The 60948-nt window shown below is 40.2% G+C and overlaps 1 long non-coding RNA gene and 2 pseudogenes across 1 annotated transcript; 2 read left to right on the forward strand and 1 right to left on the reverse strand.

Moving 5' to 3' along the window:
* Positions 1–7767: 7767 nt before the first annotated feature.
* On the reverse strand, positions 7768–8541 carry LOC130101432 (uncharacterized). Its single transcript, XR_008808990.1, has 3 exons — positions 8454–8541; positions 7925–8016; positions 7768–7808 (listed from the first exon to the last, which is right to left on the reverse strand). It is a non-coding gene; the product is annotated as an uncharacterized LOC130101432 (long non-coding RNA).
* A 16471-nt stretch (positions 8542–25012) lies between these two features.
* On the forward strand, positions 25013–26015 carry LOC130096117 (frizzled-1-like; annotated as a pseudogene).
* A 474-nt stretch (positions 26016–26489) lies between these two features.
* On the forward strand, positions 26490–55056 carry LOC130096125 (sucrase-isomaltase, intestinal-like; annotated as a pseudogene).
* The last annotated feature ends 5892 nt before the right edge of the window (positions 55057–60948 follow it).

A 60948-nucleotide genomic window follows, 5' to 3' on the forward strand; every position in this document is an offset into this window, starting at 1 on the left:
ACCTCTAGGCATTGCCATGCAGTGCTGAATTTTGGAGTTGAGAAACTGAATTGCAAATCTCCAAAATAGGCTTTCACTAAATTTGTTATGGACATTGGTACTCTGAAAAAATCAAATGCTGCCCAAAGAAGCTCATGTGGCACTGAACCATATGCATTAGCCAAATCCAGGAATGTCACATGGAGCTCCTTCCTCTCCTTTTTAGCTGACTGAATTCGTTGCCAGATAACATTGATGTGTTCTAAGCATCCTGGGAACCCTGGAATGCCCGCTTTTTGAACTGAGGTGTTAATGAAGCCATTCTTTAACAGGTAGGTGGACAATCTCTGGGCAATAATGCTGAAGAAAATCTTACCCTCAACGTTTAATAGTGAAATAGGACGAAACTGACTGATGCTTGTAGCATCTTTTTCTTTAGGTATAAAGACTCCACCTGCTCTGCGCCATGCTCTAGGTACAACCTGTTTTTCCCATGCCACTTTTATCAATTTCCACAGAATTCGCAGAACTCCTGAAGCACTCTTGTACACTCTGTACGGAACTCCATTAGGCCCTGGAGATGATGAAGCCCTTGCCTTTCTCACAGCCTGCTCTACCTCTTTCCACTTAGGTGCAAAGACCTCCATTTGGTATTCTGGTGGGTTGATAGGTGGTATGTCTGATGGAATTGACATAGGCTCATGCCTTTTTGCATCTGTATGCGTGTCCTCCAAATATCTCTCTAGCTCAATCCTAGATGTTTTTAAAGTGCCATTCTTCTCACTGGTGAATAACTTCTTTACGAATTTGAATGGGTCTTTATAGAAATTAGCCCTCGCACGTTCCTTCTTTTTGTAGCGTTTCCGTAGGCGCTCAGCTCTGCGTAATGTTGCCAGCTTATCTTTTATGGCCCTTTGTAAGAGATTGAGTCCCTCCTTCTGACTTTGTTCTGCTCTTTTCCATTGCTTCCTCAGCTGTCTCCTTTCTCTAACTAACCCTTCAATTTTCTGCTGCCGTCTAGACATTCCAGGAGTAGTTTGTACTTTTTCCTTCCTTTTTTCCACACCAAACCTCTCACTTCCATATGCGTAAATGATGTCCCCAAATTTATCCAACTTCTTTTCAACTGTACCAGTTAATCTTTCCAATGCAAAGCATAGATCTGTGTTTACCGTGTCCCATGCAGTTTTCTCACAAGCTCTTGGTCATCTAACTCCAGGCCTATGCCCGTTGAGGTTCTTTTCTCTCTTATGCTAGTTAGCCTGACCGGGTTCACAAGTATGCATATGTTCATCACTAACTGTGCAAGCCCTCCTTTCGTCAATGACAGGGGTGCTGATATCCTGCGAGCTGTGGTTTGCTTCCTGTCGCTGGATTTCATTCGACTGACTTGACTGACTTCGTAAGAAGTACTAATCAATGCGAGGCCCTTGTCCCTTCTCCCTCAAGCATTTCATTTTCCCTTGATGAACCTTCAAACCCCTGACCGTTGTCGCCTTGCTCCAGCCACAGACACAAACTTGGAGTTCAATGACTTAACTTACTGCAGATCTTGAACTAGTCTTACTCTCCATACTCATATCCGTTTCCATTCCTAAGTCGTTAACCATGTTGTCCATGTTGTAATGTTAATTCACGGAGTTATAACGTTAAATTTGAAAATGTCAGGACAAGGTGCGGGACCGGAGTAAAGATAGTTTGCGGTTTCATTTTCATTTTTCGTTTCGCTGTGGCCCCGCAGTGCGGTGTCGTGGACATGCAAATAATATCTCATGTCGTTATTCATGATTTGTGAATTTGTGTAACGGTGTTTCTCCGGGTCAAAATCTTTTTATTTTATTTATTTTTATTTTTTATTATTGGGTATAGCTCCAAAAGTCAGTCACTTAGGAGTCTGAACCCAGTGTCACCTTCACATGCTCGATTTGTGAATTTTTTCACAGCAAAGCTCTTGTCTGTTAAACGTTCGCTAAGTCCGGTAGACAGGAATGTGGAAAATAGGCGTTTTTCATGTTTAAACTATGGATATTAACAATTTATAACAAACACACACACTGCAGGATTACAAAAACACTTGTTTTAGATTGAACATGATTTGTGAAAACTTTCACAGATCAGTGTGGGTCAGTTAACCCTTCCCTGAGTGGTTAACTAGGTTATTCTGATTTGTGAAAACTTTCACAGATCAGTTTGGGTCAGTTAACCCTTCCCTGAGTGGTTAACTAGGTCATTATGATTTGTGAAAACTTTCACAGATCAGTGTGGGTCAGTTAACCCTTCCCTGAGTGGTTAACTAGGTCATTCAGATTTGTGAAAACTTTCACAGATCAGTTTGGGTCAGTTAACCCTTCCCTGAGTGGTTAACTAGGTCATTCAGATTTGTAAAAACTTTCAGAGGTCAGTGTGGGTCAGTTAACCCTTCCCTGAGTAGTTAACTTGGTCATTCTGATTTGTGAAACCTTTCAGAGGTCAGTTTGGGTCAGATAACCTTTCCCTGAGTGGTTAACTAGGTCATTCTGATTTGTGAAAACTTTCACAGATCAGTGTGGGTCAGTTAACCCTTCCCTGAGTGGTTAACTTGGTCATTCTGATTTGTGAAAACTTTCAGAGGTCAGTATGGGTCAGTTAACCCTTCCCTGAGTAGTTAACTTGGTCATTCTGATTTGTGAAACCTTTCAGAGGTCAGTTTGGGTCAGATAACCTTTCCCTGAATGGTTAACTAGGTCATTCAGATTCGTTAAAACTTTCACAGATCAGTTTGGGTCAGTTTACCCTTCCCTGAGTGGTTAACTTGGTCATTCTGATTTGTGAAACCTTTCAGAGGTCAGTTTGGGTCAGTTAACCCTTCCCTAAATGGTTAACTAGGTCATTCTGATTTGTAAAAACTTTTACAGATCAGTTTGGGTCAGTTAACCCTTCCCTGAGTCGGTAACTAGGTCATTCAGATTTGTGAAAACTTTCACAGATCAGTGTGTGTCAGTTAACCCTTCCCTGAGTGGTTAACTAGGTCATTCTGATTTGTGAAAACTTTCACAGATCAGTGTGGGTCAGTTAACCCTTCCCTTAGTGGTTAACTTGGTCATTCTGATTTGTGAAACCTTTCAGAGGTCAGTTTGGGTCAGTTAACCCTTCCCTGAGTCGGTAACTAAGTCATTCTGATTTGTGAAAACTTTCACAGATCAGTGTGGTTCAGTTAAACCTTCCCTGAGTGGTTAACTAGGTCATTCTGATTTGTGAAAACTTTCACAGATCAGTGTGGGTCAGTTAACCCTTCCCTGAGTGGTTAACTAGGTCATTCTGATTTGTGAAACCTTTCAGAGGTCAGTTTGGGTCAGTTAACCCTTCCCTGAGTCGGTAACTAGGTCATTCTGATTTGTGAAAACTTTCACAGATCAGTGTGGTTCAGTTAACCCTTCCCTGAGTGGTTAACTAGGTCATTCTGATTTGTGAAAACTTTCACAGATCAGTGTGGGTCAGTTAACCCTTCCCTGAGTGGTTAACTAGGTCATTCTGATTTGTGAAAACTTTCACAGATCAGTTTGGGTCAGTTAACCCTTCCCTTAGTGGTTAACTAGGTCATTATGATTTGTGAAAACTTTCACAGATCAGTGTGGGTCAGTTAACCCTTCCCTGAGTGGTTAACTAGGTCATTCTGATTTGTGAAACCTTTCAGAGGTCAGTGTGAGTCAGTTAACCCTTCCCTGAGTGGTTAACTTGGTCATTCTGATTTGTGAAACCTTTCAGAGGTCAGTGTGGGCCAGTTAACCCTTCCCTGAGTAGTTAACTTGGCCATTCTGATTTGTGAAACCTTTCAGAGGTCAGTTTGGCTCAGATAACCTTTCCCTGAGTGGTTAACTACGTCATTCTGATTTGTGAAAACTTTCAAAGATCTTTGTGGGTCAGTTAACCCTTCCCTGAGTGGTTAACTAAGTCATTCTGATTCATGAAACCTTTTTAGAGGTCAGTGTGGGTCAGTTAACCCTTCCCTGAGTGGTTAACTTGGTCATTCTGATTTGTGAAACCTTTCAGAGGTCAGTGTGGGTCAGTTAACCCTTCCCTGAGTAGTTAACTTGGTCATTCTGATTTGTGAAACCTCTCAGAGGTCAGTTTGGGTCAGATAACCTTTCCCTGAGTGGTTAACTAGGTCATTCAGATTTGTGAAAACTTTTACAGATCAGTTTGGGTCAGTTAACCCTTCCCTGAGTGGTTAACTAGGTCATTCAGATTTGTGAAACCTTTCAGAGGTCAGTGTGGGTCAGTTAACCCTTCCCTGAGTGGTTAACTAGGTCATTCTGATTTGTGAAACCTTTCAGAGGTCAGTTTGGGTCAGATAACCTTTCCCTGAGTGGTTAACTAGGTCATTCTGATTTGTGAAAACTTTCACAGATCTTTGTGGGTCAGTTAACCCTTCCCTGAGTGGTTAACTAAGTCATTCTGATTCATGAAACCTTTTTAGAGGTCAGTGTGGGTCAGTTAACCCTTCCCTGAGTAGTTAACTTGGTCATTCTGATTTGTGAAACCTTTCAGAGGTCAGTTTGGGTCAGATAACCTTTCCCTGAGTGGTTAACTAGGTCATTCTGATTTGTGAAAACTTTCACAGATCTTTGTGGGTCAGTTAACCCTTCCCTGAGTGGTTAACTAAGTCATTCTGATTCATGAAACCTTTTTAGAGGTCAGTGTGGGTCAGTTAACCCTTCCCTGAGTAGTTAACTTGGTCATTCTGATTTGTGAAACCTTTCAGAGGTCAGTTTGGGTCAGATAACCTTTCCCTGAGTGGTTAACTGTGTCATTCTGATTTGTGAATACTTTCACAGATCTTTGTGGGTCAGTTAACCCTTCCCTGAGTGGTTAACTAGGTTATTCTGATTTGTGAAACCTTTCAGAGGTCAGTGTGGGTCAGTTAACCCTTCCTTGAGTGGTTAACTTGGTCATTCTGATTTGTGAAACCTTTCAGAGGTCAGTGTGGGTCAGTTAACCCTTCCCTGAGTAGTTAACTTGGTCATTCTGATTTGTGAAACCTTTCAGAGGTCAGTGTGGGTCAGTTAACCCTTCCCTGAGTGGTTAACTAGGTCATTCAGATTTGTGAAAACTTTCACAGATCAGTGTGGGTCAGTTAACACTTCCCTGAGTGGTTAACTTGGTCATTCAGATTTGTGAAACCTTTCAGAGGTCAGTGTGGGTCAGTTAACCCTTCCCTGAGTGGTTAACTAGGTAATTCTGATTTGTGAAAACTTTTACAGATCTTTGTGGGTCAGTTAACCCTTCCCTGAGTGGTTAACTTGGTCATTCTGATTTGTGAAACCTTTCAGAGGTCAGTGTGGGTCAGTTAACCCTTCCCTGAGTAGTTAACTTGGTCATTCTGATTTGTGAAACCTTTCAGAGGTCAGTTTGGGTCAGATAACCTTTCCCTGAGTGGTTAACTAGGTCATTCAGATTTGTGAAAACTTTAACAGATCAGTGTGGGTCAGTTAACCCTTCCCTGAGTGGTTAACTTGGTCATTCTGATTTGTGAAACCTTTCAGAGGTCAGTGTGGGTCAGTTAACCCTTCCCTGAGTAGTTAACTTGGTCATTCTGATTTGTGAAACCTTTCAGAGGTCAGTTTGGGTCAGATAACCTTTCCCTGAGTGGTTAACTAGGTCATTCTGATTTGTGAAAACTTTCACAGATCTTTGTGGGTCAGTTAACCCTTCCCTGAGTGGTTAACTTGGTCATTCAGATTTGTGAAACCTTTCAGAGGTCAGTGTGGGTCAGTTAACCCTTCCCTGAGTGGTTAACTTGGTCATTCAGATTTGTGAAACCTTTCACAGATCAGTTTGGGTCAGTTAACCCTTCCCTGAGTGGTTAACTAGGTCATTCAGATTTGTGAAAACTTTCAGAGGTCAGTTTGGGTCAGTTAACCCTTCCCTGAGTGGTTAACAGGTCATTCTGATTTGTGAAAACTTTTACAGATCAGTTTGGGTCAGTTAACCCTGGTTAATGTCAATGTTAACGCTGCGATCAAGTTTGTCCAGTTTAACGCAGCATCATCCTTGTATTGTAACTATCGTTACATTATATGAACTGCAAAAGCTTGTTTTGCATCTATGCGCGATTAGACTAAAGAGAACGCGCTGTATGTGAATGTCCTGATGCACACACTCATTCATTCATTCCATTCCAATGATGCACACACGGCGCGCAGAAAGACGCGCAACAGTATCGTGTGGCCAGACAGCGCGCAGGAGTGGAATTCTCTTTCGCACTTGAACAACAATAACACAAACCATTAAGCCAAAATCTCCGACTACGGAAGCCTGTTAACCCTTCCCTGAGTGATTAACTAGGTCATTCTGATTTGTGAAACCTATCAGAGGTCAGTGTGGGTCAGTTAACCCTTCCCTGAGTCGGTAACTAGGTCATTCTGATTTGTGCAAACTTTCACAGATCAGTTTGGGTCAGTTAACCCTTCCCTGAGTGGTTAACTAGGTCATTCTGATTTGTGAAAACTTTCACAGATCAGTGTGGGTCAGTTAATCCTTCCCTGAGTGGTTAACTAGGTCATTCTGATTTGTGAAAACTTTCAGAAGTCAGTTTGGGTCAGTTAACCCTTCCCTGAGTGGTTAACTAGGTCATTCTGATTTGTGAAAACTTTCACAGATCAGTGTGGGTCAGTTAATCCTTCCCTGAGTGGTTAACTAGGTCATTCAGATTTGTGAAACGTTTCAGAGGTCAGTGTGGGTCAGTTAACCCTTCCCTGAGTGGTTAACTTGGTCATTCAGATTTGTGAAAACTTTCAGAGGTCAGTGTGGGTCAGTTAACCCTTCCCTGAGTGGTTAACTAGGTCATTCTGATTTGTGAAAACTTTCACAGATCAGTGTGGGTCAGTTAACCCTTCCCTGAGTGGTTAACTAGGTCATTCTGATTTGTGAAAACTTTCAGAAGTCAGTTTGGGTCAGTTAACCCTTCCCTGAGTGGTTAACTAGGTCATTCAGATTTGTGAAACGTTTCAGAGGTCAGTGTGGGTCAGTTAACCCTTCCCTGAGTGGTTAACTAGGTCATTCTGATTTGTGAAAACTTTCAGAAGTCAGTTTGGGTCAGTTAACCTTTCCCTGAGTGGTTAACTAGGTCATTCAGATTTGTGAAACGTTTCAGAGGTCAGTGTGGGTCAGTTAACCCTTCCCTGAGTGGTTAACTAGGTCATTCAGATTTGTGAAAACTTTTACAGATCAGTTTGGGTCAGTTAACCCTGGTTAATGTCAATGTTAATGCTTGCGATTAAGTTTGTCCAGTTTAACGCAGCATCATCCTTGTATTGTAACTATCGTTACATTATATGAACTGCAAAAGCTTGTTTTGCATCTATGCGCGATTAGACTAAAGAGAACGCGCTGTATGTGAATGTCCTGATGCACACACTCATTCATTCATTCCATTCCAATGATGCACACACGACGCGCAACAGTATCGTGTGGCCAGACAGCGCCCCGGAATGGAATTCTCTTTCGCACTTGAACAACAATAAAACAAACCATTAAGCCAAAATCTCCGACTACGGAAGCCTGTTAACTCAAAAGCGCAGTGCTTTCTTGCAATTGGGTCGGTTCATGTTCACACCGTAAACGAACCGTACCAGAGTTCGTTTGGAACCGTACCGAGACCACCTCTTCAGCTGGGTCTCGGTTCGGTTGTTTGGTCCGCACCCGAGTTCGATTGCTGTATTCACACCTGCCCAAAAGGTCCACACCAAGGGGGGAAACGAACTAGAGTTCGATTCAATCGAACCAAACAAGGCAGGTGTGAATACACCCTAAGTTTCATTGGCCTCCATCTGATCTTACACCAATCTTTTCTGCCAAGAATGTTGTGGCGCATTTGAAAGAACCTCCTAAAATGCAATTGCAAACAGTCCCAGAAATTGTAATTATAGCTTAATTAAATGCAAGAAACAATGAAATGTAAAAGTACCTAAAACTTTTTCCAGCTTTCTTTGCTAGTGCCTCCTCGTTTGAACCAAAAGGGTCTAGAACTGAGACCTCTTTTGAAGCAGCATTTAGAATCTGGAATAAAAAAAAAAGACTACATATATTAATCACATTACAATATTTTATACAGATAAAAACTGGCATGCAAATAATACCTAATGAAACTCATTACTACATGCAACCCTTTTAATTGTTTTGTAAATATAGCCAAATGTAGTCAGGTTGTTACCTGATATCAAATAATGTTTGCAAATTGAGGAATAGTTTAACATCAAACCCCCTTTTCTTTAATAATTTAATAACATCTTTATTTGTTTTTTTTTCATGTAATTTTTTTTTTTTTTTTTTTTTTTTTGGTTACATGCTATTGTTGATGATTTGTCGATTGTGAAGTACTCATCTGGTATATCATTTGCTGTAGTCATCTATGTATATAATGGTCTCGTTGACTGATGAACAGCAAAATGGCTGGAGTAATGCATAAATATATGACCACCATATTCAAAACTCACCACCAAGGCCCAGTGGTTCTCATTTACATTCAGTGGTGCAACGGCTGCATCATAGTCCTCAAATTTCACCTAAAAAAAAAAAAAAAAAAATTACATGCAATTTAAGCAATGGAACAATTAATGAAAAAGACATGATAAATAAATCAAAATGCAAGAAGATCAGTTAAATTGAGCTTAAGTGTTGTTTAATTTCAATAGTGTGAAATAAATAGAAAATACATAAAAAAATTAAGACACTTCCATAGCATAACATCTAAACAGGCATGGCATAAATATACAAATATATTTAACAAATTTTAGTGCTACATTTATGGAATTGCATGCATGCAAATATGTTGTTAAATCTCAAATCAAAAATGTTTTATTTTATTGTTAAGTCCTTACCTTTGACATTAACTGTCTCTTTACCACCTCATCTTCCCCATCCATTATCACACTAGCAGTGTAATTATTTATGATCATTACTTTTTTTCCTGCTTCATGTTGAGTTTTCACCATCCAGAGGTAGAATTCAATGGTCTATATTTAATGGGCACAACATAAATTAACATGTTAATCACATACAGTGTAATGAACATTAAACATAATTATTTAATATCTTCTATTGGTTGTCAAGCATTGGCATTTCAAACGTATTTAAAAGCCATTACAATACCAGGTATATTTTTGGGGTAGGGTTTGGGTTATTTACTGATCTAAATAATAATCATCAATGCAGGTAATTTTGAAAAAAAAAAGTAAAGACAATTACATTATGACAACAAAGGACTTTTGAGATGATGTATCTTGAATTGTCCACTACTTTAAGATAATGTTAAAATTATTAACATTAAAGAAGTTCATACAGTTCTATGTTACATATCAAACAAAGTGTTAATATTACAAGTTTAAATGTTTCTCTGACATCATGTACTACTAAAGAAATAGTGAGATAAGGATTTTAAAGAATTAATAATGTGTTGCACCGTAGAAATTTTGCTTAAAAAAGTTTTTTTTGTTTTTTTGTTTAGTCATATTGATAAATCTTTTTAAAAATTATGATAACAGCAGATTGATGATTGATGTCCATTATTTCACCTAAAAAATCTTACCTCTCCACATAGCCATTGTTGGGGACACAGTGTTTTGAAGTCTTTTACTCTCAAAACCAAAGTGTGCTTGTGGTTTTCTCGGCTTAAGGGCAGAGCAGCGATGACAGCCTCTTCGATGTCTGTCTTCCAGAGAGCATGCATCTATAAGAAAGTTTTTATTTGCATGTTATGTTTTTCACAGAACACAAATTTTTCACAATAATAATAATAATAATTCATTACATTTATATAGCGCTTTAAAGGAAACATTAAACATTATACAACATTAAAGGAAAAAAGATTACCTTTTCTTGAGGATCTTTGATTGCAGCCATGTCTGACCATGTCTTTAGCTGCTTGGTGTTGTCAAGTTGGACACCTTCCTCACATACTTCAAAATCATCTTCTTGAATTGCAATGTCAGTTTTGCTATGACTAACAGAGATGCTTTTTTTTCTCCTTTTGTCTATCTTTTTGTTTTTTTGGGACTGGCATGATTGGAGGGACACTATAATACTTGGACTTTTTGTGTGTGGCAAGTCTTTTGGTCCACTGCTCCTCAGTTAGCTCCATTGCTTCCTTTTTTCTTTGGAACATTTGGATCCAACTGAGAAACCATGTCCAATCATGTGTTCCCTGTAGCGTCCTTTTAAAGAAGAATGAAGTGTGCAGATAAAATCTGCTGGCCTCATTTTTCGACGTCTTTGTAGGATGGAGTTTTTTACAATTCCAAACCAACATTCTACGTGGCTGTTAGTATCCCTGGTTCTCTTACAATCTTTTGCTATTGCTTGTGGTTGTTTTTTGAACTCTGAGGCATACTGTTCCATGTTTCCAAGGAAAATGCCACTCCATAGTGGGAAGAGGCCCAAGTAGTGCCCTGTCAGGAGAGTGACAACCTCTTCACACTTGTAGATGTTGTCTTCCGCACTGCTAATTGTGTCTTCTTTCTCCATTAGCTCCATAGCCTCTTCCATTACTTTACCAAACTCAGAGGTAAACTGGGAGCGTCCAATTATTGTGTTTTGACATTGGAATGTCATCTTCTGCAGGGATGCATGCCTTGAGGGAAATGTCATCCTCAACATCCAAATCGATTTGCTTTATGTAGGTTTTGAGTTTGTCAACTCCCGCTTCTACAGTTGGTGTGTTTTTTTCAGCCAAAAAGACAAAGCACATCTGCAGAAAGATTGCTTTAGCTTGCTCAAGACTGGTGCTGTTTTGCAAAAGTGCAAAGCAGAAAACAGCAAAGTTGTGCAACCCTTTGTCTTTTGTCACTTTGCTGACTGCATTTGAGATGGTTTGCATCATGTGTGCAGCACAGATATGCACCACTGTGAATCTCATTAGGTCCTTCTTCTGGAGTCTGTAATGACAGATTTTGTGTGCCCTGTCCAAGTAAGTGTCAACATTTTCTTTGTTGAATGACAACAGAACACTTTGGATCAATGCCCAGCTAAAATCTGTCTCGATGTGATGTTCTTTGACTGAAGTCAACTTGCAGACATTGTGCACAAATTTCAGAAGCCAACTTGAAATATTTGGCACATTGTGTTCATTTGTCAACAGCTCAGAAACTGGAAGCGGAGGTTTGTTTACACCATCTCCTGGGAGAACAAGAGCGTAGTACAGTACTCTCTCATCCTGATTTGGTATCTTGCTCACTATTCCTCCAGTTGCATCAAGATAGAGGGATGTGTTATGGTTTTTTCCGGAGGTGGGACACAAGGATTCCCATTCCCTGTTCTGTGTACATTTGCACTGTAAAAGGGTCAACTTGCAAATGCTGCATATACCCAGGGCAGTTGAAAAATCCTGTCACACTCTTTGAGTATTTTTTGAGTTATCATCAGTTCCATAACAACATTGTCATGAAACCTCTGACTCCTTTTGAACTCGGAGGATATAGTTTTGAGAACATTCCTTGTGAGGCATTTCGAAATGTTCCCAGCCATGAGCTCTTCATTTGGAGTGGAACTCAGTTCCCTTTCAAGGGAACTTCGAGCTGCGTTTGAGACGCGGTGGGAACGCTCTGCGTGATTGCGTCATGAAGCACGTGTAAAATCAGTCCAATGGAAGCCCGATACGTCATGGGTGACGTCATAGACCAGGAAACTATAAAGCACCCTTGAAAACAGACCGCGACAGCTTCTGTTGTCTTCAGCAAGCGCTCTCTGTGATTCTGTCCTTGTCTATTTATTGTTGTTTGTCAAGCCCAATATATATATCACTATCTATCATTATGGCGAGCAAAGCAATATTATAGACGTTGTGTTGTTCCCTGCCCTCGTTACATCACGGGTGGGGACACACATCAGCTTTTTGTTGCTGTTTGGGAGTGGAGCATGCAACAATCATTTCTCGAGGGATCTGACTGTGCATTGCGAGAAGCTGTCCGTGAGGACGCTCCGCTCCCGGCGGGCGTTCTTCGAGGAGGACGGTTAGGTTCGCGTTCCCCGAGCGGGTCTCTCTGTTGCCGAGGCTCGGAGACGGCTCGTATTTCGGGGTTCGAAAACGGATCTGACAGCGTGGGTTGGGACGGGCTCCGCCCTTTCTCAGCTTTCACATGCCAGATCTAGTGTGCTGCGATTTCCAGTTCCGAGGAATTGGTATCGTTAGTGTTTTGTTTAAAAAGAAAGAGAACAAAACAAATACAAATCTTTATAAAAAGGCAGATGTTTGAGTTTTCAATGAATAAATTTTCCAGCTCATAACTCTGTTGAATAAAGAGGAGCTTTTTTAAAGAAAAAAGGAGGTTTTATCTAGTGCTGTTGCCAGTTAAATATTTACTGGCCAGCTGAACATTATGAGATTGAAAATAAAGAAGAGTTTGTTAGATGAACTGTATCTTAAAACAGGAAAACTCTGTATCTCAGCCTCCTCGTCGGGGACTGTGGTTTTTCCCTATCTCCACACTGAGGTGTCGAGATCGTGGAATAAACCGGTTTGTATTTTATGTGTTTGATCCCCAGATGTCTGACTATAGTAATGTTTGGGTATTAAGTATCATAGTATGACATTGCCTCGGGTTAAAGAGACGCTTGCGAGCTTTCTCTCTCCCGAGTCGGCGTTATCGTTATTAACCCCGACGTTACCCACCAGCCATCTTAATAATGAATACATTTTTATTAGGCAGCGCTGGTGGGTAGAGTATATAAGGACATGGATGAATGTGAGGGGCGACTCTCTGAGGAGGGTCGCAGCGCTGCCAGTTCGGTTGTTTCCTGCTGGTGGCCGCAGAGTGATATATATGTATATATATATATATATAAGTTTTTTCTGATATAAAGATAAAGGAAAATAAAGATATAATTATGTCTGTTCTTCTGGACGCTCCGCTTTCAAGAAAACTAAGAAATAAACCATTCAGCGGCGTTCCAGAGGTTTCTTCCTCACCAATCTAATGTTCCTGAGACGGCCTATTATGCTCCTCTCAGCACAAAGTGCAAAACAGAGCGTCGCCATTCGGGCTCCTCCGCAATTGAGGGGTACCTGGGTGGCGGTCACAGTCTAGCCAGTTAGAGACATGCAAGATCTGAGGACTGTTTTATCTCTAAAATAGCTTTGACAAAGAAGAAGCCCTGACGCCGAGGCGATCAGGCTTCTAAGGGTGGTCCCCTCTGGGGAAGGGACGGTTTTGAGAAATCGTTTCTCCTCAACGCCCTTTGGGGTGCCACTCTCTGAGGAGGGTCGCAGTACTGCCAGTTCGGTTTCCCTGCCGGTTCGCCGTTTCAGGGCACCAAGGTGTCAGTGTCCCCAAACGAGCCTTCAAATAAGAAAAAAGAAGAGCAGTCAGTTCGGTTTCCCTGCCGGTTCGCCGTTTCAGGGCGCCGAAGTGCCTGCTTTTTTCAACGATCTTCCGAAAAAAAGGAGGGTCGTAGGAACTAAGCTAGTTAGAGGTAGGCAAGATCTGAGGACTGTCATCATCTCTAATAAAGCTTAGACAAGAAGTCTTGTCGCAAGAAAACGAGGCTATCAGGCTTCTGAGGGCTCCTCCGGGGCAGGGACGGTTTTGAGAAATCGTTTCTCCTCGGCGACCTCTGGGGTGCGACTCTCTGAGGAGGGTCGCAGCGCTGCCAGTTCGGTTGTTCCCTGCCGGTTTGCCGTTCAGGGCACCGAGGTGTCAGCGTCCCCATACGATCCTCCGAGGAGGATCGTAGAGCGGTCAGTTCGGTTGTTCCCTGCCGGTTCGCCGCTTCAGGGCACCGTAGTGACTGTTCAACCAAGGGACGGTTTTGAGAAATCGTTTTTCTTCTGGGGTGCAACTCTTTGAGGAGGGTTGCAGCGCTGCCAGTTCGGTTGTTCCCTGCCGGTTCGCCGTTCAGGGCACCGAGGTGTCAGCATCCCCATACGATCCTCCGAGGAGGGTCGTAGAATGGTCAGTTCGGTTGTTCCCTGCCGGTTCGCCGCTTCAGGGCGCCGTAGTGACTGTTCAAACAAATCCAGAGGCCAGTCTTGAGAGACTGGTTCCCCTAGTAAATTTCTGGCATTGTGGAAACTACTGCCACATATTTCTCAGTGGGTCCTGCACACTATAGAAAAGGGTTTCAGAATTCAGTTCGGTTCTCGTTCGCCCAGATTTCTAGGGGTCCTCCTCTCATTGGTGGACCCAGAGCAGGCTTTGGTTATGGAGCAGGAAGTACTGTCACTTCTGCAAAAGGAGCTGTAGAAGGGGTTCCTCCTCCCAGCAGACAGCCATTACTTCATTGTTTCCGAAAGAGGATGAGGGAGGTTCCCGAGGTTAGCTTTCGGGGGCGAAGCATACCATTATCGGGTTCTTCCATTCGGCCTAGGTTTATTACCCCACACCTTTACAGTATGCGTGGATGCAGCTCTGGCTCTTCTGAGACTCCAGGGCATTCGCGTATTATACTACATCAATGATTGGTTGTTCCTAGCTCAATCTGAGTTTATGGCAGTTCGGCATCGAGAGGTCGTTCTGTCTCATTAAGGATGTTGGGGTTGCCTCTCAACGCCAAGAAGAGTGTGCTCTGAGGACCACTTTTCTAGGTGTAGCAATTCTTACAGCCGTAATGGGGTATATCTAGGCCAGTCAATCACTGTGAAACAGTTTCAGACGGGTGGGTCTCATGGCAGTTGCGTCCAACGTATTACTTTTGGCGTTCTGTTCATGAGACCCCTGCAGTGGTTTAGGACCAAGGGGTTTTCTCCGAGGGGAAATACGTTTTCGCATGATCAAGGTCACGCGGCTATGCCTTCGTGCTTCGGTCATGTGGAAGAACCTTGGTTCCTCGCCCAGGCCCAGTGTTGGGGGCTTCTTGTCGACGCATATTGCTATCGACGGATGCTTCCCTCACAAGTGGGGGCGATCATGAGTGGTTGCTCGGCGAATGGCGGACAACACACTGATGGTCTCGTATATCAGAGCAGAGATCCTGTTGAGGCAGGGGCTGAGGCCCAGGGGATTGGAGACTTCACCCCGAGGTGGTGGAGCTTCTTAGGGAGAACTTTGGTCTAACTAAAGTCAAGTCGACCTTTCACATCGTTTGTACAACGCATTGCTCTATATGGTTCCCCCTCACACAGCCAGCTCTTCTCGGACTGGATGCGATGGTGCAGGTGTGGCCGAGGCTGCACCTGTACGCATTTCCCCCCGATATCTATGCTCCCGGAGGTTCTGGAGTGGGTTCGCCGGGAAGGGGCTCATCTGCTACTAGTAGCCCCATACTGGCCGACTCGAGTTTGGTTCTCGGACTTTGTCTCTTCTGGACGGCTCTCCCATGGAGATTCCGTTCAGGAGGGACCTGCTGTCCCAGGCAGGGGGCACGATATTTCACCCTCGACCGGAGTTGTGGAAACTGTGGGCCTGGCCTCTGAGGGGGCCAGGCTCATAGAATCCAGTCTCTCGACTGAGGTCGTTGAGACATTCTCCATTCCAGAGCTCCTTCCACGAGAAGACTGTATGCACTGAAATGGAAATTATTCTCCACCTGGTGTGGTGAGCGTCAGTTAGATCCTGTTAACTGCCCTGTTGGTTCAGTTCTCGATTTTCTGCAAGACCGTTTCTCTGCTGGATTATCTTCCTCCACCTTAAAAGTTTATGTGGCGGCTATTTCGGCCTATCATACCCCTCTGGGGGGTACTTCTAAAGAAGTACTTCTAACTTCTAAAATGTTTTCTTACCTGATATCGCCAACAGACCACGTACGACCCCTTCCTCTGTTCATATTCCAGCTTTTGTTCTTCATTGTATAGCAACTAAAATTCGCTCAGAATTTAAGAATTCAACAGGTAGATATAAAATAATCCAGGTCTGACCGAGTAATCAACGCAAACAGCAGCTGCTCACACCAACCGAGAGTAACGGACGTATTTTCAAACTTAAAATAGGCGCGCAGAGCCGCGCACATTCTCATTGGACAGTTTCCTGGAAGACAGACAGATTAACCAATCATGCTCAAAGTAAAACGGAGAAACAACCAATGACAATAGCAATAGTTTGCGCGAGTTGCAGTCTGTATTATTATTTAATTAATTGGTCAAATGACATGACAGTGTATGAATATGTAATAATGCAATGTACACTGTTAGGCAAGCAGACAAAATTGTAAATTCACACAAAATCACATAAAGCAAAAGGTTTCTGCTGCACTGCTCTGTTGAGGGTGAAACTATTATTGTTAATGATAATACTTATATTTTAACATATACATTGAAGAACTGTTATGAAAATCAGAAAAATCATTAAATGCTAATGAATTATCATAATAATATGTTAAAAGGCAGATATTTATGTATGTTGTTGAAAACATTACGTTGTTTCAACGTACAGATCTTGCAAAAAATTAAACGTTGATTTAGAAAGTGTTTTTGTTAACCTTTTTCAACCATTTAGCATTAAACGTTGTTTCAGCATTATTTCAATCATATTTCAACGTTGAAGGTCGGTCATGTGCCGGCTGGGTATATTAATCTACCTTTAGTGAAAGCTGAATGCCGATATCGTGGAAATGTTCCATACTTTATCCAGGCTCTCTACTGCTTAGCGCGAAGTTATGACGTATCCCCCTCCCAAAGTCAAACAATATCATTGGTCGAGATTGCCTCTGGCGTATGATTCGTCCAATGATTGTACAACATTCAATTATTTGAATCTGCGCGCACTTTCTTGATATCTAAAGCACAGAGACTAGAAAAACAATTAGGATGTTTGTTTACACGTTGTGTAATGTTTCAACCATTTTAATGTCTTCAATTCCTTTACCCCCAGTTTACCAAAGCTCAAGTTTATGCTACAAGAGCCTTGGTTGAACTCGAGCCCCAGAATAAATTCCTTGTCTTTCACACATTGCTCACCTATTGTAAATTAAAAATATATAGCACCCCATTGTAAAGCTTTATTCATAGTGTGGCAGTTTGTTCCCATCAACCGAGAAAATTGTGGAGTGGCCTAATGATTTCACTGCAGTGAGGGCCTTGAATTTTGTTGACTATAGATTGACTTTGTGTCTTAATGCTTCAACGTTTTTAAAGTGGATTTACAGCCTTTACTTTTAAATTGAATCACATATTTTCTTCTCAAATAAGCATATGAGATACGTGTCAATATAGTATATGGTCAGAAAATCACTGTCAGGGCAGCATTTCAAACAGACAAAAAGGACAATGTCACCCTTAAAAGCCAAGCCAAAAGAGGACATATCAGCACACAAGATTCAAGAGTCCTTTCACACCAACAGGCAGACAGGCCAGTGGCGTAACTATCGGTAAGCAGGGTACGCGGTTGCTTACGGGCCCGGACCAATCAGGGGCCCGCTTGACTGGAAGATATTGATTGACAGCCGGGGCCCCCTATCGCATATTACTACTTTTAGTTTGATCGCATTTTACTTTATCACGATTTTGTTTTAAATAAATAATGACAACAACATATTTTACAGATCATTAAATACATGTGTGAAACGAACAATCATGGATTTTGGTGTAATTTGTTTTGAGCTGGGACTGGGGAATCCCCGGGTCGGCTGTTTAACGTTACACGCGCGCGCCACTTCATGCGTTTTCTCAGATCGGATAGCTACTGATTTATCAAAACGATTCCATTTACAGCTGGTCACATAAATGTGTTTTTGCAAAACAGATATAAATCCGATCTTCAATTTCCGCGCTATATGCAGATTTAATAGAGTTCACGTCACCGAAAGCAACAGATAAGCTGCATTTTATTGATCATCAGCTAAAAAATCTAAATCGAAAAAGCTAAATCGAAGACCGCAATTAGAGAGAGCGGCAACAGTACTGGTAAGATCATTTCGTTTCTTTACTTTTTAATGAAGATGATTGTGTGTTAAGCGAGCGTCTGCGACTTACTTTCACTTTGATTTGCGATAGTTTGTGCGTTGGCTTGATGAAGAGATGCTCATCTGTGGCGATGCATGTTGTTGCAGAAGCGTCGTCATTATCTGACTATGACATATAGCCTATAACACGCTCTCACACGTTTATTTTTTTTTAGCATTTTTAGAGGAGTAAAATTTACATATGTGGTTTCAACAACCAGATGCATTTACACTTGTCCAGTGTCGTCTGGAATGCAGCCCAGACCACCTCCTGAAGTGGTTTGAGCGACCGGATTCAAATCCGTCTCGAATGCGTTTCGAAGGGAATTTACACCTGGTCTTTTCACGATCGGATAGCTATACGATCACAGAAAAAGCATGAAGTGCCCAAGTGTAAACAGTTCCTTGCGTATTGCATGCAAAAGCCTACTCGTGGACATTGCGTCATCACGTGTTGTAGTAGGGGGCCCGCCTTGATAATCCTGCATAAGGGCCCGGTGTTGGCTCGTTACGCCACTGAGACAGGCGGTTAGTGTCCAGCATTTTTGAGCCTGGTTGTCTTTGAGCCTGGTCAACTTTGCTGCAACTGTCCCAAAGCATGATGATCCGAGACTTGAGGCTCCAGCACCAGACAGCAGCAGGCAGCTACAGTGCACGGGGTGGGGTCTGAAAATGTTGCCACTCAATTTTTTCTCTGCCACTTATGAAATTGTTACAGAACACTTCAGAATTGTAAACACTGAGTCAGTGGTACCTGACAGTAGAAACACTGGATATAGGATGCATAAACAATCACTGACTATTCTTGATTTAATTTTATATTAAACTTAAGCTGTGCAATTATTTCATGTACAATAACTGTATATTTAGTTACACTGTGCAACAATATCTCCTACTGTATTTATCCATCTTTCAAGGCAATATTTTTAGATCTGTTTCTGTAGTATAACACACAGTAATTATTATGTTCAATTTTTATTTACAGCATATCTGCATGAAAGGTATAGCCTGCATAGCTGTTTTTTTATTTTTATTTTATGTATATATTTTTTATCTATCACTCTTGTATCTGCACTTGAATCTTAAGCTGATGTGGCCAGCAAAGTTTATCTTTGCTTCTGAAAAATATCTGCATTGGTGGCAGGGGACTTGGAAGTTTTACATTTACCCTGTATTTGATAGGTGTGAGGTGCTAACCTAACCCTAACCCTATACATTAATGGTAAAGTAATGTAGATATATTGGATAGTTGCTTTTATTTACTATAAAACAATGTTTATATAAAGTGAACTCCTTGAATTAAAAGTATGTGATATATTGGATAGTTGCGTTTAATTACTATAAAAGTAAGTTTATTCAAAGTAAACCTATACATTAATGTGAAAAGTACGTGTTTTACATCTAAAAATCTGTACTTTGACGGGGAGTTCTTGTGGATGTAATTGATAATGTTATGAATTTACCAAAGAATACTGTGTAAAAACAGAAGACTTCTTTAATTGTATAATTGTAAGGTATTCCTGCAATAATTTCCAGTTTATATGCAGATTTATTCATTTGTTTAATGTTCTACAGACATTTTTTTAATGAGATTTTCTTTTCATTCTACAGCAGTGGAACTGTAAAAATACAGAAAATGTTTACAGTAAATATCTGTATTTTAAAAAACAGAATTATTCCGTAGAATAACTTAAGGTTTTTTACTGTAATTTGACGGTAAGTGTTTGGCAACTTTGCTGCCAGACTTTTTACCGTTTTTTTACGATTGTCTTTTTACATGTATTTACCTTAAATTTAAGGTTTCACAGTAAAAAAACACATAGTTGTCTTAATTTTAAATAAGCGATTTTTTTTGTCCTTTTACATAGAATTTAATGTAATTTAACATTCAAGCCAATTAAACAAAAGAATAATCCTGTAAAAAAACTATAATTTCTCCTTATATGAATTTACAGATTATTACTTTTATTTTATGGTTAATTTTTTTAATAAAAGTTTTTTTCTGTATTTTAATGACATTTACACGTAATGTTAAAAAAACAGAAAATATCCGTAAAATAATACAGTATATTTCTGTGAAAAAACTTTTTTTTTTTTACAGTGCACGTGACGCTTCCTCACACACAAAGGACTCAGCTCACGCGGCCACACAGGGCCGTACAGGAATGCCTCGACACAGAGAGACCATAACATAACTTGTGCAAGTATAATCTCTTTATAGAGCTTCTAAGAAGCTTTAAGATGATGTTTCGTGTTGTAATCGGAGAGGTGAATGTCTTAGGAGGAATTCTGCCAATGTTCTCTCTCTCTCCCCATCCCTCTCTCTCTCTCTCTTACTCGCTCACGCGTGTAAGTTATCCATTGTCCAAACTTTAGGCATTTCTCGTTCATTGATGTCTTATTGTATTGTTCATTGATGTCTATGTGTTTGTAAATACATATATATCCCATGTAACCGTAGTAAATACATAAGTAGTCATGCCTCTATTAAATTAATTATATATTCATTTGATTGATGTGCTGTCTCTTTGCTCAGTTTCAAGTCCCTTAAGTGCCAAAGATCTTATGCTACAAGCTTACTAAAATTAAATATACCTTAAAGAGTATGTGTTTATAGGGCGGGAAACCCAATTCTTCTGGCCAGAGAATTGCGTTTCCTGAAATCCTATAAAGTAAGATGATATTGTGGATCCCCACAAATATTATCCTGACAATTGAGCTAATTAATTTTGCCTGTTTTGTGGGACGTGGTCCGTGTAATTAATTGCAATCAACTTGTGGTTAATTGCAGGGATACACGTGCAGGTATGCAGGTAAAATGACATATCATCCCTTATCGGGAGATTTATTAACATGTAAGACTGATCTAATCCAAACATGTATGAATAATTATTAATTACCAATTATCAATTATGATATGCAAATTCCCCACGGATTAGATCCGCCCATGAGTCCTTACAGTATAAAGAGGTGTTGACCACGCTCTCCTTCGGGGGGGGACTGCCCTCACTGGCCTGAGCCCTTGGGCGTCAGGACCCCCGCACCCTTCTTAGAAATAATGACGTCCTCAGATCCGTCTTACCCTTTGAAGACTGCGGTTGAGAGCGCCCTCCGTGTCCCCAGCCTTTCTGTGGGGGAGCATGGGAGACAACACTGCTTTTGGGTGGCACAGTGCGAAGAGCTGGCTTTTGAGGTTTGGGGCTGCTCCCGCTTAGCAGCCCCAGAGACATGAGAGCGATGGGGAAGGAGCTTCTGGAAAGCGGCCGCCTGTTTGGCTGCCTCCTGGAACCTCTCGACGACTGAATTTACAGCATTGCCAAAGAGGCCAGAAGGTGACAGGGGCGCATCCATGAGGAAGTTCTTGTCTTTTTCCTTTATATTACTGAGATTGAGCCACAGATGCCTCTCAGTGGCCACCAAGGCTGCCATAGAGCGGCCGTCTCCTTGGTGGCCCTGAGAGATAAATCTGTGGCTCGACGTAGTTCGCATACTATGTCAGGGCCAATTCCCCCGCCCTCATCTATGTCTCCTAACAACTCGGCTTGGTAGGCCTGCAGCAGCGACATAGTGTGAAGGCATGCTGCAGCCTGACCAACAGCTGTGTAAGCTTTACCCACTGGAGAAGATGTAGTTCTGACTGGCTTAGTGGGTAATGACGGGGCCTTTTAGGAAGATGCCGCTTTGGGGGAGAGATAGATCGCAAGCGACTCTTCCACTTTTGGCATCTCCCCATAACCGTGCTCTTTATAGTTAGATATAGAGGAGTAGTTTGATGTTTGTGCACTGTACACTCTATATGAAACCGGTTTCTCCCACGATCTTGACACCTCAGTGTGGAAACTGCTGCTTGCTTGCCATGACTTGACGCAACACGAGTTCCCTTTAAAGGGAACTAAAAATCAATAATGTTCTTTAATAACATTTACATTTATTTTTACTTTTGTTTATGGAAATATGATGTTGCTAAATTATGAATAAACTAAACTTAATTCCCTTTATTTAACCGGGGTTGCACTTACATTTATAAGTGTATTCCTCTGCCGCCACAGAACTATCACCCGCCATTTAAAAATAAAATAAAAATGCTGTCGTCACCGACGCCCAATGAATCTTGGGACAGGCTAGGCTGTGAAGGATCTACTCTATTCTTTGCAGTCTGGAGAATGAATGCATTTGTAGTCCACATTCTAAGGAGTTTTTGAATTCGGACAGCCTTCATTGCGCCGCTGTGACACAAATGGCCTTCGAAAGATGCAGCCTCTGAATTGACCCTTAGCAGGGAGTTTGATTGACAGGCGATCTGACTAATCATAATCCGGCATCCGCCGTTTTTGTCCGACAAAGCAGTCAGGAGAGTTAGTAGATTAACGTTGGAGGATTTGAACTTGAAAAACGGAGTGTACTGACGTCTTTCCACGGTTAAAACAACATTCCTTCTGATGTTCATTCATGTTAATTTGATGCTATAAATTAACTAGAAGGAAGAGATGATTGGTTCACGAGCAGCTTTAACTGAGGCTCTACAGCGATCTGTCATTAAAGAGCCACAAAACAGTATTTATTTTTTACATTTCTTTAAAAAAAAATACCACATTTGAAAGTTGAGACTGTTTCATAACAAAAGTAACCTGGCCTGTCCTGTCTTTCAGTGCGTTGTCAGTGTCCTCTCTGCTTCGCGATGTATTTTTAACATAATGGGGCGTGAGAGCGGCGTGGCTTGTCGGTGGCTTTGCGAACGGTCAATTGGGATGTCTTTCAGTTATTCTGTTTGCTAACAGCAGGGGTTTATCAGTGTCTGAATTTACTCTTCTTTTCATTCACTGCAAAGTGAACTATATTAGTCCTAAATATAAATATCCTTTTCCTCTAACCCAGCTCTAATTGTCCTTCACATTTATGTTAAAAAAATTAGCGTTTCTCTTTATTAAAGACTTAACTAATATATTTATAAAAACAAAAACAAACAAAGATCAGTAAACAGGTAAACAAATTTGAATAATAACCAGATTGTCAGGAGAGGGCCAGGCCAAAATATCAAATAAAACAGGGGCTTCCTAAAGTTTAAAGACAGTTATCTTACCTATCTCCCTGACTAACGAAAAATAAACAGGAGAAAAGTTTAAGAGTGGATAATCCAAACAAATTTGCGCCCGTCTCCCTACACCGTTTAACTCTTCAAACTCACACAGTCTAAAGGGTTGTTGTACTCAGACAACAGATTTCACAGATAAGTTTTACACCTGCAGTGAACACAACAATGTGTCTGGGATAGCTGAAGAGGGATTCCTCCTGAACAGTTTCTTTGCTGCTTTATACAAGCTGCCAACAGAAAAGCCACGCTCCTACTGATTAGCATCAGCTGTGGAAGGTTTGGAGAGCTGCATGGCAGAGAGAGAGAGAGAAACACAGAAGGAGGGGGAAAAAACATCACCAGCACAACATACACACTAAATATTACATCATGGGACGTAATAGTAGGAAATAGTGAATGAGGGTATAGGGTGTGATTTGGGACAGTCTCTGAGTGTCGATTTTGAGCGCTGTTAATTCACGATATATTCCTGCAAGCTATTTTCTCAAAAACGGTGAATATTACCCAGAATGCATTGTTTTATAAACTGTCAGAATGTGGCAGGTTTTTTTACAGCAAGATATTACTAGGCATATTTGCTGATGACAGCAACAATCCTCCATTCATTCAAGGTGACGGACATATTCAAGGTAATTTTGATTCCAGCAACTGCTCATGTTCTCTTTCTCACATGCTGTTTACACAATGCTATCACATTTGTGAAAATGCTTTAACTAAAGGTTCATAGTGTCACAGAAAGTGCATAGTTTCAGCTTTAAAATTAAAATTGGAAATTGGAATTGGAAATCATGTTATCCACATAATACTGACTGAAAAATAAATTTTTAAAATGAACATGAATCTCAGAATTCATATGCGTTTTCTCACTTTTCTTCCGAAGACAGCAGCGTGCATTAAGTCCACAAGTTTGTGTAAAACCTGATGAGCATGTTCTCCAGCATTATTTGAGATGACCCAAAGAGCATCTTATATAAAGGGTGTAAAAAATGTATAAACCATGCACATAAAACATGTACTGATGAAATTACAAAATTACACTACCGAATAGATCAATAATATCTATTCATCTATTCAGTACATAGAACACACATACAACAGCATTAATCCACATCATAATAATGGTACAAGTATTATAACAGAAAGAGTGGGTACAAACTATATAAAAACATTGTTTGTACAGGAAGTGGGAACATGAACAGGTGCTGGATGGTACTGATAAACAAACTCCCCTCCAACATAAAAAGGATAAACCCGGGTCCCACAACGCAACGTCCAGACATTGACATTGACATACTGAACTGGTTTGTGTTACAAAAATACATAATTGAACCATGTAAACGTTGTAATCATTTTTTATGTATAATTCTGTTTTAAATTCAATACAGAGTTCCAGTATTCTTTGAGAAACAATGGCAGTCTGGACTGTCTACCTGTCTCTCTGTCTTCTCGTAGCTTTGACTGCTTCAGGTAAGACCATTATTCCACTTTTCACATCATAACTGTTATTTTAACATGTATTGTAGCACTGCTGGGACACTGTAATGACTAATCAGAAGCCAGGAATGGAATGATCTAATGCACTATGTGCATGCACTAAACTAAACCTGAATTTGCCTCTTAATTATTATGATAATATTAAGATTACCATACAATTTTATTACAATATAACAATAAAACAACAACAATTATATCAGCTAAACTTATTTAGTTATTACACATTTATATTATATTATTATTGACAATAAAATACATCAACAAATATGCCTGTTAATCTGTAGTATATTATTATTATTAGCAGCAGCAGTAGTAGTGCAGCTATTGTACCTTTTATTCTATTAAAGGAGTGTTTGTATGAACATTTGATGCTGACGTTAGTTCATCATTTCAGAATTTGTTGTGTACCATTTTACGTTCCCCATGTTAATGTGATTTATGCAAAGCTTTCCGATATGACTAGCTAGCCTATGATAATAAGTTATTGATATCATTATGCACATTGATAGCCATATTTATTTGCTGCAAATGAAAACAACAATGTGTGTGATAGACATACAGTCTGTTCCATAGAAGAGATACACAACCTAGAGCAAGTCTGAGATGAGCACGCCCGTCAACCCGATACCACCGTACCTCAACTACCGCTTTCTGGGCAAGGAGAACTGTGGCGAGCCGTGCGAACCCAAAAAAACTACACGGGATGATGTACTTCAGCGAGGACATTTGGATACATTTGGACATTCGCGCATTTGGATCGGGATTTGTCTGTTATGTGCTGCGCGTCCACTTTATTCACCGTCCTGACTTATTTAGTTGTTTTAGTTACCCGGAAAGACCCATTATATTTCTGTCAGGGTGTTGAACGATGGTGTCCATCGCTTACATCGCCGGATTCCTGCTGGAAGACAAAGTGTTTTGCAATGAGCAGTTCGATAATGAGTTCAGGACAGTGGTTCAAGGCACCAAAAAGGAAGGTTGCACCATCCTGTTCATGATGTAGTTCTTCAGCATATCCAGCTCTATCTGGTGGGTCATCCTCACTTGGTTCCTCGCGGCCGGGATGAAATGGGGTCATGAGGCCATTGACGCAAATTCGCAATATTTCCATCTCGCAGTGTGGGCAGTGGCAGCCATCAAGACCATTAGCATCCTGGCGGTGGATCAAGTGGATGGAGATGTTCTCAACGGCGTTTGCTTTGTGCGGAAGCGCTCATTCATCCTGGTGACGCTGTTCATTGGCACCTCATTCCTTCTGGCGGGCTCCGTGTCTCTGTTCCGCATCAGGACCATCATGAAGCACGATGACACTAAGATGGAGAAGCTGATGGTGATCAGTGTCCTCTACACGATTCCGGCCACCATCATGATCACGTGTTATTACTTCTACAAACAGGTCTTTTGGGATCGGTGGGAACAGACACGGAACATGGTGCCGTGTACCGCATACAACCTGCAGATGAACCCGGACTTTACGGAGTTCATGATAAAATACCTAATGACCCTGATCATGGGGATCATGTCTGGATTCTGGATATGGTCCAGAAAGACGCTTTACTCATGGAAGAAGTTCTACACGAGACTGGCAAACAGCAAACAAAGATAAACAACCGTGTGACTTACATGAACCAACTGCTTAGAGCAGTTATTTACTGATGAACTAAATTAATAACTTTTTTACAACGAAAAATGAACCATCACTGAACTTAATTAAGCTGGACTATGACGCTATTCTCTTCTAGATCTGCTGTACAGCAGAACAATCTTTGTTCAGTGATGGTTAATTTTTGTTATAAAAAAAGTTATTTAGTTAATTTTTATATATATACATATATATAGACGCTCTGGAGAAAACCGTGATGTCATCGTCCAGCTCAGTTCAGTTCTCATATAATGGTGTCAATGCAGGCAGATCAATAATATTGTTGAATATTAAGTGTCCCCAACTAGGCAAGCCAAAAGCCAAAGGCGACAGTGGCAAGGAACCAAAACTCCATCAAGTGACAGAATGGAGAAATAAATTCAGGAATGTGATTAAAGACATTTTAAATAAATCAGATATTGGACTTTTACATTTGCCATGCAACATGTAGTATTAATATGTAATTTAATTACTGTGTGATCACAAGTGCATTTTATTTGTTTTTAGCAAAGAAACTTCCATCAATGATTCTCTCTCTCTCTCTCTCTCTCTCTCTCTCTCTCTCTCTCTCTCTCTCTCTCTCTCTCTCTCTCTCTCTCTCTCTCTCTCTCTCTCTCTCTCTCTCTCTCTCTCTCTCTCTCTCTCTCTCTCTCTCTCTCTCTCTCTCTCTCTCTCTCTCTCTATCTTTTAAATTATATCACAGTGGTCATTTGTCCCTTTGTCCCCAACTTCTGATCCAGGATCAGATGGAGACATTGTTCCAGAATGTCCCAGCATTCCACATGCCGAGAGAGTGGACTGTTTCCCAGATCCCGACGCTTCCCAGGTAAACTGGAGTGGATATGGCCTACATTCCACACAAACCCCCAGCATGCTTTGCTAAATCTTACTGTGCGTCCTTACAGCAAAAGTGTTTGGAAAGAGCTTGCTGTTGGAGCCCCGTGAGTGAGGCTAACGTCCCCTGGTGCTTCTTTTCCAAACATCACGGCTACACGGTGGTCAGCGAAAGCAAGCTTGACAGCACACGTGAGTTCAGCCTCAACCCAGATGTTGTACAAATGATCTACTTTCCATTGTGCTTTGAAAAGTTTGTATTCGACCATGTAGCAAGTAGACCAAACAATTCGCCAAGACCTTGTGGAAAATGTTTGTTTTGCTGTAGATATTGAGGCCAAGCTGACAAGAATGGATGCTCCATCTCTATTTGGAGCTGATATTAAAGAGTTGACCTTCTACGCTGAAATGCAGACAGAAAATCGTCTTCGATTTAAGGTCTGTTTAAAAACTGACGCAAATAGGAGAGGCATCGTGTCAATGTAAAGACGTCTTTAATGGCTTGCAATGTTGTCTTTGTCAGATCACTGATACAAAGCAAGCCAGGTTTGAGGTTCCTCATGAGCATGTGCAAGCGCCTTCCATCCCTCCCACCGGACCCCTAAAATATAGACTGGAGCTGATCCACAAGCCCTTTGGACTGAAAGTTTGGAGAACATCTCCTGAAAAACTGCTGTGAGTGGGGAGCTCTTCCTTTTCACACACGGATCATACAGTATATTGCCAAAAGTATTGGGACACCCCTCCAAATCATTGAATTTAGATGTTTCAATCACTTCAATATGTATAAAAGCAAGCACCTAGGCATGCAGACACTTCTACAAACATTTGTGAAAGAATGGGTCGCTCTCAGGAGCTCAGTGAATTTAAGAGTGGTACCGTGATAGTTTGCCACCTGTGCAATAAGTCCATTCGTGAAACTTCCTCACTAATAAATATTCCACGGTCAACTGTTAGTTATAACAAAGTGGAAGGAGCAATTGGGAACAACAGCAACAAAGTGGTAGGCCACGTAAAATCACAGAGCGGGGTCAGCGCATGCTGAGGCGTACAGTGTGCAGAAGTCAACTTTCTGCAGAGTCTATAGCTCCTGACCTCCAAACTTCGTGTGGCCTTCAGATTAGCTCAAGAAGAGCGAGTTTGGTGTGGAGGAACTTGACTGGCCTGCACAGAGTCCTGACCTCAACCCGATAGAACAGCTTTTCAGCTTTCGGAGACTGGGAGCCAGGCCTTCTCGTCCAACATCAGTGCCTGACCTCACAAATGCGCTTCTAGAAGAATGGTCAACAATTCCCATAAACACACTACTAAACCTCGTGGAAAGCCTTCCCAGAAGAGTTGAAGCTGTTATAGCTGTTAAGGGTGGGCCAACTCCATATTAAACCCTATGGATAAGGAATGGGATGTCATTAAAGTTCATGTGCATGTAACGGCAGATGTCCCAAAACTTGTGGCAATATAGTGTATGTTGACTCTTTGTGAGTTTAGTGTATTGCAGCAGAGTGTTTCTTTGACTAAACGAGGGACAATCACAGCACCAAAAAGACAGAAAGTAGAGGCATGAATAGAATGAGGGAATCCGGCTTTAATTAAGCAATGCAAATAATTTTCGTAAAGCAGTCAGTCTTCGTCTCGCTGTCTACATGATATTGATTTGGAAATTGCTTTGTTTCCTTTTGCCATTGTCTGCCGTCATGTGTGTTTTTGTGCACTGCTGAAAAATGACAGGCAGGTAAAGAGTAAGTCCGGATTCCTAGTTCTTACACGTGTTCAAATCTAATGTGATCATTTTTAAGTCACAGTAACTATCAGGCCAGCTTCATGCTTGTTGCATCTGTCACATAAGCAATGTGTATTCATTTCGGTGGCTTTTTTAAAAAGATATTAAAGAAAGCAGGGGACCGCTGCTTATTGGAAGCTTATGCAACAGTTTGCATCTATATTTTTGCTAATGAAATTATGTTCAACCAACAAACTAGATTAAGCTAGAGGAACTTAATTTGTAGCATAAACTGTTGATTACTAAAAAAAAACCTAAAAAACTTAAGTTGGTCCTGAAATCAATTAATCTGATCTATTTCAGTTAACATCAAAAGCTAGCATATGTAACTTATTTAGCATGTGAAATCTTTTAAATGTCATAACAGCATTAAATAAAAATTTTCTTGACCAGTTTCATGACATTCACCCACAAACTGAACTGAGTAAACTTCCTCTCTCCAACACCTCTTCCTCTCTTGCTCGGTTAGGTTTGACAACCATTGGGCCGCTGGTTTTTGCTGATCAGTATCTTCAGCTCTCGGCTAAACTCCCTTCTCACAACATCTACGGACTTGGAGAGCACGTCCATCAGACCTTCCGCCACGACACCAACTGGAGGACCTGGCCTATCTTCACAAGAGCTGCTTTTCCCAATGGCGTGAGTCATAGCATTTAGGTCATTTGCACAAACATTTTCACTATTATTCCAAACCAGTATGACTTAGGGAAATGTCTCAGTGAAATTCAAAGTAATTGTTTGTCACGATACAATTTACAAAAGTGGAGAGGAGGACTCAAGTGCAGTGAAGGGATGATTTATTAACTAAATAAAACAAAACACAAAGCAAAAACCCACAAAGGGGAAAACACAATAAATGAAACATAAAACAACACTGAACTAGGAGAACCAATACTGACTAAGAACATGACGACCATCACAGGGAAACCGGGGTGACAAAAGACAAAGATCCGACAAAGACTGCATACAAGGGGAGACTTATAAAGGGAACAAATCAAGAGGGAAACAGGTGGTTGAACTCAAACAATAATCAGGTAACGAGGGGGAGGGATCAGACAATGACATGAGCACATGGCCCAACATAACAAACACCCAAGTGTCACACAGGACAGGACAGACACGTGACATTGTTCCCAACGTGTTTTGGAGAAAAGCATTTATTTCATAATGTGATTTTCCCCCTTTTAATTCTTTACTGTAATGAAAGGTTAGATTTTTGCAATTTTTTTTAAAGAAAATATCAAAAGGATTAACAATAAAAATTTATTTTTTACAGCCATCTTTGATCATATTTACCAAGGGGGCAAATAATTCTGACCAGCACTATATATATATATATATATATATATATATATATATATAGTGTTCCAGAGAAGAAATTAGGACGAATGATGACAGAATTGTATTTTTTGGTGAACTTTTCTTTTAATTCTAACTAATCTGATTCTTTTTTTGGTATAACCAAATGTAATCTGGTTGATTTTGTCATATTAACTAGATATGAATGAACCAATTAATTTAAACATTTCACATGAAGAAGATTTTCAGGTTACCTAATAAACAGTTTTTACAGTGCAGTGCCTGTGCAGTTTCTTCTTGTGCAGGATTATCCTGCAATTTGTGTTTCAAGATCATGAGACATAAATGTCTCATACTGTCTAATTAACTGATTAAAAGGTTGAAATTTGCCATTACAAACCTCTGTCTTCTCCTACCCCAGGGCCCAGACAACCTGTACGGCCACTACCCCTATTTCACATGTCTGGAAGATGCCAGTGGCCAATCCTTTGGTGTTTTTCTCATGAACAGCAATGCTATGGGTAAACAGACTCTCTCTGGTTTTATTGTGTCGTAGGGATTCGTTTTTTTTTTTTTCATTGCTGGTCACAAACAAGATTTTTGCCGTGAACTAAATTCATAATCTTTAATAACATGGTTTGTGATGTCTGTGCACAGCATGTATAGTGCGTTGTGATGTGTTTGTGTGTTTGGAATGGCTGCTTTTGTTAAATGTTAGCAAATGAGAGCAGTTTAAGTTGTTTATGTCTGTTCTTGTCTGTGTGCAGAGGTGACTATCCAGCCGGCTCCGGCCGTAACCTTCCGGACTATTGGAGGGGTTTTGGACTTCTACATCTTGCTTGGAGACACACCAGAGGCAGTGGTGGACGAGTTCACACAGGTGAGCGTAAATAGAAACACCAGTGGCTCTTGTGGGTGAAATTGTAAAGACTTGGAAATGCTTTTTCGTGCTAGACACAACATGGTGGACAGTACACATGCTAGGACATGTGGCAAAAACTAATAGGGTAATTTCCTGATCTTCCTGGTCATTTCTCCGCTTTACAATTGGATTAAAAGCAAAAAGCTCATATTTTAAACTATAAATATTTAAACTAAAATATTTTTAACAAAATACTATAATTTATTGTTAAAAAATACTTGATTCTTATTGGTCAGTCATAGTATTTTTGTATATTGGTCGCAAAAAATCTGAAATGCTTTATTGTGATTCTGGTCATTTGTGGCATTCTGTGCTCAAATGTGTTTGTGGAACCACAAAATTTGATGTTATTAATTACAAATATTATAAATTACAAGTTACAACTATTATGAATTAAAATCATATAAAATATTTTCATTTATTACACAACAATAAGTGACTATTGTCCTGGTCAAAATATTTTTAATTCTTATATAAAATTTAAATATCACATCAATTTTTCAAGTCCATTTCAGGGTTATTTTCATTAACTCAAACTTAAAACTAAAACCGTTAAAAAAGATAAAATAATTTCAGCCATAGTTGACAAGACATAATTTCTCTTTTTCTTTCTAGTATTAAAATAACTAAAAGTAAAATTGAAATAAATATTTATAAGACCTATGTAGACATCAAACAAAACTACTAAAAATGACAAACCCATGCAAGAAAATGACTAAAACTTTAACTAAAATAAAAAATAAAAATAAAAACACGATATAAAACTATTTTGAAATATGAATAAAAACTAATATAATATAAAATGCTACAAAAAAACACTGGTCCATTTATGTTTAAAAAAATAAATAGCAGTAATAAGCAGTCAGACAGTCATTATTGCCAAATAGACCCTGATCCGGGTCATGCCATGAACTTCATCAATGCTGTCATCGTGACGAGAGTTGAAGTGAAAACCTATAGGCCCAGATGAAGCTTCCAGATGAGCCTGAGGAAGTCTGTGATGTTCAGAGTCTTTGTTCAACGTTGCTTTATGTCTCTGCAGCTGATCGGCAGGCCTTTCATCCCTCCGTACTGGTCTCTGGGCTTCCAGCTCTCTCGCTGGGACTACGGCAGCCTGGACGAGGTCAAGAGAGTCGTGGAGAGAAACCGACAGGCCGGCCTTCCGTATGTGAGTGCCAGGAACAGAAGGAGGCTCCTCGCTCTCTTCTGCAAAACTTGATTCCACCCAGTCCTTCAAAGCCACAATCGAGAGCACAGAATATAGCTTACAGATTCTTGAATAATAACTGCACATATACATGCATTAGAAATGTTTAGCACCTTATGGTGGGAGTCTAACTGCCGAAAGATGCACTGAAGCTCAATGTTTGATGAAATTCGAACAAAGAAGGCATTAGCATGTCAGGATTTAGCTTTTCCGCCTGATTAGCATTAGAAAATGACTGGCATCTGCTGATGGCTGATGGAAGTCAAGCCTTCCAGAAAAAACAAAACAGACAACAGTGAATCTACAATGTTAGCATGCAAAACCATAAAGGCTGAATGACTAGACTTCAGTGTTGTAGTGCATGAACATTAACAACCTAAAAAATAAAGCTTCCAAAAGTGGGTTTTCACGGCTATGCCATAAAAGAACCATTTCTGGTTCCCCAAAGAACCTTTCAGTAAATAGAACCATTAATGTCTTAATGTAAAGAACATTTTACTTATCTAAAGAACACTATAAAGAACCTTATGTGCGATGGAAAGATTCCATGGATTCTTCACAGAACCATTGATGCCAATAGAGAACCTTTATGTAACTTCCATAATTATAAAATGAAGTGAAACAGGATGTTCAGTGAGAGAAGGAAACTGATTTGATGTAGATTTTACAGAGACTCACATCATTACTTTGTGTTCCAGGACGTCCAGTACACTGATATTGACTACATGGAGGACAACAAGGTCTTCACCTATGATACAGTTAAATTTGCGGAGCTGCCTCAGTTTGCTGACTACATGCATGAGAAAGGGCAGAAATACATCATCATATTGGTGAGCCATTGATACTGTGGTTGAATTTATGCTGAGGATCAGAGTTTTATAGGTTGGCACATTAGTTCTGGGTTCTGGACTGTAGTTTAGAGTCATACATTTCAACCCCTTGCTGAACTTGATGTTGTCCAGTTGAACACCTCAGAACATGTTCTTCTTGGTAGGATCCTGCCGTGTCCACCGGTCGAAGGATAAACGGAGCTTATGAAGCTCTGGACAGGGGTCATGCAGCTAAAGCTTGGGTCACTGAAGCAGACGGGGAAACACCTCTTCTGGGAGAGGTACGATCCTCCAAACACTCCTGGGGCCGTATTCACAAAGAATTTTAAGGCTAAAAGTAGCTCCTAACTGGCGAATTTAGGAGCAACTCCTAAAAATAATGGGCGTGTCACTCCTAACTTTAGGACTCCTAATTTTTTTCACTAAGAGTAATTCTTGAAGCATTTTATCCCTAAAAGTAGCGCCTAAGTCTGGGACAGCTTAAAAGAAGTCGAGAGGACTCCTAACTCACTAAGACCTATTCACAAAGGATTGTAGGGCATTCCAGCGCCTCTCGCAGTCGTCCGGGGTCCGCGACACAAGCGGGAATGCGGCATTGATCTGCAAACAAATCTCCTGTGTGTTTTGCTTGATATCCCAGTGGCGAATTTTCCATTTATCTTTTTTTTTTTTTAAACACAACTGAGCCAGCAGCAGTAATGGTGTGTTCACACCGAACGCGAATTTAATTATTTGCGCGAGTAGATTACATACAAAGTCAATGCAAAGACGCGAATAGATGTATCATTCGCGCCGGGCGTTGCGATTGACGCGAATTGGGCGATGCGTTTGCCGCGAATGTCTTCTGCGCAAGTTGAAAAATTTGAACTCGAGCGAATGTTCAAGCGTCTAACTAGACGCGATAGACGCGTATTTGACGCTCTATTCGCGTTCGGTGTGAACACACTGATCCTGCGTCCAGTTGGGCTTTCTTTTCCGTTTTGGCGAGTTCATAATCCACCGTCATCCAACTATTACATTAGGCTACTTCAATAGGAGCAACATTTCCTTAGTCTATTTAGGCTAATAGGATGTCAATTAATGTGTTAATGCAAAGTGTTAATGCAAGTGTCGTTTTTCATTATTAGGCAAGTGGCTGTTTTCATTAGGGTAGGCTACCTTGATTTAATTTAATTTAATTCACGCCTTTTTTTCTCTCTCTCTGCCTTTTTAGAATTACACTTCACTGGGGTATGCACAAACATATGCATTTCGATGACATTACTATTATTATTTTGTGTAGGACACAGACATATTTAGATGTCGTAATTCCATGATTTGTTGCATCTGTGTTATGTTCCGCATGATGGCCCTGTCATCTAACAACCAATCACCGTGATCATTGCGAGGAAGCTCGTGTATGAGAATTGACGTCATCCATAGCAACGAAGACTCACTCTTAGTTTAGGAGTCGTCATTTTTCCTTACTAAGAGTAGGTCTGAAAGGCGTTGTGAATAACATTTAAGAGAAAACTCCTAGCTAAAATATTTTAGTGCGATTTAGGAGTACTCCTAGTGGTAAGATAAAAATCTTTGTGAATACGGCCCCTGATCCTACGTCCATTTGGGCTTTCTTTTCCGTTTTGGCGAGTTCATAATCCACCGTCATTCAACTATTACATTACTTCAATAGAAGCAACATTTCCTTGCTTTAAGTAGTCTATTTAGGCTAATAGGATGTCAATTAATGTGTTAAAAGAAAGTGTTAATGCAAGTGTCGTTTTTCATTATTAGGCAGGTGGCGGTTTTCATTGGGGTATTAGGCTACCTTGATTTAATTTAATTGAATTCACGACTTTTTTCTCTCTCTCTGCCTTTTTTAGAATTACACTTCACTGGGGTATGCACAAACATGATATGCATTTCGATGACATTACTATTATTATTTTGTGTAGGACACAGACATATTTAGATGTCGTAATTCCATGATTTGTTGCATCTGTGTTATGCTCCGCATGATGGCCCTGTCATCTAACAACCAATCACCGTGATCATTGCGAGGAAGCTCGTGCATGAGAATTGACGTCATCCATAGCAACGAAGACTCACTCTTAGTTTAGGAGTTGTCATTTTTCCTTACTAAGAGTAGGTCTTGTTGTAAATAGCTTTTAAGAGACAACTCCTAGCTAAAATATTTTAGTGCGATTTAGGAGTACTCCTAGTGGTAAGATAAAATTCTTTGTGAATACGGCCCCAGATCTCTTACAATTCCCATCCACACTTTTACCCAATAAACATTTATTAATTGTCCAATTCTATTTTTGGGATACAATTATATAGTTTTTACTAACTTAGTTTCGGAATTAGTCTTGTATAGTGTAAAAATGTGTAAAAAATAACAAAGAGAATAATAATAATAATAATGAGGTAGAATAAGTTAAGAGACATGAAATAAGTGAATGATCTAATAAAGGACCATTAATTTACCATCTGTAAACTTGAGTTCGATCACATATCAATCACCCCTCAGGGCAATGACGCATAGATCACTTGGCAAAAATATCATGTGTGGCAGATGCGGATTGCTTTTTTATGGTTTTATTTTAGGCCAGTGTTTTCATTGATTTTGCATTATTAATATCACACCTTCATGCAGCTCTGAGCCATGTAAGAAGAGGGGGAAAAGGACACAAGAGGGAATGGAAATGCAAAAATTACATAAAATAAACATTTAGACAGGCTGTCTTTGCAGTGCCATGTGTCTGTGACCGATTGTGATGCTAGCGAGCGAATCTCATAAAACATGGCTCATTCATTTCTTTGTTCATTCATTCGTTCGAATGGGAATTCACCCTCTCTCTCTCATGTCACAGGTCTGGCCAGGGGAAACCGTGTTTCCTGACTACACTAACCAGTCTTGCATTGATTGGTGGGTTGATGAAATTTCCCGCTTCCACAAAGAAGTCAAGCACGACGCTCTCTGGATTGTAAGTAACTGGCAGAGATCCTTACCAGTCACCAGAACCTGATCATTTTACCACCTGGTGGAAAGGTCATGATATTCAAACACAGCAAAGCTCAATAAACATCTCATCTAGAGTGCAATAAAAACCACAAAAGCTTTAAAGTCAACATAAAGTCATAATTGACCCTACTTACAGTAGTAATTAATCAAACTCCTGTTCAATTAAATTCACATTCATTAGTATAGCACTTTCACAGTACACATTTCAAAGCAGCTTTACAGAAAAAGCATGTTTCAAATATTGCAATCAATAAGCTAGTGGCGACTGTGTTGAAGAAATGCATTTTACACCATCCAATCAATTCCCGATTGATAAAATCAAGTTCTGCCTGACAACTTGTCTCACTGAATATTCTGATTCAAAAAGTAAAATAAAATATTACGAATGCCATTTCATGTTGACTTTAAAGCCTCCCTACACTGCAAAAAAGAGAAGTTGAGGCGACTTAAAAAAATAAGGCAACCTATCATAATCACACTAAACATTTCAGGTTAAATCAATTATTTCGCTCCAATTACAGTCAACTTAAATACTTTTGTTCATCTGAGTAACGTAGTCTTCTGAACTTAAAAATTATTGTCAAGGCAATCAAAGAAAGTTTAGCATTTAGCAATGTAAGCAGCTACAATTTTTCATCTCCATGTTTGATTTTCAAAGATAACTCCACGACATGAACATTGTTTGCCTCTTAAAACTAGAGTTTTGCTTTAATCTTGAGACAGTTAGCTGCCTGAATTAGGGAGCGCTGAACTAATTGCTGTTTTTTTCTGAGGACATGAATGAGGTGGCCAGTTTCGTGAAGGGAAGCATCAAAGGCTGCGCTGATAACAAACTCAACTATCCTCCATTCACCCCGCGTGAGTCTGAAATGCATCTACAGCTAGATTTCACATCAGCATCTCCTCACCTTCTGTCAACATCCGTCCTCTTGATTTCCATTCGACTCTAAAGGTATCCTTGATAACCTGATGTTCAGTAAGACCTTGTGTATGGATGCTAAACACAACTGGGGGAACCACTATGATGTCCACAGTCTCTATGGCTACTCTATGGTCCTGGCCACTGAGAAGTAAGTGATGGTTTTTCCACACTCTCTATGCAAATAATCTCTGTTATGATTGACTGACGCTGCGTTCCAGTCTTGTCAGAATGATTAATATGGATTAACATCACAACAATGTTATATTTACTAGTGGATAGTCATATATTAATGTGATCGGTTGTGACATCATAACCATGATGATTTCTGAATTATGTCTATGAATCATTTCATTAATGGTCTGGGTGGTTGTAGGAGGGAGGTTAATGTTGTCAGTCTTAGTGTATGTCTACATAGTATATTCAGTTTTTTATTTCTCTTCTGCTCAATGTTGTATCTTGTTAAACTAATTTTACTTCATTTTGCAAGCACCTGATTTTTAAGTTGGAAATAAAATGGTCGTTGTGTCTTTCCAATACCCTCCTTGATGTGGTGCCAGCCACCTGTACCTCTAGTGAGGGCAGGTCCTCCCTACAGTACACAAGTTGCATAGGGTCCCCGAACCACCCCTTGCACAGGGGCCCCCCTTGATCTCAAAGATGATTTAATGACTAGGGCTGAACGAGTAATATAATTTCTCTTTCGTTTTTGATTTTGATTTTGGCTTCCAACAACTATGAAAAAACGATGCTGAATTCCGTCCCTTTCCTGTAAAGCGGAGCACTGTCTCCCTTCCTACAGTATGCAGCTCAGTACAATCATGTAATGCGACTGTCGTAATATACAGTCTCTGGATGGACGAAAAAAAGAGTTAAAACTGTATTAAGCCGCGAAAGAAACTGTTCCCCAAATGGCTTTCTGTACGCACGATCTGAGACGGAGCAAAACACTGACAAGGATAGGCTATTTTGGGCTTCGGGTGTCCACTTAAACGAACTAATACACACAACATTGGGTCTCATTCATGAAACATTCGTAAATATACGAGTAAATATGCGAGTGATTTGCGCGTAAAGAGACCTTCCCGAAAACTCTTCTCCTGATTCACAAATACTTCGTAAACGTCAGATGTGATAGTGAAATGTGTGTGTGTGTTAATGAATTCCAATCAGTCGTAAATGGGATGCGCGTGCACGCTCATTCTCAATTACCATAAATCCCGCCCATTAAATCCGACTGACAACTATATATGGGCATCATATTATGACATGAATGCGAATGGAAAAAAATTTCTCAGATGCAGAAAGTGAAGTTTTATTATCAGAAGTTCATTCAAAACGCCACATTTAATTTTCAAGCGTACATAGTGGCGTATCAGGTCCTAAAAAAAGTAAGCTTGGCAGCATTACAGATGCAGTTAATGGAGTTTCATCTGTTAATCGAACATTCCCAGAAGTGAGAAGGAAATGGTTCGACATTAGGCTTGAGAGCAAAAAACGAATTAGTTCACTTCGGAAAAATAGTATTCAAACTGGAGAAGGACCACCATCGCATATGCTATTACTGGCTCTCATAATAAGAAAAACCGTATGTAATTACTATATATAATATTTTTTCAAAATGCTGTGCAAATATGTACCCGATTAAGGTGAATTAAAATGCAGCCTTATTAATGAGCAAACCGTTCGGATGTTAAGCGCACTATTTACGCGTGGCTGGGAGCAGGTGTAGATTTCTTGTGTACCAACTCACATTTGGAAAATACGAACATTTTAATGAATCCGAAAATTTACGCCAGAACCACTTTACACACGATTTACAAAAAAATTCGTTCTGCTCGTGTTTCATGAATGAGACCCAATATGTGTATTTTTCAAAATGTCTGTCTTGGCAAGTTTCACTTAAATGCAGTTGATTATGTCTTAAAGGTGGTGTATGTAAGTTTTTTGACTGTACTGAAGCATAAAAATACCATAGCATGTTTCCTAAATATCTGCAAACATATTGAGTTCACACACTCGTTTCTCTGAAAAAGGCTTCTACAGCCAGTTATTTTACTGTGAAATGTGCGTTCCGTGTCGTAATGTCTGTTTCTGTTTTGGTCTGTGTGATTTCGCTCACTGCCAGTTTATCCAATAGTCTTTCGCCACCAGAGGTTGTCAGTTGGCGGAAACAGAGCATATTGCAGCCATGGAAGCAAGCGAACGAATTGGGTCAGAAATCACAGATTCTACCCGACCTAAAAAGCCTTGGTATTTGTCTAAAAATTTTAATGAATGGGAGATATTAACTCATCATAAATCAATAAATCAACTCATCAATTTACAGTGTGTAAGTCTCCTCGTATTCCATTGTCAATTGCGCTCGTTCCTGTTGCGTGTCTCAATCTGGCAACCCGTGTGAGCGTCGAGTCTGAGGAGCAGGAGGTGCGGGAAACAACTCTTAAATATTTTAAATTCAGACTGCAGTGCCCATTTCAACCACTAGCTGTCAATCTCACATACTGCACCTTTAAGTGAACATGGGAAAGGCATGCTTGTCAGCGTATTAGATCTGTGCATTAGGTCTTAAAGTGACAGCAGCCTAATAATCCCTAATAATAATGCTTTCTCTGTCATTAACCCTAATCAAACAACAGAAGAAAACGAGAGAATCATTCACTTCTCTTCACTGAATAACTTTAGTAACTTTAATAAGAATCAACGTAAGCCTATATTTAATTCATACGGTGAAGATTATGCAGTGTTTTATTTTTTACATTTGATTGCTTTATTCAATTTCTGTATAGTATTCTATTATTAGTAATAGGCTAAATTTGTATCTTTTGTATCTTTTTTTCTATTGCATTTGTCCTTTTGTTTGTAAATTTGATTCTTTTTTATTGTATATTTCAGCTCACTGTTGTTGGTTGACAATGAAATTGCTCTGAAAGAACCGATTAAAACCGATTTCACTTTTTATGAACGCACTGGCAGCGGCAGTCTTACAAAGTTTAAAGTTTTGCATCCAGAAGTCTTGGACTGGCACTGCTTCTAATATTGTGTTTCTGCTTCCAGGGCGTCGAGAGCAGTGTTTGGGACGGACCGTTCCATGGTTTTCACCCGCTCCTCCTTCCCCGGGGTGGGCAAGTACGCTGGGCACTGGTTGGGGGACAACGCCGCCACCTGGAATGACATTAAGTGGGCGATACCCGGCATGCTGGAGTTTAACCTCTTTGGAATCCCTTACGTAAGTGGTTTGACTCCAAATGAAACGTCTTTTCCAACATGGGTAATTGATGGTATACATCCTTCTTTCTTCATAACACAACAGCCCCACTGAGAGACATGGGAAGCGTTATGAGAACATTTTGGTATTGAATGGGAATGCATTTGGACTCAGTGTTGAGGTTGAATGTAGAGTGATTTTTACCTCCTCTGGAGAGTCTAAACTGAATCTAAAGACGTTCTTCTGCAGGTCGGTGCAGACATCTGTGGGTTCTTCTTCAACTCATCGGAGGAGCTTTGCAGACGTTGGATGCAAGTCGGCGCATTTTACCCCTTCAGCCGTAACCACAACGCACAAGGTTTCAAAGTATGTGCTGCTCTTTATACACCCATAAACATTCAATCTTGAAGTGTCTTGCACTTTGTAACACATCTTTCACTCGCGGGTCAAAATGACCCGAAGCCCTAAAATTACACTTACTTTTTTTTTGTCCAGAAAGCTTATTTTATTTCATTTTGATAATATTTGTTCTATTTTTAATGCAATTTTTTTGGATATTTTTGAATATTTTTAATTTTTATTTACCTTTAAATTACTAGATTTGATTAATAAATAATACATAAATAGTAATTTAAGCACATTCCTCACATTCTTTCAACTTAAAGAGAAGGATCTACTTTTTTTAAATTTCAACCACAAAACTCCTCGAGTCCATTAAAAAAAATTGTGTGTATTCGTGGTTCAAGTGCGACAAAAGTCGTAAGGTATTGGACCCCTCTGATGAACACTCAATTTTTTGGGTCAAAATGACCCGAGGGAAGGATTCTGGTTTAAACATCTCTGCGACGTGTTTCTGGCCCGACGGCAGCGCACTGAATTACAAACGTGTCCTCTCTCTTTAAATGCAATTATTACCCTAATCATTATTGTGAGATGGCATGAGAGTAGCAATGATGAATATATTATCAGGATCCACGTGTCCATTTCTCCCTTTCTAACAGGACCAGGACCCTGCATCATACGGCGCTGACTCTCTCCTGGTGACCAGCTCCAGACATTACCTGGAGATCCGCTACAGCCTCCTGCCGTACCTCTACACGCTGTTCTACAAGGCCCACGTCAGCGGGGAGACTGTAGTGCGGCCCATGATGCATGAGTGAGTGTGTAAGCATGAGCAAGCAGCAGTGGGACAGCTCCAGTGTTGCTTTTGTGTTCATGAACTTCATGTATTTCTATATGAGATCTCTCATGTAAAAACAAACAAAAAAATAAGATGTGTTTAGACCTTAATATAATATCTCGAATTAAAATAAAACCTATAAGTGAATACAATACCGTTCCAAGTTAAGGTAAGACATAAAAAAATAATCATTAAATTGATCAAAAGTGACAGTAAAGACATTTACATAGTAACAATAGTTTTCTATTTCAAATAAATCCTTTTTTCTTTTTACTTTAAATTCATCAAAGAATTCTTAAAAATGTATCACCACAAAACTGTGAAGCAGCACAACTGTTTTCAACACAATAAAATTCAGCTTTGATCACAGGAATAAATTACAATATATTCACATAGAAAACAGTCATTTTAAATTACTGTATGGTTTTGATCAAATATCAATATCTGCTTTATAAGAATTGTTTCCCGCTCTGCAGGTTTTATTCCGACAGTGAAACCTGGGCAGTGCACAAACAGTTCATGTGGGGAGCACATCTTCTCATCACACCTGTGCTGGATCCTGTGAGTGAACACACACACACACACACTCGCACACACAGCTTGATATGAATTATATCACAGTATTTGAGTGCCACCATCTGAAGTGTTCTCTCATATTTTCTTTTTGTTCATTTGCTGCTTCTCTTTCGTCAGCTTCTTACTCTCCAATATCTCGCTCATGTTCTCTTTTTCTGACTCTTGAAAAGTCATGACAGGAGGACCATATCTCTCTGAAAAATGACCACCTGCGATGGTCTGACGAGTAGTTTAATGATCAATGCTCATTATTAAACCATCAAAATTCTGTTTGTCATTATGTTTAGCTGATTTCCTGTTTGTTTGTTTAAGGGTTTTGAAACTGTGGAGGCCTATATCCCAGATGCCATCTGGTATGACTTTGAGAAGGTAAGACCATCCTCTCACACCACAAACCTATATATATAAACTTATATATACATATATATATATTGACAATGCAATTTTTTGGATTGTTTTATAGGAGATTAGGATTACTGATCGCAAAGCAAAAGTTTCCTTGAACCTGCCCGCTGATAAACTTGGTTTACATCTGAGAGGCGGAGCCATTCTTCCTGTACAAAGACCAGACGTCACCACTACATACAGGTAATGCTGGGAAAGCCAAAAAATATTCCTGTAGATTTCCCCTAGAAATGCATATCACCAGCTCATATTAAAGCATGCACTGTCACTAAACTATATCCGTGAAAATGCAGTCAGTCCGCTCTCAGGGAGTCTTTCAGCCTCAAACACATCTAATGCCCATTTCAAAAAGTGTCTGCTATTTTTTTTTTTTTTGAGATTTTTATGTATTATAGTCTTCTTTAAATTAGTATAGTATTTAAATGAATTCAGAGCAGTTGTAACATGATTCATATCATCACTATAACATGGTTAATATTGCAAAGTGAGTTTAATATGAGACTGTGAACGTACAAATATTTAGATTTTGTGTTTTTGTGTATTTTGGAACGTTTATCTTTTGTTTATTGTTTTCATTCATCTCATTCCTGTTCATCTGCATGAGGCCTGAGTTTCTATTTAACATTAGGAAAATAGTTTTAATTTCTCTGTGTATATTACACCTTCAGCCGTAGAACTGTAAATGTACTGTATCTCTCAGTAAAGTATCTTTTAAAGTAAAGTATCTTTTAAGTAAAGTATCTTTTGGGCTGCTCTAGCATTCAAAACACTGCTGATACACAAATGCATCACAAATACATATTTCAAATCCACCCGGCTTTGCTGTTTGGTGTCTGTGACGTTATTCACAAACAAGAATCCCATCTAATTCAAAAGATTTGTTTTCTGTCTGCTCTTAATTTCTGGTAAAAGTAGTTTGTTCCCTCAGCCGACTTCATCCCATGGGACTGATCGTCGCGCTCGATGACAACAAGGCTGCGTCAGGCGAGCTGTTTTGGGATGACGGAGACTCTCGAGGTATTTTTGGAGGGACTTGCTATTGATTAAAATTTGTCCAGTTCACTGTCTGAAACAAAAATCGACCTTACACAACATATGGCTCAATAACAAGAATTACAATAACAGCTGTAATTGAATGCAGGTATTTTTTTAAATATAAGTACATTGCAAAAACATGCATTTACACAATTAGTGCATTGTATCAAATTATTAATTTAAATGTTAATACATAGTAGTTAAAGTCACCTAATATAAAGTGGAACCAAATGTAACATTTTACAATAAGGTTCCATTAGTTAACATTAGTTATTGTATTGACTAACATTAACTAACAATGAGCAATACATTTGTTCCAGTATTTATTAATCTTTTTTTTATGTTAATAAAATAAAAACATTTCATTGTTGGTTCCTGTTAGCTCAGCTTCATTAATTAATAACCACCGCTACAACTTTTGATTTTAATTATATATTAGTTAATGTTGAAATTAACATCAACTAAGATTAATAAATGTATTAGATAACTGGAGCTCAGGTGTGCAGAGGCCTCGGCAGAACGACTCTCTAAAGCGAGAGGAGACCAACCAAACCCAACCTCAAAGACAGTTTATTAAGGCGGCCATTTGATGTCACTGTCTGATAGGAGCTCACGATATTAAACCTAAGTAACAGCTTACCAAGGTGGCCTAGAGAGGGCCGAACACTAGATGTCACTGTCTAACTGGAGCTCAGATGAACAGAGGCCTCAGCAGAACTACTCTCTATAACTAAAGGAGGTCAACCTTAATCGGCTTCAAAAACCGTTACGTGGCCTTAGAGAGGGCCTTAGATTGGCCTTAGATTACTCAGCATAACAACCCTCTAAAACGAGGGGAGTACTGTCAACACTCAACCTTTTCTAAGCTTGTCAAGGAGGCTCACAGAAAGCCAGTCAGCTTGACTAACTCTAAACAGAGCTTCTAGGGAGCAGCCAGCATGAAGACCCTCATAACAAGGGGAGTATGCTCAGCCAGAACTGCTCCAGCCTCACAGAGAGCCATTCAAATTAATACTGATGCTAATACTAAGCTTACTTTACTTACATACAGTGTTAAAATACCTCAAGTGGAAGGCACAATGTTTTTGGACAAACTCCACTCTGGCAATAAGCACACTCAACGCCCACGGACCACTAGGGAGGGACACATCTCCTGGCTGAGACTCCCAGCTCTGAGATCAAAGCAACAAGCATCAAGGAAAAATAATGTATTTTCCTCCGAATACAAATGCCTCCCCTTGCCAACTATAGCAACCATTAACCCAATGTCATTGGCTTTGTGGCACGAATAGCAAGATCTGCCTCAGGAGATAGTACAACCTGTGTGTGGACAGCAGAGGGAGCAGATTTATCAATAACATCCACCTCGTCTCATTCTGCATTTAATTCCTCAGAATTAGACATTCCATCTTAATCAATTCCATATTGGAAAAGACATGAAAAATAAGAGCCAGCGTGAAAGGAAAAGGACTTCCCATCTGACTCCTCCCATGGTTTTTAACCTTACTTCTGCATCTAATTCCTCAAAATCACAGCAATCGCATCACACAACGTGTGCTTAAGCGCGCTAAGTTTAAACGGCAGATTCTGTCACTCTGAAAGAAACATACGAGAACATCCATGAATGCATGGCTATGAGTTCCTTCAACTCCCTCGAGAGCCGAAAACACTTGTGCAAACGCTAACTACTATTCCTCAGCAGAGAACAGAAAAGACAAGCTTCTTACCCGGTTTAAATAGTTTTGCGAATGCATCCTACCCAGCACATCCAGCTTCTTCGAAGAATTGAAGGCATTCCAACCAAATGCATGTTCCACATCCACTGAGAATAGGGATGAGGCAAACGCAGCTTTCATTGAGAAATCCTCACAATGCGCGCATTCAGCTCCCTCGAGAACTGAACGTGCGTACTCCTCACACGTGCACAAACACACCAGACGCACACTTCCTGAAAACGCTTGGCAGAGCAATTCATCATGATATTCATGTTGCACATACTCAAACAAACGGATCCTGAAGACAAAGAAGCTGAAGACGTGTACTCTAAGTGCCCTTTTAGACTCATGTCGCTCTAGAGTGACGTCACGACCTGTCGCATGCCAATGTCATTTTCACATTTGAATCACATGCTTCAGACACTGGTCATGCTGATGCGTTCCCCAAAGTGTCTTCGGACACAGTGCAAGTTCCCATTTGAAAGGTAACTTTACCTTTAAAATTAGCAGAATTTGCAACACCAAAATGTTCAATGAATTAACAGTGCAAAGACAAACAAATGTTTGCGTTTGCAAGACATAAAACACACACAGATGTAGTGAAAAAACAACACTGGCCTGAAACTATTTCAAATTGGTCACAGGGTTATCCTTATTATTGAGCCCTATTATAGACTAAATTATTAGATTTACCATAATGTTTCTAAAAAAAAACCCAGATAACACTTATGTGACTCATATATAAAGTTGATTTGTCTCTCATAAATTCTTTCTCTTTTTTTCTTAGATACTGTTTCATCCGGCTCCTACATTCGTTACCAGTTTTCTGTGGTTAATGTATGTCATCCTAATGTCCCATTTCTGTTTGTTTGTTTTTAGATGGAATTACATTTTATGTCCAAAAAGCAACGTTTATATATATATATATATTTTTTTTTTTTTTTTTTTTTATGGGATCTATTACAAAAATCTGTAGTGATATCTGATATTTTTCTGCTGGATCAGGATGTCTTGACAATGCATGTTGCTCACAATGGCTACACGGATCCAAACAGCTTAAAGTTTGAGAACATAACAGTGATGGGAGTGAGCGCGGCTTCCGCCTCTGTGCTCGTGTCGGACGGCATCACTACAAACGCTCTGTCGGAGTCCCAGGTTAACTACGATACAACCAAGAAGGTAATCATAGTTTTAAAATAAAAGAGTTTTCTATTCACCACCAAAGTCAATATGAAACAGTGTTTGTGACCAGTTTTACTGATTTTGAATGAAATAGGATATTCAACACCCTACAGAAATGGGTATAATGCACATTGAGACCAGGAATATAAAGTAAATAGGGTCCATTTTTATTTAAATCACTTTGGAGGATGTTATTGCCTCTTCAAATATTATTGCATGATATAAAATGTAGCTAGAATAACAGAATGAGCAGATATTGTATGAATCATATCATGTTTGCTTTGGACTCGTCAAAGTCCTCTAGTCTAAGTCAAAAGCAACAGGCATATAAATTGACAGAAACTTCAATCTAATACTTCCTTTAAACGCCATGATTTTCTGTTGTAATGACAACACAAGGTCGCACTGACTTTGGTCTTAATCTATGCATGACACAATGTCAGCTCCTGTAATTTATGGCAGGTCCACCAACTAACGCAAAAAGACTCTGTGAAACACAACAGTATTTGTCATTTCTGTTATTTCCATACTTTAACTAGAGGATAAGATTCTGACATGAATACACCTGCTGTCTTTTACGTGGTATACTGTATAACATTGGGTGTTTGTGGTCTGCTAGGTGATGTATCTGAGAAATCTGGAGCTGGAACTGGGGAAGGACTACACAGTAAACTGGGAGGCCAAATACCCAAACTCTAGGCACTTCGACTGTCACCCTGAAGCAGGTGCCGATCAGGACAAATGTAAAGCCTGCAGCTGCACCTGGAAGGTCTGAGAGAGAAAATATTCAATGTAACAGGGCGGACATCCTCCGTCTACAATCCATGGGGGAGTAGACCCGCTCAAGTTGTTCAATTAAATGAAAGTATAGGCCCTGGTGAGGTACACGGTCTCTTTATTTCTTTAAAAGGAATCAACAACATATATAAACATTAGTTAAAAAAATACCAAACAAAATAACCCTACACAGAATACAAACAAGATGAAGGGGCCGCAATAAGGGGGGGCCAGATTGATTTGGTTAGACAAAGTCTTGGACTGGAAGTAACAGTCTCTGCTATGAGACTGTTACTTCCAGTCCGTTACTTCCAGTCCAAGACTTTGTCTAACCAAACCCGGTGTAACCCGGGAAAAAATGTAACACACAACCAAATGTAATACGCCAAATGTAATACACAACCATCAAATCAGTCAAAAGATAGTGCTATCACTGCATCACACCACCTCCTAATAAGGGAGATATGGTTGCATCCAGTACAAAGCCCCCTAAACAGCCAAACAAAATAATAGTAAAAATAATAATTACACTATACAATACAACTCCCCTGAGTTACTGGCAGAAAGGCAGAAGATATAATCAAATCACAGGGTATGTGACAATTCTCCAAAGGCAATGGCTCCAACAAACCTGAAGAAAATGTAGATCCCAACCCAGTGTGACAAATAGCAGGAACAAACTTTAAAGTACCAGCTCGAACTAGAACAGCAGGTCCAGGACGAACCCAAACGCGGCCAACCAACCCCGTCTCCAGGACACAGTCAAGCTGTCTGCATTCCGCCATTGCCTTCTTCCATTCTTTTCCTGAAGCTCGTACCCCTATATGTTGAAACAAAAAATCTCCATGCTGTATAAATAACTCTTGATAACACTGATTGATCACGTTCATTCCTAACAAGCTGGCGATCCGGCCATGCTGCCCCTGACCCCACAATCCCTCTGGATTCTTAACTACTAGAATTCCCATACCAGGAAGTAATCTACCCAATACTTGGACAGCCACCTCCAAGTAGCCCAAATATGGGATGGCGAGACCATTAGCGGCCTTTAACTTTAGCCAGTTGCAAGACTGCAACTCTGTTCCCAAAGCCGGCTGAAGATGTTTAAAAAAAAACTGTTCGGTAATCGTGGTCACCATAGAACCGGTGTCAAGCAAGCAAGCTACAGGTAACCCCCAATCATCATTTCTACTGTAAGACAGTTCCATATAAGCTTAATACCATCATGTCCTTTAAACCCCGAAAACTCCCCTTCCGATCCCTGGGCACCAGCACCGGAGGGTTCTAGTTTTCCGAGTGATCAAGAGTTGCTCTAGATGTAACATTGGACTGACTTGAACTTCGTGGGCCATCCCCTCCAGCAACATTCTGAGATGACTTCAGATCTACCTTGCAAAACCTAGCAATGTGACCTGCTTTATTGCAACGAATACATACAGGTTTAAGATCTGGCTGGTAGGGAAAATTAGTACCACTTGGACGCACATCATACCTCTAAGGAAACACTGGTGGTTCAAGATGTCTCATGATGGAGTCTAAGGCCTGGGACACACTGGCTGCGTGGCGTGAGCGTGGCGTTTCGGTTGCGTGGCGGCTGAGTCGTGTTTTCTGTGTCTTTGCACACCAGAAGCGTGTCTGACGCGGCGCTGCTGCTGCTAGGTGATGTGCAGGGAGGATGTATTGTGGAAGCCCTATACTTCATGTTAAGCATAAATATAAAGCCTACTGATAAAGACACTGTCAGCAGTATTGACTGCAAAATAGACTACATAATATTTCGTTCTGTATTGACAGGTGCAATATTTGAAAATTGATCATTATTTATTTTTAAATTATATGTATATCTGAATTTATGTCAAAACCTAGACTTTCAACCATCAAAATGTAATTTATTAATATTTATTCGTGTACAAAATAACATATAAACACATTTTCCTATTCTATTTTGCCTGGAAACGCTTCCAACACGCTTGCGTGTCGCGTGAAAAATAGGAGTCGGTTCTATTTCTAGCATGCACGCGTTTTCCTGAGACGCGCGTATCACGCAGGCAGTCTGCAATCTCTAACCTGTTAACATGGGAGCCGAAATAAAAACGGACACGCCACGCAGCTGAGACGCTTACGCCACGCAGCCAGTGTGTCCCAGGCCTAATTGTGCTTTTTGCTTACGCAAGCACTCCTTTAATTCTGTTAACTCATCTACTGACTGTATTTCAGCTAAATTTTTTCGAATCTCCCCTGCCCTGCCCTGAACACTATATGAATAAGCACGGGGCCTTTGACTAGCCATGCGTTCTCCTTCTACCCACTGGATAGCTTTGGTACGAATATCCAAAAAGGAGGCAGAAGGATCCATACGTACCCTTCGCTTTAACTCTCATCTTAACATGCTATCCCTAACATGCTCAATAAACTGGTCCCTAAGAACAGAATCAGGATTGGCAAAACATTGTGGATCTCTTCGCTTAACTCCCTCAATAAGGGACATAAGGGCATGAGAATATTCCCTCAGCGATTCTCCCTCCATCTGTTTTCATTGAAAGAACTGAGTCTGCAGCCCTATGTAAGATTTAGAACAAACATAGGTCTCCCAAAGGATTTCTTTCTGCAGGGCTCAGCCATAAACACACAGTATCGCTCGGTTACCACCGGAAGAGATGGTATAGACACAGGAGTTGGTAGAAAATTAGTCAAAGGAATAGGCACCGAAGAAGGGCCCTCCAACAAATCATTAGCAGGGGCAGCTACTACTGTCTGGGAGGTTTCTTTTCTAAGCCTGGCATTTTCTGACTGCAATTGTTGTACCAATTCAGTTAATGCCTGCAATTGCGCTGCCATTAGCTCTGACATACTGTAATAAAGCAAAGAGACAAAAAAAAAAATAATAATAAGGATAATTTGCATATGTCTACCACTTCAACCACTGTTTTTCCCAGTACACAACACCATATAACAAACAAACAGAAAAAAAAGAAAAACCGTGCACCATACACCCACGGCCTTAGTACTATAATCCTGCCGAATATGCCAAATGTAACAGGGCGGACATCCACCGTCTATAATCCATGGGGGAGTAGACCCGCTCAAGTTGTTCAATTAAATGAAAGTATAGGCCCTGGTGAGGTACTCTTTATTTCTTTAAAAGGAATCAACAACATATGTAAACATTAGTTCAAACAAATACCAAACAAAATAACCCTACACAGAATACAAACAAGATAAAGGGGCCGCAATAAGGGGGTGCCAGATTGATTTGGTTAGACAAAGTCTTTGACTGTTAGAAGAGACTGTTACTTCCAGTCCTTTTAGTGCAACCCGGGAAAATTGTAACAAACGTGCCAAATGTAATACACAACCATCAAATCAATCAAAAGATAGTGCTATCACTGCATCACACCACCTCCTAATAAGGGAGATATGGTCGCATCCAGTACAAAGCCACCCAAACGGCCAAACAAAACAATAAATAAATAAATAATTACACTATACAATACAACTAACAAAAATCAACTAAATAAAAAGAAAACAAATAAACTATACCATATTCAAATGACAAAACCAACCAAAACGAATCCAAACAAACATAGTTGTAAATAAACCATAAATACTGGGAAAAACAGTAGTTTAGTCTAGTGCACCATTAGCTGCCAGATGAATCTGCCAAAAAGATGATACACATTCAGCAAATCTACATTTGTACACTATTAAAATATACAAATAACATTTGGACCATACATTTCATTTATACATCTTTCTATAAAATACAAAACCACATAAAACATCTCATTACCTCTACAATGTGTCTTATACTGAACATGTCATATCACAAGTCACAAACGTGATGCCGAGCTTGTTAGGCTACTACAACACATACAAAACATACATGCTCAAGAACAACAATACTCTGCTTTTTGAGTATAATAAAATCAAACGACCTACCCAGGAATTGTCAGCAACATGAACGGGAAACTGAACGATATGAAACGTACAGCTCCAAGTGAATTACCGCGATGCCAGGTTTGTTGCTACAACACATCCAAAACACACATACTAAAGAACAAACAATACTCTGCTTTTTACACATAATAAATCAAACGACCTACCCGGGGATTATTGGCAACATGAACAGGTAAGCGTTACCCTCAGCGTGCAGCAGCTCTTCACGCTTGCAGCAATGCCACACCAAACAAACATGTGCGTGTCTCCCACACTATTGTGCCACGCACCCTTTAACTCGCTTAGGCGGAAATTGGATGCATTCTGCCGTGACGACAGTCACGATAATAAAAAAATTATAAACACTGCCAACCCACTACATCAATATCATTGTTTTCAAAGACGCTGTTTGATCTGAAGTGTAATAATGTGATTAAACACATTGTCTTTCATAGCCTTCAGATATTCCCAAGGAGCCCTGGTGTTATTACGCTGAGACCCACGGCTACGTCACCAGCAACATGTTTGAAACAGCAAGCGACATCATTGTAGATATAGAGCGCAATATCGATTTCCCATGTCAGCGTTCTCAATCTCGAGACGTCAGCAAGCTCCGTGTGGAAATCACATACCTAAGTGGAAAAAGCCTGCACTGGAAGGTATGCTTTTCTAAATTTAGGATTAAGACCAAGACAATGGGGCTTTCGTACCAGTTAGTTCCAGGAACTTGGTTCAATGAAAAAGCCACCAGGGTGATTCCCTGAGAACTAATGGTTTCCTCAGGAACATTTCTCTGGTTACATTCGCACCACCAGTAGGAACTCTGAAGTGACGTAAGCTTGTTGTTGTGACTTTTATTTTGAATGTGTGGCGGACCTTTATTTTGACAGCACTGAGTGAGAACGCCTAAGCATACAGTGTTCGCATTCTCACTGTTCATTAGTTGCTTTATAAAGCAACAGGCATATAAATTGACAGAAACTTCAATCTAATACTTCCATTAAACGACAAGGTTTTCTCATCAAAAAGCCATCTGAAAATACCCAATTCTCAGAAATGCATAAGCAAATTTGACATTTGGTGAACGTATCTAATCAAAGTGAAAAAAAAGCTGTGTGGTTGATGTCCAGTGTCTCTAGCTGAGCAGAAGTACATAATTATGTTTGGCTTGGTCCCCTCAAAGTTGCGTTGGATTTTCTCATCAGCGTAAAGGTTAAGAGGCCCCTTTATCACTGTTTTCCATGTTCACAGAGTTAGTTTCTGGAGTAAATAAACAGGCTATAATCTGTTAGCGTACACTGCTTTTTAAAACATGGCGGGTGCCTGTGTTTCACGTGCGTTCGGATAGTTCCTATAGCGCTGGTTTAGACCCGACTCTAAAGTAGGAGCTAAATTAGTTCCTCCAAAAGGAGTTCCTAGAACTAAAATTGTTATACATAGCTTATATATATATATATATCAGACTAATTAATGTCATTTCATTAATAGATTGGTGTGCCAAGAGTGACATTAGTCTTCACTTAGACTGAGTTAAGCAAGAGTCTTGTGACAAATTATAATAGGACATTATAGCCATAAAAAAATCAAAGTACTTGGATACTTAAGTACATTAGAAGGCAAATACTTTTGTACTTTTACTCAAGTGAATGTTTAAAGGCAGCACTTCTACTTTTACTTGAGTAATATTTTACCTTGAGTATCTTTACTTTTACTCAAGTACATGGTATGTGTACTTCGTCCACCACTGAATAAGTATTAGTTGTAGTCGTTTAACATTCAGTTAACAACCTGGGAGAAAAATTCACTACACTAGTAAGCTCAGTTAGAAGTATGTGGTTGTCTTTATGTTCAGACAGATACATGGATTACAGCATGAACACCAGTTAACCTAAGTACATATAAAATGTATGAAGGTGAGTTTTGCGACTTTGAAGCGAGTCACCAGAAGCTTCCCACAGGTCTCCTGGAGGTCTTGTTCTTTTGTCAGGATACAGGTATTCAAGAGCTCCATAGCATGGTAAGTGGAGTTTCACCTTGTTGGACTGGGGACTATCAGCTGGCACCCTAGCTTGTCTTTGATGAAGTCTGAAGCTTGTGTGCTTCTGTGTTGCTTGTTCCAGAGTGCCTGGCATTTGCCAAGCGTTGATCTTGATACTTTTTTAAAGGCTTCTGTTTGGGTCAAAGTACCCTCAATGTCTCTTGTTGCAAACAGGTTGAGGGTGTGGAGGTGTATCGCTGATGACTGTAGTCTTCTTCTGTTTCATTTAAGATGTCTGTGACATGTATGAAGACAGCGTGTGCCTCCTCTTCTTCCTCAACCTCCTATTCTCTTTCTTGAATGGTTCTGTGAACTTCTGCAAAGACACTGAAAGCCTTCACAAGATTTGAACCATTATCTGTGGTTGTAACGGTCACCTTGTCTTTTATGTTGAAATCTCTGTGCACGTCTTCCTAAGCCAAAACATCCCCTATGATCCTGCGACAGGCTAATGCTCCAGAGCAGATGCTTATTGTTTCTTGGATGGTCACCCCAAGGAAGCTTCTGTTGTTTGATTACCACGCATCTGTTGTGGTACATACATGGTTCTGTTTGGACAAAGTCTTAGACAGTGTGCTTTTCATTGCATTCTTCCCAATGTTTTCCTGGACATCAAATGCCTGGAGGGTAAAATCTCTCTGAATAAATCTGTGTACTCTGGTCTCTCCACAGTGTGAGAGAGACACAAAATCTTAAATGATTTGGCACGAGAAACACTAATATAAGTGCCATGTTCATCTGAAAATATTTTTTGGATTTAATAAGGGAAAACCTGAAAAAAGGAAGCTAGCTAGTGGTTAGCTGTTGACAAGTGCTAGCTGGTGTTTGCAGACTGTACTGAATTGCGATGGTTGTGTTAGCTAGCTTATTTGGGAATCACCTGAATGTGTGTTCTCAAATTCATGTTTGAGTCTTCAAAGATGAGAGCAGCTTATTTTTGGGGTGGCACAATAAGCACCTGAAAACACAAGTTTTCTCTGTTGTCTCAATCAGTATCATGTACTTCTCGAGGTATGGCCACGGCGACTCCCCCCTCGGGATCAATCACTCTCCTTTCACCCTCTGCCATATTTCCATAAAATTAATTTCTCGCGCGCAGAAGGTGGCGGTAATGCACCAAATGCTGGTTGCCAACCACCGTAAAACACAAAGAAGAAGAAATCACCATCATACGGAAGTATTTCTGTAGTATACACAGGTCCGTGTATGGTGGTGGCATCACTTACTGATCCAGGATCAGTGATCCTTAGCAGTTGTATTTCCGATTTGAGCTTAAGGTTCAGAAATGCTTGGGAAAATGTAGCTTGTGTGGATGCTACCGCACAACTTGATCGACAAAAGAGCTTTCGCTACTGAAAAGCTATTTGATTCAGTGTCGCTACCACCACGTTATTGAGAAATGTACTTAAACTAGTTAATGCGACGCTACTGCCCAACACTGCATTTCTCACTAGCGAGGTAATAACTGCGCTGTTCTTGAAGCAGATAAACTTACAGTTTTGCTATTAGTAGAGACGCTGCTGCCGAACACTGTTGAGAGACGCAAAGACACGCCTATTCTTTCTCTGTGAGCTGAGGCGACACATTGAGTCACAGGGATGATGTCATCCTTTTCTCTTTTTTTCTCTTAGATGTGACCTTCCTGCCGACTCCGGCTCTGACCTACCACACCATCGGAGGAATCTTGGACTTCTACATGGTGGGATGGGACCCACTCCAGAAGCTGTGGTTCAGCAGTACACTGAGGTGTGCATGTGTGTGTGTGTTTGTGTTATTCCTGGATTGATGAGGTTTAGCAGCTGGAGTCTCTCTCATTGCCCACAGTGCACTCAATCTAAGCAGCATACAAAATAACATTGGAAAACTCACATGCATAAATGAAATAAATAAATATTTATCTAAAGGAAGCTTGCTTGTAACATAGACAAGGCACCATTAGATTATCTTAAGCCACTTCAATATTTGTGTTATGAAATGTATTTGCATAAAATGTAAAATATTTTTCTCTCAGTTTGTGCGTTTTGTTTGACAGATGATCGGCCGCCCGGTTCTTCCAGCCTATTGGTCGCTTGGATTCCAGCTTTGTCGCTACGGCTACGCCAACGATGCGGAGATCGCAGATCTTTACAATGACATGAAAGCTGCTAAAATTCCTTAATGTAAGCGATCTCATCTTTTAGTGTGTGCATGTGTGTCTTTCATTCTCCATGTAAACGCAACAATAAACAGTTTTGTAACTCTCACCGATCTTCAGAACTTGCATTAGAATTTCAGGAATATTGTATTTCACGCTGTAAATACCTCAACCACTTATTCTGCAGTGATGTGCAACTTCAATGATGATAACACAACGAATCATTAAGTTTATCTTTTCATAAAAATGCCATTAAAGTAGTATTTAGAATTGTTCATACTTTGAGTGTATATGTGTGTAACATCTGTGTGTTTATATGTATAGGGTGTTCTGACCAGCGTGGTTCCCACAGACGGTCTGGCCGAGGTTGACTCTGGGTCTGGTGAAGGTGTGGGGTGTAACAGCGCTCGTCACTCGTGTTACACTGAGCGTGACTGGACAGCCCGACGCCGACTTGCCATTCATATACAACGCTGAGGTCAGACACTTCATGCAAACATACACTACAGCTTCATACTGTTTGAAACACTCATAAAGTTATCAGGGGGGAAATGGAATCTATTTAATTTAGTCATTTTTTGTAATAAAAAAAAAACTGTAAATTTATCATAATATTTAAAAATGTAAAATATTAATTAAATATAACAATTAGATGCAATAGTTATTTAATAAATGTAAAAACATATATATATGTAAGTTTAAAAAAAGTGTGAAAGAGGTGAGGCGGCTCCGCCTGTCTCCATGCGTTTGTTTGCAGCGTATGTCAGATCAGAGATGCCGTTTCCCATTCACTCCAAAACCTTTGATTCTCTCCATCATTTCACCATTATGAGGTCATTCACGGAATTGGCTTACAATCACACATTGAGCGTCAGCGTCAGTTCTGGCAGGCCAGGTAGTCAAGCCGCTGCTTATGCTATTTGCTATCAACACTGTCCCGTCAGCTGATCTGCTCCAGCTGAGCTGCATTAGCTGGTTAACTCCCCTCGCTGCTCAATGGCCAAAGCTCAAACAAGGCGCCCTATTTAAAGCTCATTCACCCTGCTCATACATGCTTGCTGCTCGCTCTGCTGGCTCGCTGCTCGCTTCTGCTGCAATATTGACACAGGACGACGTGATTCATTCTCCATTCATCTCTGAAAATCTTCACGAAGCTAAGTTCCTTTTTAATATTCATTGCTAAAAGCTATCAGTGTGTTGGCAACATCCTTCTTGTTAATGCTATCCGTGTGGCATTTGGGCTTATCTAACTAGTCGTTTTCATAAAAATGCTTATGCGATCATATTGGCTACGTGCGTTATCTGTTGTCATTGGCAACTGATCGCGTTGCTCACGCTGGCTTTTACCACTATGCAGCGCAGATTCAAACAGCTTGCTGTGATAGGAATTCACTTCTGCGGACTGCCTTTTCGGACCGTATACAGCTCATTCTTACGCATTGTGCAACAACTACGGCGGCGACACTCGCTCCGGTTTAACCCTTTAAGCTATGGGGCGGTGGTTTCTGCTGCTTACGAACGATACCTCCTCCGTCCCGATGTTCGGGATATTCTTGACGACCAGAAGCCATGAGCTCAAGTCTCTGATTTGTTTCATTAATAAAACACATTTGATCATTATTTTGCTCGCGCTCTGCTCAGTTAACGCCCCTGAATGCGCTATCAGCTGTTAATTTATTCATCTAGCTCGTTCTCAGAGGTGGATTAATCATCTATCCATAGAGCTTACACTGTAGACTGTCAAACAGTTTAAAGATAGATAATCTAGGTAACAGCATGTTTTAGCTATTGCGGTCTTGATTAGTCATTTCAGTAATTAATTAATATTTTTACTATTATAAATCGCTAAATTAGGGCGGCTCAGTCGACACCGTTCGAGACACTCAATTTTGTTTTGGGGGGAATAGCTCGTGTGGTCAAATAATCATCATCTGTATCACAGAGGATTGCCAGGTGTGGTTTTGTTTGGGGGGATATTTTAGCTCTCACAGTCTAAAACTGTGTGAGTGTTCCCTAATGCTGCTGCTGCTGTCCTCTGACTCTCTGCTATTTCATGGTGCTCATGAAAGGTCAGAGGACTCCCTGAACAGAGCCATACCGCCAAATTTCAATTCAGGAACATCAACCTGTTTGCGATCTATTCAAATAATTCTTAATTATTTTGTCTGTGTGTTCTTGACTTAATGGACCTGACAGAAATGAGTTTAAGCTCTTACAGGGATAGTTTACCCAAAAATGCAAATGTGCTGAAAATTTATTCACCCTGTAAGTGTGCTGAAAATATATGCGACCCAAGATGTACATGAGTTTGTTTCGTCATGGGAACAGATTTGGAGAAATGTAGCATTACATCTCTTGCTCACCAATGGATGCTGTACAGTTAATGAGAGTCCGAACAGCTTATAAAGCACATCACAATAACCCACTCCGGTCCATCACACTGAATATAAAGTTATAACAACATTTATTTTTACTCATCAAAATAAGCAATTTTCAACTTTTTTTTGTAAGTTATACAAGATTCAACTAATATTTTTTTTATGTCAGTTTAATGTCATTTAAGTTGAAATGACTTAAATAGCTGTTGATTGTACTTAAAAATGTAAGGCAGTAAAAAAATAAAAATAAAGTCAAAATCTGCGTTTTTGTAAGAAACAAATCCATCATTAAGACTTTTCAACTTTAAACCGTTGTTTCTGGCTAACATACGAGTCCATAATCCATAATAACACTTCTTCCAATGAAAAAGTCATCTAGTCTGAATCAGCAGACAAATATGCACAAATCAAGTACCATTTACAAGCCAAAACAGTCCTTAACAAATATATAGGTGGATGTTGATGTGAGAGGACAACAGGTGATGGACTTTTTCACTGGAGGAAGCGTTATAATGGATTATGGACTCCATGGTTTGACGTTAAAAACGTCTTGATTGATTTGTGTCATCTTTTCTCTTCACATGAGGTTAGTTGATGGACTGGAGTGGTGTGGATTATTGTGATGTGCTTCATCAGCTGTTTGGACTCTCATTCACAGCACAGGGTCCATTTCTGAGCAAGTGATGTAATGCTCCATTTCTCCAAATCTGTTCCCATGAAAAAACAAACACCTCTACATCTTTGATGGCATGAGGGTGAGCTCATTTCCAGCACACTTTCATTCCGTTAAAGAGGATTTGTATAGTAACTGCTGACCATGAGCGTGTAGTTTAGCTTTCGTTTTGTCTGAAAAACTCTTCCTCTCCCTCAGGTTCAGGAGTTGCAGTTTGATGCAACATCACAATCTCACACCGTTGAAAAGCCTTTCACAATCACCTGGAACGCAGTTTAGACTCGGACACCAGTCTATGGAAAGAGCAATCGCAGGATTTTTTACATTTATTTACTAAGGTTCAGTCAACTAGTCATTTATTTAGCATTTCCACTGAGAGCTTTTTATGGTAGATATCATCTGGATTTCAAATTTGAAAGGATTTCTTCTAAAATCAATGTTTAGGTTTGGATCTCATATTAGAAATAATAGTGGTTGTGTGTCTTTTGGTGAAATTTGGAAGGCTGAATCTTTAATGATGGCATTTGGGGCAGTGGCAATATAATGATAACCATTAATTATCAACAATCACAGCTTTTTAACGAGAAAACCTCTTAGCGGCAGCTTAACGCTCAATTACAGTTTTATGTGATGATACAATAATCAATAATTCATTCTACAGTAAACATGATGATATGGATACTGTAAATTGATTTCTGCTGTTATTGGCTATTATTGAGAGTTGGAGACATGTACAATATTTAGATGCTAGCCAAAAACAATGAGAATTGAGAACTTTTTTATCCGAGTGTGAAGCAGGATGGAGCCGTTCTGATTGAGACCGTCTTTATTTGGGTTTTCTGGGTTTATCCAGAGCGTGTATATGTCTATTTGTACACTGCAGTGTCTAGAGCCGTTCTCAAGACTTTCAATCATCACGGCACATGTGACAATAAAAGTCATTTGATTTGAAAACACCCATCCGGGTTTTTGGAGGAGTGATTTTTATTTATTCTGTCTTAACGTTTTATTAAAATTATATCAAGCTACCATGCTATTAAACTATCATTTACATTTTGTGAATAGCTCAGCATTTGTTAATGATCCTGATTTCTGAATGACGTCATTAATATGTTTGTGGGATGTGTTTGATACTTGTCTTCACACTGTACATTGGTGTCTCTATCTAACAACAAATACCAAGCTTGATTCTAAAGTAACAACCTACGTCAACAAAAACACAAGAATAAACACTAAAAATATAATAATTTCTAGAATTTAATGACATGCAGGAAACTGCTAAAAGAAAGAAGTGAAACTAACAGTAATGCTCTCGTGAGCAAAATAATATCGTATAAACTGTGTTCAGAGCAGATGTGTGTTGAGTAAGTGTGGTTGAAAATTATGCACTTCTGACACTGAAGAACATATTTCACAACCAGTGTCATGTCAAAGTCTGTTTCCCTCTGTTCTTCCTTAGGTTAGTGGTAATGGTTATTAGGGTTAGACAGTTGATGGGAATCATTGGAGAACGTCTCTGGTTACATGCGTAACCTATGTTCTCGGAATATCTGCTCCTCAGATTTCTCTGCCGAAAAGAAACTGTCAGCAGCGCGAGGAGCTTGGCCGCTAACGTAGCGTCTCGTTCCCTATTCAGAGAACATAGGTTACGCAAGTAACCAGAGACGTTCTCTTTCATAGGTTCACTCAACGCTGCGGAAAGCGCAGTGGGAACGGACTACCAAACTCGCCAAGCTAGAGCGCTTTTATAACTGGTAGATAAGAGACAACGACCGAAATGAGTTCAAACAGAAAGAACCTGGGAACCCGGGGTCATGTCAAGATCCAAGCTATAGAACCTTACAAAAGTGTGCGGAGAGGACCAGCCTGCCGCAACACAAATATCCTCCAAAAGTGCTCCTCTGAAAAGAGCTTGAGAAGATGCTACACTTCTGGTGGAATGTACTCTAATGCTAAGAGGTGAAGGCAAGCCACGCACCCCGTAAGCCAACGAGATAGCCTCTGTGACCCAGTGAGAAATCCTCTGCTTTGATGCAGCTGATTTGATCATCACGCAAATCAATATTTAGATGCTAGCCAAAAACAATGAGAATTGAGAACTTTTTTATCCGAGTGTGAAGCAGGATGGAGCCGTTCTGATTGAGACCGTTCTGATTGATTATTGCCACGGCGGCTAGCACCGAAGCAAACCAGAAGCTGGTTAGATTTCCTCCAACCGCCTGAGCGGTCTACATATATCTTAAGAGAACGAACTGGGCAGAGCAAGTTAAGCTTCCTATCTTCCTCAGACGAAAATGGAGGAGGGTGGAAAGCGTTAAGGTTAACTACCTGTGAGCGGAAAGTTGAGGAAAGAACCTTGGGGACATACCCTGGTCTCGGCCTCAAGGAAACTTTGACCAGGCCAGGGGCAAAGTCCAAGCAAGACTCGCTAACAGAAAAAGCTTTTAAGTCTCCCACCCGCTTTAATGAGGACAAAGCTAACAAAAGAGAAACCTTGAGAGTCAGAATCCTCTCCGGAGCTGACTCCAAGGGCTCAAAGGGGGCTTTCGTCAAACACTCTAGGACAACAGAAAGATCCCATGAGGGAACTCTAGGGGAGCGAGCCGGTTCCAGGCGCTTCACCCCACGCATGAAGGCAGAAACTAACCTTAATTTGCCCAGGGGAATCTCATCCAATTCCCTATGCGCTGCAATAGCCGTGACATAAACTCTGAGAGTGGTAGCGGCTGCTCCAGCCGCAAACTTCTCCTGCAGGAATTCCAGTACTGAACCAGCAGGGCAGTTAACTGGGCTCCTATCATGTGCTAAGCACCAAGTCTCAAACACCCTCCATTTGGAAGAATATAATCTACTTGTAGAAGGGGC

This window comes from Rhinichthys klamathensis, unplaced genomic scaffold (genome assembly GCF_029890125.1).
Source record: "Rhinichthys klamathensis goyatoka isolate OS25496 unplaced genomic scaffold, OSU_Roscu_1.1 h1tg000011l_1, whole genome shotgun sequence".
Classification (NCBI taxonomy): Eukaryota; Metazoa; Chordata; class Actinopteri; order Cypriniformes; family Leuciscidae; genus Rhinichthys; species Rhinichthys klamathensis.